The sequence below is a fragment of the Ambystoma mexicanum genome, chromosome 5p, assembly GCF_040938575.1.
Source record: "Ambystoma mexicanum isolate Mex_15411 chromosome 5p, UKY_AmexF1_1, whole genome shotgun sequence".
Taxonomy (NCBI): domain Eukaryota; kingdom Metazoa; phylum Chordata; class Amphibia; order Caudata; family Ambystomatidae; genus Ambystoma; species Ambystoma mexicanum.
Window position 1 is genome coordinate 979,999,380 of NC_090930.1, and position 72,089 is coordinate 980,071,468.

Below are 72,089 nucleotides of genomic sequence, written 5' to 3' on the forward strand. Positions count from 1 at the left end.
GATTCCCCGTGAAGCCTCACCTTAGGGTTTGGAAGGATGAGCTCTCCATCCTGCTTCTGACGCAGGGGCGCGTTGAAACCCAGTTACTTCACTGGATTGAGGATTGATGGGAGTTCAGGTAAGCTTGACTGTTCAGGTAAGGCGCTGTAAAAGTTCTGTTCAAAAGTTCAAGCTTAATAATAACGTTTGTTGTCTAATTGCAGCAAGCGCTAATGCTTATGTCTTTTTCCCCTTAGGGGCCGGGGTTCGGAGTGCCGGAGATATGGCGCCGACCCGAAGTGAAACAGTTCTGGATGAGCGCTCAGGTAATGTCTTTGCATTCGCTCATTCAATGTCTTTGTCTTTTTTCCCCATAGGGGCCGGGGTCCGGAGATGCCAGGAAGCTGCAGGACCCGAAATGCAGTGGGAATAATCCAACAGGTAAGACTTAAAAGGAAACTGAGCTTTCCTTATTCCTTTTCTCCCTCTCACCTTTGTTCTTGTCTTTTTTCCTCTAGGCGCCGGGGCGTAGCTGAATCCGGAAGATCGCTGCTGAAGATGGAAGCGCCTTGCAAAGGTGAGTAAAATGCAGCGCTGCAGCGATCGAAACGAAATGCCTTTAAAATGATGTCTTCCTTTTCAGGGCCGTTGGAGAAATGACTCCGGGATGCAGATTTAGCAGGTAAGGGCTTTTCTTCTCCTATTCTCTTCCTTTCTCCCCTTGCAGGTGTTCCAGGGTGCTGGCAGGCGTGGCTGAAGTCAGGATGCAGGAGCTGACACGGTGAGCGTCCAGCTGCTAGGTGCAGAACAACGCGAAGCATGTGTGGCTGTTCGGGTGGGGTTTAAATAGCCTTGGAAGAAGTTCCTGGTATGTATCCTTCCACCAATCAGGTATGTATCCTTCCCCGACCACACCCGGGTGGTGAAGTAGTCCTACAGGTTAAGTAGTCCCATTCAGGCCTCAAGAGGGCCTGGATGAAGCAGCAAGGTCTGCATCAGGTAAGTGTGCACCCAAGCACTTAAACACATATCCTCTTCTATGAGCCTGGCGCCTAAGGCGCCAGGACTGGGGTCCGCTATGAGCCTGGCGCCTAAGGCGCCAGGACTGAGTCCAAAGGGCCCCGACTTGGGCCCGCTGAGACTTCCCTGGGGAAAATGATGTCTGCCTCTGGGGTTGCTGGGCCCGGCCTGGCCCCTTAGAGGTAGGCATCATGACACCTCCTCACAGCATTGGAAGGCAGTGTTTGCAAAAAGATAGGAAGTTCATGTTGCACATTCGTACCTTCTTCAGATGCTGAAAATGGGACATTGTCACACGTGATCGCAGCAGTGCATGAACTTGGTGTGAAAATGAGAAAAGAAGGAGGGGTGCAAAACAGCGACTGGTTCAGCTCAGCATGGCCTTCAGCTAGGTGCCTTTGTGACTTGGGATTATAATGAAGATGCTGATCCCCATCATCCTGTTCTTCCTGCTGTTCTTCTGTGTGTGCCAGCTAGTGCTCCGATGTTGTGCAAAAGCTGTTCCCAGCAAAGCGCTGATGATGTTGACCATTGGTAGTAGAAACACTAATAACACAGTGCTTCATGAGACACAGGAAGCACAAGTACAAACTGGAGGGAATGACGAGCCCAAATATCGCATGGTGGCCATATACCATACTGGGGATGAGGTAGACAACTTATATCACACTACCACAGCACAACCCGACAATCTTGAAAATTACAAGGTGTGGATGGATCTGGCAAGTGATGGGGGATGTATATATATGACTTGCACTCCCGAAGAATATGCAAAGCATGAAGAGAGTTTGAGAAGTGTCTGTAGAGCACATATGCCTATCAAAGATAGCCCTGCATGGGACGAGGCAGTTAGAAGGGCAGAGGAATGCCAACGTAATCGGGGGGTGGGTGGGGTATTCGTTACTTTAGGAGTAACGAAACGAGGGAATGTTGGGAAGGAGACAATCCTTGCCCATCCCTCTCCGATGTCACTCCAGGTGATTAACATACGTAGTAGCAAAGGGGAGAGGCGCAGCCACCCCCTTGTGTGCTTATTTCTCACAAAACCTCATAGAAAGTAGCACATAGAATATAGTCCTATCCATGTAGCAAGACACCATTTTGAACTATGCCCGAATCCATCTTTCTACTAGGCCTGAAAATCCATCTCTCTGTAGAAATGCAGCTCTCCCATCTCCAGCGCCTTGCACAGCCAGCCCACACTATCGCCTCTCCCTGCCAGCCCAGCGCGAGCCCTGTTCTCACAGAAGTCCGGCCATGTCTTGTTGCAATTCTGTAGTATCATTCCCAAAAGAATGTGATCTGCGGAGAGCATGAGACAGTGACAAGTCATAAGCCCATGTACCCATTCATCTCCACTAAACTCCCTATGCCCTCTCAAACCCCACTCTTCCAGGCCAGGGTCCACCAGCCCCAACCCTCTAGTCCCTTTCATGCTGATACACCTCTGACTCCCTCGCACTGACCATTCCAGAGCACCCACCACCGGCTTAATCCCATAGAGCAGTATTTCCTCACAAAAGCAACACACATCTACCTATATCATAAGGACCCAAGATAAACAGATGGCAGATCAAACATCTGGGGTAGGCACCTGGGTAAGGGGACTGCAGTATCAAAGGGGACCCTGAGTGTAGAGGTTGGAATGCCAATATATTAGCTCATCTGACCTAACTACGCCTATTCATGCAAGGATTTTATGTGTGCCATTATTTTTGCATTATCAGTTCCTGTTGTTTAGCTTAGTTAGTTAGCTATGTTGCTCTATCGACCTGACTTTCACACCGCAGAGATGAGCCAAGCTGACCGACATGTGCCAAGAGCGACTGAGAGATGGCGGTGGCTAATTAGCATCTTGCATTCCTTATAGTGCCAACTGTTCTATAGGTCTCTCACCAATCCGATGCAACAAAGTGTACACTATGTATGTCGTCATCAGTGATGCTGTGTGGCCTTTTAAAGTGCTGCCCGTATATAAACTGTGTTCTCTTTGCAAATCATCTCCTGGTCTCATTCCCCTGACGGGGAGTTGCTCTTATTTTTGCATATTACTGGGACACGTGCTACTAGGGTGCCTTCACATGTCTTTCTGATTATGATGATGATATAAGCTTTATTCATCATTTGTGCCAGAAAAGCACATTACATTACATACAAAATTACACATAAAATCGAATAAAACGTATAAAAGCCATGACTTTAATTCAATGATCACAAGCTGAAAATACACAGATAAAAATAGCATAAACACATTTATCCAAAATGTTCCCCTCCAATGAGGGTCAAACTCGACCTTCTCAACTATTCCCTGTGCAAATATTTGGCTATGAAATATCACAGATTAAGATCTTCGTTTTTCCTGCAGAAGTCCATTGCATCTGTAGCCCTTCTAATGCCTTTCAATATAAAAATTGACTTAAGGTACTGGCTCTAAGGTCCTTATGACTGGGACAAAACAGTAACAAAATGAAGAGCAGACTCACATGGCGCCCCACAGATACAACATTCACTACTATTTTGATTGCTCCAGTTTCTCTTGAATGATGCCACTCACACATCGCTGGTCTAAGATCATAAAAGAGAGACCATGCATAGCTTGGAGAAATGACATGTAAGTAGCATTCATAACCAAAACCTTCCTTGACCTGCAAGTCTTGCTGGCCACAAGACAGCCTTGAACAGGTTGCCTTCATTAATCTTCTACATTCCTGTCTACAAGCCATTTTAATCAGATTCTTCGAGTAAGGTGACATGCCAGATGGTTGGTCCCAATATGATTCAAGAACCAATTTCTTGCACCAGAATTTTACATGTTTCAGCCATGGAGTTGATTGGCTGCCCTCTAGTGCTAAAAAAATGAGTGCGTATTTCTTTAAACAGGTACTGTCCATAGACAGACCCAGAAAAGGAGTTGTTTAGTTAGTATTGAATGCTCGATGGGACATACATTGCATTCAAAGTGTAATATGGCGTTAGACGCACTTTTTGGCTGTATCAAGAGGGATTTTAGAAATTTGTTTTCAACCACACCCATGGCCGCTGTTTTAGAAAATCCAAATATCTCTTCTACATACACTGCTGCTGGTATAGCCTGTAATCTATAAGATTCGAGAGCGGGGTCTGAGGCATCCCTCCTGTTTGACTGGAAACATTTTCTTTCTTAAACCCCCACTATATTTGCTCAGAGTCGTGGTGGCCTTGAATACTTGGTCACACCAGAAACCATTTTCAGAGAAACACAAGCCTAAGTAGTTATAAGCAGTAACCTGCTCCAGTATGACACCCTCTACCTCTATTTTGAGACTAGTATGTTTAGCTGTTCTACGTCTGAAGACAAGGGTTTTGGTTTTGGATGTATTGATTTCCAGGTAAAGGTCACCACATTTCTTCACAAATATAGCCATAGTGTGCTTTATGTCCATTGGGGTGGTTGACAACATCACTGCACCGTCTGCGAAAAACAGGGCCGGAAGTACAGACGAACCATCCTTGGTGGATCCATGCCATTGGCCTCCTACTCCTCTATCAGGGTGTTGATATAGATGCAAAAGAGGAGTGGAGCCAATACGCATCCCTGTTTTACTCCACACTGCACCTTGAATTTCTCTGTGTTGTCTTCACTCAACCCCTAGTGCACAGATACCCTTTTTTTTTAGAGTATAGGGCCTGAATTATGACCAAGAGGCCAGCTGGGATATTATAACCATTCAGCACCTGCCACAGCCAGTTTCTGGGCACAGAGTCAAAGGCTGTTTTTAGGTCAGCAAACACAACATACAGTTTGTTAGTGTTCATGGTGGCATATTTTTTGACGATTACAGCACCTTAGCACTCTGCACTTTTTTATACTGTTTACAAGCAGGGGATTTTGCACGTGCCTTCTTGACCATAGCACGTCAGAACCGTGCACTTTTTACTCTGTTCACAGTTTGGCATCTGCTGATACATTCGTTTTTTATTGGCGCTTCAAATCTTTTTAAATCCTCTTCTAGAAACAGGACCCTGCGTATTGGATCCGAGCCCTATCCATAACATAACATGGCTAAGCAAAAGGGTTGTGGCGCTGCATGGCCTGAACTAGGGCTAACATGTAAGAAAAAAATCTAAGTTGGCAAAAGGCGGTAAAATGGAACCTAATTGCATCGTGGGTGTGCGGCTGAATCAGATGAGGAAGAAAGTAATTATTTCTAAGACAACTTGATCTGCAGGGTATAGGCGATGTAGCCAATAATAGCTCTGGCACACTGTTCAACCTGAAGCAAACTTATCCTGAGTACGCATTTGGCAAATGGCCAGTTATTATGGAAACCCTGGTTCTCAATATCCACAAGGTTCTCCTGAGGCTTGAACTCAAGATGGATAAATTACTACAATTCCCTACACTCAGTAATGCATTTTATAGCCATAATACACTTGTTTATGAAAAGGATGAGCCCAAGATTACACATTCGATAGCTACCAATATCAATAGTAATCTGGATTCTAATTCGAATGTGCATGTCCCTATGCCGATTGATAAACCTGATAAACCTGAGGGTAGTGTATCAAACAGTGGGATGAGTAAGAGCGTTTTAACTACTGCTGATGGTTGCCATTATGGTATTGAAACTTCAAAGCATAGTGCTACACAGATCTTCACTTGTACCACTGACCTAATTGATTTGACATGTCCATCTGGCACAAAGAACAGGGCAAACCCTATGATAAGTCCACAGGTGCTACGGATGGGGCCATATGCACAATAACCAGGTGGTGAGGTCCTCGCCAACAGGAGGTTTGCCCTAAACCAGACATCCTCTCTATGCCAAAAGAAGATGGCTTTATTCCAAATGTACCTCCACAAGTGATTCCTCTTGATGGCCCCAGGTTGAAGCCGAATGTGATGGAGGACGTCTCCCTGATGAATAACGGAGTATATTTTGCAAAAAAATACCCATGGCTTGGTCTTGTCTAAAGGAGGCGATTTACTGATGGCAAAATGTTCCTCATGGGCCGCAGTAAGAAATCTATCCCAGATGATTGTATTACCATCACTCTCAATCACCCTTCTAAAATCTCTAATTTATTACGGAGAAGTATGAATTACTGCCTGGGGCCAACAGAGATGAATTGTGCTGTTTTGGGGTTCTAGAAACCTGAGGACCATCTTTTTTTTGTCTGATCCTGGATGCAACCACTTGAACATAACACATAGCACCCCAAATAAGGCTCTAGAGAAGCAGGATTGGGCATTGCCAGCCACAATTTTCAACTGTAGGGCATCATCATTACTCTCCAATAGATATGAATGGTTGGGTGATATGGACGGTGTGGATTGACTGCCATATTAGGTATATGGTTCAAATGTGGTATCTCTGGGTAGGATGAGGACCAGCATTTCCAAAGGTGGGACTACAAATGAGGAGGTTATGGCTGGGCTATAGTATCAGACAACTGTTCCTAACCCCAATCTGCTTTTTCCAACTGCTAACATGACAAGGGCAAACAACTGGTTTTTAGACATTTTTATAATGGGAATAGTGCCAAATCAGTTGACACACTTTTAACATGAAACTGGTGGCTAAAGATTAGATTTCACAGTTCTAGCTGGAGGGGATTTCCATCTTAGAATTGGCGAGGAGCTCCTTTATGAAAAAAGAAGTGGAACTTTCCCTTGCCACCCCAGCCTTGGTGATTGGGACACTGTGAAAGAAACAGGCTATTGTAGCTGTCAATGAGAGGTTGGAATCTCCATTTGCTGGCAATTTTGCATTTAAAAACAGACGTTTTAGAAGTATCATTGATTATAGTCTGGTCCCCATGTAAAGTTGGATCCACAAAAAAGGGTTTGACATACTCGCGTCTGTGATAGATATCATTAACCAATATCTCTGACCTGGCTATCGGGGAGAGATTTGACTCGTAATACTGATTTGCATTTTGCCGTCTGACTGACAAAAGTTACCAATGGACGAACCCTGCGCTGGAAGCCGGATCTAGCAACGGACTATGTGAGGGAAGACGTGAAAGCTAATGTGGATAACATAAGGATCTGTCTTAATTCAAATACCACTCCACTTATGATTTCTAGGGCTTTTTCTGGCTGTATCATGTGGAAAACTTTAGGATTAAGACATGTAAGAATCCTCAGTCAAGGGGAAATTGTAATACCTGACTTTCTGCTGAGTGAAAGAAGAAAATGTGCTTTTAAGGCTAAGCGCCTGAACACGGTGGCGTGAGTCTGTGACACATAATGATAACAAGAGCTTTTGGGGATCACTGCAAAGAATTTGAAAAACTTAGATCTGGGCTTCTGTGATATACCAGAAACACATATCAAGGAACATGACTCGGTTGACCAATTTACTGTACTTTAAAGTGCTGGCTGTGGTGCTAACAGTGCTGGGCATTCTGATTATGGTGGCACCACCTTGGAACCGTTTTCTGTTCAGGATGTCGAAATAGTCATCAGTCGGCAGAAATGCCTTAAGGCATTTCCGGCTGATGGAGTGCCGAATTACCTTTTTTGATCTTGTATACAGCTATGGGGCCATTTTCTCACTCAGGTTTTTAATGCACTGCTGTCCATCAGTTCTATTCACAAGAGTTGGGGAATCAGAACCATTGTTTCTATTTTCAAAAAAGGGAATAAATCGCTGCCGACCCCTTACCGTCCAATTATCCTCTTGGATGAAACCTCCAAGCCATTCTCTGGTGTCATTATGAGGAGACTAAAGGAATGGTCTTTTAACCACAACATCTTATCTGATACACAGTTGGTGTTTAGGCCAGGAACGAGGAAACAATTAGCTCCACTTTCAACCAAGTAGACAAGAGTCTTCTATGAAGATCACTGGATGAAATGGGGGTCCCCGACCATTTCTGGGAGTCCTGTAGACTCTACATGGAGATACCAGAGTCTGAATTCTCTATAACAATGGATGTGAGGTCAGTGATAGCATTATTGTAAATAAGGGTGTTCTCAGGGGCTGTGTCCTGACCCCATTGCTTTTTAAGTTGTATGTTAATTCCCTCGCTCAGTGGCTGCAGATACTGGGTGCAGATGTTGCTGGTCCTGAGTTATGCGGTTGATGCCCCTCTTTTAGCAAGAACACCCAAGTCCCTGCAGACTCTAGTGGAAGGCTATATGAGTTTTTATGAAACAACTGGGACTTAGGGTCAATAAAGAGAAATGTTTTGTCATGTGTTTTTCATCTAGCAGGCAGCACAACTCAAGGGCTCTTCCTACAAGAATCCAGCGACAACATCATCATATCGACCAATCTCGGACCGATGGGCTGCGGCAGTGAATCATGGCATCATGCCGCTGTCCAAGCCGTGTTCCACCTTGCTTACGGGGGTAGGTGCGATGAAAGCGTTTCTGAATGAAGGGAGTGTGAACTTTCTGAAGAGGTTCCCAGGTTCTTGCACTAGCAGGATATCCCTTTCCAATGGATGAGGTACTGTAGACAACCACAATGGTAACAAGAATCACAGATGTCTTCAACTTTGTACTCCAAAGCATCATCCACATCCACAGGTGTTAGTTGTATGTTGGTTCGAAGGTCAGGAGCTTCTATATTTGGTTTAAGCAATGATGAATGAAACACTGGATGTATCCGCTTCCAAGTGTCAGATAGGGTACATTTGAAAGCCACAGGATTAATGACTTTGACTATCTTGAATGGCCCATAGTACCTGGGTGAAAACTTAGAAGCCCGTAGACGTATCTGCAAATATCGAGAAGAAAGCCACACCTGGTCTCCCTTCTTGTAGCTGGGAACTTCAGCACGTTTGCAATCCACAAAACACTTAGTAGAGGCTTGTGCCTTTTCTAAGTTGACCAAAACGATTTTGTGTGTATTCTAGAGAGCATGCGTACTTTCTTCAGCGGACGTTACCTTTGTGCTGCGTGTAGCATCAGGTAACCTTCGAGGTTGGAAACCAAAAGAAAAAAAAAATTGACTCATGGACAAAGAAGAATGGTAGGTTTATTGTATGAAAATTCGGCTATGGGCAACAGGAAAGCCCAGTTGTCACAAGCAGCCGAATCGAAACAGCAGGGATATGTTCAACAGTTTGATAGGTTCTCTCGGTCAAACCATTGGTTTCGGGATGAAAGCCAGAAGAGAGAGAACGGTTGATTCTGAGGGATTTGCAGAAGGCAGTGCAGAATGTTGAGGTATACTCGGAACCTCAATCTGATATGATGTTTAAGGGAATTCCATGAAGGCAAAACACATTGGTGATGAATATCTCACTAATCTCTTTAGCTGTAGGAAGTTTCTTTAAAGGTACAGCATGGGCCAAACTGGAAAACATATCACTAGTGACCATAATCACAGTTTTCCCCTTGGAAGGTGGCAGATCCACGATAAAGTCTGTGGAAATTATATGCCATGGCCGTGCAGGTTTTGCAGGTTGATCACTTTTAGCACTGAGTTTTCCAGGAGCATATTTGGACTGTGCACAGATGGGACATGAAGAAACAGAATGCAGAATGTCCTTTACCAGAGATGGCCACCTGAAAAAACGGTTGAGTAGCTCCTTGGTGGCACGTATGCCTCGGTGTCCAGCTACATGAGAATCATGACCTATGTGCAAACCTTATTTCTGCAACTCTGTGGTGGGAAAAAATAATATTTGACCAAGAAACAACCAACCGTTTCTATTAGTGAGACCTTGGATTGAATCAAGTGTATCGTGAGGCAATTGGAGTATGTCAGTTTTAACACAGTGCAGGAAAGAACCCACAGAAACAACAAGGATATCAGAACCAAACATCTTTGCTCTCATAGTAGAAGGTTCTTTAGTAGGTTGTTGACTTCTGGACAAGGCATCTGCTACTGTGTTCTTGGAACCAGGTATGTGGGTGAAAATCAGATCAAAATGATTTTAAAAATGGGCCCCCTAGCCTGACAACTGTTTCTGCATTCAAAGTCAAGTAGGTATTGCAGGTTACAATGGTCAGTATGAACCAAGGTGAGAAAAGAAGCCCACATAAGTAGATGGAGCCACTTTTGGCACCCTAATTTTATGGCAAGGAGTTCCTTTTCCAGGACTGAGTAATTGTAACGCTCACCTGATTCCCGTAGAGGCGCCGGTCTTGACTGGGCGTATACCGTATCTGCAAAGGTGATGTGTAACACACGGCTGGCTCTTTGGGCTGGACCTCTGTGCACTGTATGTCTGACTTGAAGGGTAAGATGTCTGCAGATAGAAAATATGGGATTAAGGAACTGGGTTATTGAATGTCTCTCTCTTCTTCCCTTTCTCTTCTCCTGTAGAACCCCAAAGGTTAACGCTCTCACCTTAGGTAAGTGAACGCCGTGCTCTCCATCTGCCTCGGGGCAGGGTGCTGTAACCAGTTTCTTCACTGGATAAGGGGAGCAGGCCTCTTGACTTCAGAGGACTGCTGTCCGTCGTTTACTGCACGAACGGTAAGTTTCGAGTAATTCTAATGTCTTTAAAGTCTTTAGTAATGATGTTTCTTGTTTTGCAGGGTTCCGGCGATGGCGGATGACGGGCTGAAGTGAGTTGAAGATGGAGCCCGTGTGGTGAATAGAAGCGCCTGGAAGCACGTAAGTAAGCGCTTGTTGCCTGCTTCACGATGCGCTCTGTCTTTTTATTTTGCAGGTACAAGTTCGAAGCGGCTGCAGGGTGCCGGAATACCCACTGGGTTAGATGTGGAAAGGAGTAATGGCACGTGAGTATTAAAGTTCCCCAATGTCTTTAAACGCACCTTGTTTTGTCTTTCAGATGCGGGATGCAGCGCCGAAGGCCTCGGGAGCGTGCAAAGAGTTGGTAAGCTTTTGTCTTTCAGATGCCGGAATGCAGTGTGAAGACCTCCGGAGCGCACGAAGAGTAGGTAAGCCTTTGTCTTTCAGATGCCGGAATGCAGCGCGAGGCGGTGACAGCCGATGGACCAGGTAAGTGAAGAGCTGTCACTGAAGACCGTAATGCTAACCTGTTCTTTCTTGTCTTTATAGGTGTTGCTGAAGACTGGATTCAGGATGGTAAGCCTTTTTCCTTAGGCCCAGGATCAGATGCAGAAGACACGATGAGCGTTCTGCTGCAGAGGATGCAGAATAACGCAAAGCAAGATTCATCCATCGGGTGTGGTTTAAATAGCCTCCTGTAGTGCTTAAGTGTCTCCTTCCACAGCCACGCCTAGGTAAGAAAAGAGTTCCTGCTTTCCAGAAGAGTTCCAGTGTTCTGAATCTAGGGAGTGGCTCCTGCCCCACCCAACAGGAAAAGTAGTTCCAAACAGAAGAGGATCAGAGGCTCAACTAGCAGGCAAGTAAGCAGCATGGTCTGCTGCAGGTAAGTCCACCCAAGCATTATGAGCCCGGCGCTTCCAGCGCTGGGACTGGGCATATTTATGAGCCTGGTGCCACTGGCGCCAGGACTGGGTCCAAAAGGTCCCAATTGGGACTGGTTGGCCCTCGGAACCTGGGTTATGGATCTGCTTCCAAGGGAGTTGGGAAAACCCTGACCTTTTGGAAGCAGAGATCATGACAGTAATGCCTTTCAGATGGTGATAGTGTTTTTGAATACTAAGCTATCGGATATTCCTATTGGTCTTCCTGCATTTGTTTGAGTACAGCTCCAACTGCTTGATCCAAGGCATCAGCTTCCAATATGTACGCTGTAGAGGACTTTGGTTGAGAAAGGATGGGTGTCGAAGTGAAAAGTGATTTAAGTTGTTGGTATTTCTGAGGCGGTATCCTTAGTCCAAATGAATGACAAGCTTTTCTTCAACAAAGATGTAATAGGAAGAACAACTTCTGAAAAGGCTGGAATGAATTTACGATAGAAGTTGGCCAAACCTAAAAACCTGCCTTGATTTTCTGGGGTCCATGGAAATACCTTTATTGGAAAGGATGTATCCCAGGTATGCCACTTTGGTCACTCCAAATATAAATTCTTTCAGGTTTGGCCTTCTGCTGGATTGTTTGCAGACATTGTAGGACTTCATTGAGATGTGCCTGATGGTCTTCAAGCTTTTAGGAATATACCAGAATATCGTCAAGATATACAATTACAGAATGGAGCAGCAGGTCGGAAAACAGATGATGACAAACCTCTGAAAAACTGTTGGGGCATTCGCCAACCAAAACAGCATGATGCAATACTGATAATGACAAACGGGGGTGCGGAAAGCAGTTTTCCACTCGTTGCCTTTCTTAATTCATGCAAGGTGGTAAGCTCCCCATAGATCCAGTTTGGTAAATCTGCTGGTGGTCGTCACTGCCTCCAGTATGTCTTGAATTAAAGGCACAGGATATTTACCCTTTTTTGTTATCTTGTTGTGGCCACGATAGTCTATATAGGGTCTAAGCTCTGAGGCATCTTTATTAGAGACAAAAAACAGAAAAGCCCCTGCAGATGATTTCGATTAAGTTATGGGACCATTGGTAAAATTCTCCTGCAGATAAGACCACAATACTTCCTTTTCGCTCTGAGACAGGATAAACATATGGTTGAAAGGTACCTCCACATTTGGTAATAAATCAATAGTCTATCACAGTCTTCAGGCCTATGTCAAGGTAACATTTTGACCTCATCATTCTCGAATACTGAGGTGAATTCCAGATAATCCTTGGGTGTCAAGGAATGTATTGAAGAGACAGGCATGTCATCGGAAGATGGAAGTGAAAAACTGATAGCAGCAGCTTCCGAAAATAGACAGGTAGAGAAGCATTGTTCCGAACCCAAAAACACTGTGTGTGCCCTCCATTTGATATATGGGTTGTGTTCCTTCAACCAGGGCATACCCAGTATGATGGGATAAGCAGTAGTCTGAATCAGATCAAATGATTTGAGTTCTTGATGATGATGGATTTTTAGTCGTATAGGTTCTGTATTAGCCTCTATGGGACCACCTTCTAGAGGATGACCATTGACCCCTAGAACAGGCATGGCAATAGGTTTTGACTGGAAGGCTATTCCTCTGGCCTTTGCTCATGAATGGTCCATGAAGATACCAGCAATCCACTAAGGGAATGGTATTGATTTTGTCTGCTGAAGGCAAAACATGAATAACATCAAACACCAGTAAGGTAGACGATTTAGCAGGGCCGCTTTTAGCGAAGGGATTTGTGGCCAGATTACAGAAACTTTGCACAGGTGCAAGTGCAATGTTTGCGCGGTATTAGCATTAGACATTAGAAAACATTAGAAAACTATTGCACCATGACAAGTGCAGTTTGTCAGGCTATAAGCACCAGGGCAAACATTGCCCTCTGCCAAAAAAGATACATTTTCACTGCATTATTGCAACAGGGCAAAGTTTGCCCTAGTGCTAATACGGAATGGTATCAGCACTAGGGCAAACTTTGCCCTGGTAAAGAAAAACGCATTGAAAATGTATCTTTTTTGCACTGGGGCAATTTTTGCCCTGGTGCTTATAACATGGCAAACTACACTTGCCATGCGCACTCGTTTTCTAATGTGTCCCATTGTTTTAATAAATAGAGCAAAATTTGCCATAGTGCTAATACTGTGCAAACTTTGCACATGCGTCGGGGCAAAGTTTCTGTAATCTGTCCCCTGGGGTATACTCCCGCACTGCCATCCCACCTAAGGTTGGGCGCTGGCATTTCCTGAACGCCTTGGGGGGGGCCACAGGACCAAGACGTAATAGATGTTCAGCTGAACCGCAACACCTACACAGGCCCTTTGTTCTTTGGTGCATCCTTTCTTCATCCGTCATGGGACCCCTCACAGTGCCTATCTGCATAGGTTTTGAAGTCTTGTTTTCTTTTGAAATGGGTAATGACGCAGCACGAAAAGGGATCTTATTCTTTCTTCTTTCAGACCTGCATTCATGCACTCTAAAATCGATTTTTAGGGTGAGTTGCACAATTTCATCAAAGATCTGAGGACGTGGTACGTGGGCTATTTCATCCTTAAGATCATCTTTGAGTACTCTGCGGAAGGAGGTAAAACAAGCCTCTTCAGTCCATCTGGTGGTCATGTGAGTGACATAGGTCAGTGTATTCATGGAGTCTTGGACAAAATCCAATAAGGATTCTTGACTAGTATAAGTCAATTCCGGATGATCAAACATTCCTCTAAAAGCAGTAATGAATCCCACATAATTATCCAGGAGGAGATCACCAGACACAACAAGAGGGGTTACCCAAGCCAAAGCACTCCCATAGAGATGTGATACAACTTTGGAACGGTCAGTGGGAAAGGGATGTTGATGAAACATATATCCATAAATTCTTTAAGCTTTTTTGGGACTCCCTGATATTTATCCACCATAGACGGGCTAGGTAGAACTACGAGAGCAGTATCACGGGACATTAATGCTTGGCGCAGTTGTGCGTTTTCCAATTTTATCTGTTGCATATCATGTATGCATATCATGTGTGAGTCCCTGGACAGTATTGACCAACCCCTGTAACTGGTCCATCTGTTCATTTTATTTCAGGCTTTGCAATCTATCAAGATGACGCCTTACCTTGTGGTCAGCAGGCGGATTGGTGAGTTGCTTGCAGCGTCCTATCCCCTGGGCACTCACCGTGACCTAGAAGATGGAACTCAGTGCATTTCTCTGCCCAAGAATGCTTATAGGGGATATAACCTGCCCAAGAATTAACAGCCAAAGAGGTCCTTAACTTTATTGGGTAAGGTATTCCTGAGCAAGGTGGAGTTTGTTGGGAGTTCCATGAAAGAATTAGAGAAAACAAGTAGGCAAGAGTGAATCAGGAAGGAGCAAGGACTAAGGACAGGGAGTCAAGGAATAGTAGAAATCCCAGTAAGGTTTACCAGCGGAAACCAGCGTTTTCGCTACAGAGAAAAGTTGCAAAAAACCGAACGACTTGCAGGGAGCCTTTATATAAAATTGAAGTTTGTTTTCCATATCTGTGATGTCACAACATCACATTGCATGAGCGGTGTACGCGTTCGGCCATCTGGGAAGGGGCGAAAACTCTGCCAACATCGCAATAGCGACCATAGCCCACAGGACCGCTGGGCTGCTGTGATGAATCATGACACAACCTACCAGTTTGAATTTGTTCATGCCAATGAGTGGTCTTAAACTTACAAACTTGCCATTGGTAAACACATGCACCTCTGTGCCACTGGGTCTGCCTTTATAAAGCACAGCTTTTTGCATTGTGCCATGGGGGTCAAATTCGTAATGGATGGAGAAGCATCTGCAACCTAACAATGCCGGCTGGTGTTAACACATTTGCAGTTAACTCTGAGCCATTTGTATAAAAAACATTTCAAAGAGGAACAATTCACTTACTACCTCCCACTGTACATCTCAACCTACAACATTATCATGCCACTTAGTGGACTTGAACCTGCATCCTTGTTATGTGTGGAGCATGCTCTAACCACTGAGCCATTGGCTATCTTGTCCAAAAACATAGCTTTTTGCATTTTGGCATGGGGGTTAAAGGCGTAATGGAGAAAGATGTATCTGGGAACTAGGAATGGCAGTTGATATAAACAAATTAGCTGCTCTCTCTGAGCCATTTGCAATCGGACCAAAAATAAAAACAATAAAAGACATTCAAAATGTTTCCTATATCCACCAACACACTGGAAAACCTAGCAGTTTGAGTACTTTCCTGCCAACGAGGGGTTTTAAACCTGGCACCCTGCTATTTGTATATCCATATGCTGGCCTCTGAGCCCCCGGGTCTCCCATCAAAAAGTATAGCTTTTTTCATTATGGCATGTAATCGATGAAAATACATCTGGGAACTAGCCAGGCACCAATGAAAGTATAGCCAACAATCACACATTGCAATTAATTTATAGCCAATTCATTTATATCTCTATGAACCATTTGTAATGAAAAAAAAGATGAAACAAGATTTTTATAACAGTAAAAATGCATATAATATACATGTAACATTTTTCCTCCTACTGTGCAGCTCAACCTAGCAGCTTGAGAACTTTCCTGCCAGTGGGAGAACTTGAATCCTCAACCTTACCAATTGATACAGCCATGCTCTAACCTCTGAGCCAGTGGTTCTCCCCTCAGAAAGTATAGCTTTTTCAAAAGAAAAGAAATAGGAGATGTGTCGGTTTCCCTAGACTTGGACAGCTTCTCAGCAGCAAAAGCAGCCGCCTAAGTCTCGCACCATCCGAGAATAGAGGCGTGTATTACACACCCCATGTATTAAGGACTACTTTCGGGAAAAAGCTGGTTATTTATACAGTCTTTTGCCCTTAGATGTAGCGGTAAGGGAGTTTCTGCAACCCAGCCGCTGTACAGCCTTCTGTAATAGGAGTACTAGGAGTAATAGGAGTACTTGTCTTGTCTTTGTTACTTTGACATTCTCTAGAGGACACACCTATAAGTAGACTAGGTTTACTTCTAAGTGCGTATGTTGACATGAACAATAAGAGCTTTTACCCCCAAGCTCTGTGCTCCTGCACCAACTGCCACAATTACACTTTGCTGTGCACTTTGAGCGCATTCGTGCAGACAGTGTCAAAATGTAAAAAGGACTACGAGCCAACCTCTAAGCATTGACTACATACACGGTCTGCTGAGAGGAAAATCTTGAAGTAGGGGTTCCTGTACTTCTCGACTGAGGGTCAGTCCAATGCCACCCCACTGCTGCAACTGCACTTTGCTATGCGCTTCACGCGCACGTTCTGCAGTGCTGCAGTATGAATATGAGCCTCCTCGTCCTCTTTCTCACACAGCAGGTACTGCAGACATGAAAAAAAATACTCTGAGTAGTCCCCTAAGCACAGACTCCATACACAGTCTGCCGAGATGAAAATCTTGGATTGCTCCTGTACTTCTCAACAGAGAGTCCATCCTCTGCTACACCACTGCACTTTGCTGTGCACTTCATAAAAAGCATAGCTTTTTGCATTATGGCATGTAATCAATGGAAATGCATCTGGGAACTATCCAGGGTCAGACGGGTTCAAAATCCATCCAGGCACTAATGAAAAAGTTCAAATTACAATGCATTACAATCCAGAATAGACTGTCTGAGTACTATCCAAGGGGGCGTTTTTGGTAACATATGTTGCAAATAATGACATATTTACTTAGTAACATTTGCTAAAACTAATATAGCAACTTATGAAACCTGCCCACTTTGGCAAAAAAAAGTTGTTCATTCTGTACATCCTACAATCATGGGCTGGCACTCCAGGCATTGCACTACTGCCCGAGAGTCTAGACTAGAGGCTGACCAAATAATTCTGGTGGATCCCATCCTGTGAGCCGACAAGACTGGTCAAAGGACAGGACAAAGGACAGCAAACGGTCCCATGAATCTACAATGTTTGTTTCCTGGGTGGGGCAGTACTGTAATCTCCTGCCTTCAAACTATTCTATGATTTCTCTTTTGTTATTTTGTATGTTATCACAACAACTCAATTCATGTAACTGAATATAATCTCCTTGCTGCCTACAATCAAGTGTGGGATCATCTACTTCCTACTTGTCACTGTCAAGAATGTGTCTTTGTTTCTTGTTCTTGGATATATTCTTGTGAATACAAAAACAAAAATGTCATGTCTGTGTATCCCATGCAAGGTGGCCAATGGCATTCTCTCCTCCATAATGCTAGCAACCAAAACATGGCACGTGGGTTTCACACTAAATTACAGCCACTGGATGTAATCTACTGGCACTAAATTCTATTGTTTCCACTTTGCTATGATTCCCTCTCATCACAATAAAATGATACCCTTCAGTTACAGCCACTGATTGTGTTCTCCTGCCTTCAAACAATTATGTTCTATAATGTTCTCCTTGTTACTGTTCTTTCACATACACAATTGATTACACACTCAATTGCAGTCTCTGAAATAATCTCCCACTTGACACCAAACAATTATGGGATTTTCTCCTCCCTACTAGCCACTGACAAATAATCTGATTTGTGTATATGTCATGCAGGGTGGTCGCTAGGATTCTCTTCTCCCTTGCAACAGTAGCCACAAGAAAATGGCACATGTTTGCATTCTCAATTACACTTAGTAAACATAATCTTCTGCTTGTCTCCAACCAATTATATGATTTTCGCCTCCCTATAAGACACTGACAAGAAACGTCATATGTGTGCATGTTATGCAAGGTGGTCACTGGGATTCTCTCTTCTATAGTTGTCAAGCAAAATTGTATTTCAAGATTTGCAAGTTTTGGACAGTGTAACATCCCACCTCGCTAGTCAGGCCCACCCAACCACACCCTCCAGCTCACCTCACATTTTTTAATGCTCTTTAATTACAGTTTATACAAAGTTATACAACAACTTTTCAACACATGAGAAAAACAGCAGGCAATATTAGAAAGAGTCAAAGTTACCAGCCTATTGGCCGTGGATTGCCAAGAGAAGAACAATCTTTTTCCATAAAATGGTGAAGAATATGATGCAGGACTCATGGCTCCCACCCATAAAGAATTTCCAAAGTGCAAAAGAGTGATCTAGGTCATCAAGCGCTGCACAGTTTCCATGCCGCCACTGCTGCATAGTCGGCATAGCCGTACAGGCCTCGGGATTTGTGCACACGCCTCTGTTACCTCCAAGGATTTTACAGAGTTTGTTTGCAGCTTCATATAGTCCCATGACAGGGAGTTACCAACAAATTGTTCAATGTATTTCGGAGTATGGTCCTGAGCCAAAATGTACTTGGTAAACAGTCTGCTGTTGTTCTTTGTTAGCAGCTGCGCAACATACTGTTCACAAAAATGAGCATGGCCTTTTTCATGGCCATTTTGTAGCGTGGGTAGGACCAACAGATGGAAACTGCAGGTGCCACTGCCAACCACCGGTGCACTTGATTGCATGATGAAATACAGCACACTGCCCCTTGCATGAGTTTTGCTCAATGCTGACTTTAAGATGATGGAATTCAGTCTGCCGTGCACTGCATTGGCCAGTCACCAAAAGATGTTCATTAAAGACATCTGCTGTCTTGCTTTGCAGGAGAATATCTCGAACTCTAGAGAAATGGTCTTTACCATTGTACGGCTAGGCAAGCAAAATAATCTAGCCACATTCATTTGAAGGCTGCAACTTGAGATTTGACGCAGAAATGGCAACATTCCACACCATACAAAGGGATGGGGCTAATCTTAGCCAAAAATAGTTTGGTTAGGATTCCACCTGAGTAGCCCCCCCCCAGTGTGTGCCAATCTCCCAAATGATCCAATGGCCTGGGCGCACATCTGACCTTGACACGGGCAAGATGAGAGTTCCCCCGCAGGCCTTCCTCAAAGTTAATCCCCAAGTACTTGTATTCCCTGACCACCTCAAGGGTTACAACATCTAGATGCCATGGGATAGTAATCCTACAGCAGTCAGGTGGATGAAATACTAAGAGCTTGGTTTTCTGAATATTGACCTTGAGGTCCAGGGAGTCAGAAAGCTCTTTAGGGAGTCAAGTGATGCCTGCAAAACCGCTGGGGTGAGGTCTAAAAGGATAATGTCATCGGCGTATCCAAGCCACTGGGGAGGAAAATCACCCAACTTAGGGGGAATCGACTTGGGGTTTTCCAGTGCGGGTCCCTCACATTTAAACTCACAGAGGCCCGATCTCGTGCTATTTTATGAAGCCTTTGCTTTGTTTTCCCTGCCTCCCCAAAACAATACCTTCTTCATTTTCAAATGTTGTACTTTCTCAGTTTTTACTATCACATGTCCATTTATTTCCAGTTCAATCTGTAACCGCCAACAACATCTAGTCCCATTCTCCCCAGGGCAGGGATGTTGGTCCACCACCTTCTTGCATGTACTGGTGGTAAAGGCTCTATTGTCAGGTCAGGTTGTAAATGGTACGATCCACAGATGGTGGCTGGGTGACTTTCACCCAGTACCACTTAGCACGCCATAAGTGAGATCTTTGCACTGTCATGTGCTTAGTACGCATGTCTCTAAACCAGAATTTCCTCTAGCAAGTAGAATTTAAGGAATGTCCTTATTTTTTTTAATGTCTGATGCAATTCAAAAGTGTACTAATCCTACTAGGGCTAAACCTGAAAACAGGCATCCACTTGGTATTCATAAGACAGAGATCAGTGCTGTGAAATGTTCAGTAACTTTTCCCATTTTATTCATTCTACTTTCTCCCGTGTTTGTGTACACAAGGAGCAATGACTACATCTTTCATTCATTATCATAGCCACGGTTTGTCAAACGCTGACACTCAGCTAAATCCTATTTCAGTGTTCTACCACTCCCTCAACTAAATTCAGTTTCAATGTCCTAATTCTTCCTCCATCTGCCCATGCCTACAAGGGTGATTACAAACTCCTACCATGCATGCATTATAAAAACTTTAAGGTTGAACTCACTGAACTACCGTGTCTGGAACTTTGGAAATGTTTGGTTCAACCAAAATTCAGGGACTTTGGAATTTAACGTACATTTGATTGGGCTTAGTTAAATGATATGTTGGTGGGATGTAATGTACAAGTTGACTGGGATTGAACTACACGGCCGTAGGATGCTGGGAGAAGATTGCCTTGTTCCTTGCATGTACCCAGTCCCTGCTGTGCTGCAGATCTTATGAACACCTACTCCATAGCTGCTCAAGAACCACTGCCTGAGAGTCCTCCGAGGAAGAGAGGAGGGAATCTGCACGGCCTCCCCCACTGCATGCAGTCGCAGCGCAGAAGGCCCGTGGAGCTGAATATGCCACAGGTAAGTGCCTCTTTGTGCAGAAGCCTGCATTAAATTCGATATTGATAGCACAGATGCCTCTCCCCTTCAGCACACCTATGTAGACACACACTCACTTCAATCCTGCAGCCACAAGCCCCACTCTCCATGGGAGCATTGAAGCACCACAACAGCTCTGAGGCAGGAGCCAGCTCTGGTTGTCAATTATGGGCTAAGCTCTGGATTTCGGCCCAGGAACTCAGTCTGAACTTCACAGCTGTGTGCCATCTCCCTGTAACGATGTCACCAATGCTGAGGATGCCCTTAAAACAATAAGAATGCTACCCTCAATTCCAGCATGCAGTGCACATTCTATTGCCCCAATGCTGTCTGTTTTCACCCTAACTCTGTATGCATATGCATTAATCTGTCCTGAGGTCCACTACCTAATTATTGTTTTCTCCTGCTGCTACCTGTACCGGGCCCATGGCCGGCTGCCTCAAGGCCGTATTTCTACCTGTCTGTTTTCTCTTCAACTTGCCTCTAGCCTTCTGCTATTTGGATCTGCCCTGGTGCTTGCCTTCTGTATAGCTTCTGCTGTTATGCATGTCTTTTAGCAATAGTTGTGCTGTCATATTGCGCTACACCCAAAAAATAAATAGCATTTACAAAAGTCATTCAAGATTTCCAAGAACAATGTCTTAGCGTCATTTATTATTGTGCTTGATAACAGCCGACACGTGCTTCGACCCTTGGTCGTCCTCAAGGCTGTACAATGCAATTTTTTGATTGGGAATTCATAACTCCATGCTTTAACATAATACAGATGTTATAACCCATGTTAAAAAAAACATACACATAAATAAAAACATGTGTTGGGAAGTTGTTTACATACCCATGATCGGTAGGCAATGGGGATGGAGAAGAGGAAACAGAGAAGGGAAGGGGTAATATAAATAGCCGGTTGTCACACCGTTATGTACCAGACATTCATGTTATAGATAATCAGATGGTGCATATTAGACCTTTATCGTGACTCCTCTGTGATTGATCAATATCAATGGGTTACCTGATCCCATTGGGGGAGCACCTCTCAAGAGCTTGCCATTGTGAATTCCTTTGTATAATGGTCATAGGGCGTGTAAATAAGTGAGTGCACTGTTCCTTAGGCGTGCAGATAGTCGTGATTAACTGTGCATACTTAGAGCCAGAAAACGAATGGCATATAATGTGGCAGAGAAAGTGAATAGCCACCTGTTTCAAAGATATGTATACATGTAAATTATTTTACCAACTTGTTTCACTGTCAATGGAATCTGTTAGTATGTAAAAATAGCATTCAGACCCTTGCAACGGTTTAAACCGTCCTTCTGCCAGTTATCACAATGGGTAAACTTACCCAAAAGAAATGTGTTTTGATGCTTGAGTGCTCTATATTCTCCGTTTTTCAATTCTCATGAAGATCCAGCGCCCTGTCTGAATAGAAGTAAATTGTAATAATTTTACTATTTGTGCAACTGTGTGTGCTCTGTTAAAACAACATTCCTTATTGTTGTGCCACAAGCAAGAAGTACCGCTTACCCATGTCATGAAGTTCGTGTGGATCTAGTCTATGATGTCCCTTCGGGAAGTCTACAATAAATGGTCATAAACTGCAATGTATAATGCCAAATCAGTCTTGTAAATGTATCCCATTCTTATTAGATCTGCACTAGAACAACTCGCCTATCACGGTCTATGTGCCCAAATCCCAGACCAGTACTGATAAATGGCACTATGTTGCACCAAAATAACGTGACCCCTAATATTTTACCTTGTTAGGAGAAAACATGGTCCATAGGGATGTTTCCCAAACAGTCCGTCCAATTCCGCACGCGGCGCCATATTGGACGTCATTTAAATATTCTAATTTGTGCGTGACGTCACACATCGATGCGTGTGATGTCATCGCATTTGCCGCATATTTTTATTCTTCATTGTAATGAAATATAACAGAGTTTAATGCCACTGGGACTTAAAATGCCTGCATAGGCTTGCCCTTGAAATCAATATGGGCAAGATACCTGCCATGTAGTGGATGTGAATGATTTTATTAAAGGGAAATATTTGGGTCTAAGATGGAACGCACCCATCATAAATCTCCGATCTGCTAAAAGTTAGTATAGATGAGCATAGGAGTTATGAATTTATCCTAGATCTTAGTGGCAGATGTTGAGAGCAAATACCTATCAAACCTTTGCTTTCTCTAACTGTGCCATATGCATGGTTTTCTTATGAAATGCGTGCATAATGTGTATTCCGATTGGCTCTAAACGTATACTGATGAGCTTACTGGCAGCCACCGGTTCCATGTAATAATGTCCCCTCAAAAATATCGCCATGCAAAAATGTCGCCGAAAAATGGCCGTTTTTTGTGGGGACATTATTGCATGGAACATGCAGGGGACACCCCCGCAACCCTCAAACCCTTTTTTTTTTCTTTTCTTTTTTTTTTCTGCCCCTGTCCCTATATATATGGTCACCCATATAATATCGCCACAACCTTTTCCCGGCGATATTATATACGGCGTCCATATATATGGGGATAATATTACCTGATACCCAGCCACCTTAGCTTGGGATCTGTGGGTTGGTACCTATACCCATAAAGGGTGATTGGTTAAAGTAATGTGCATTTTCCAAATGTTCGATGACTGGCAGGTCCCATGAGGTGCTATGTTGCAAAGACCCCCAATTGGTGCATGATCACCTGTATACATTCACAAATATTTAAAAAGTTTACCATCTCATAAAAAAACATTCATCTCATGCTCTGAGTTGAGTCCAAACTTCAAACATCGTGAGTAACAGATCCATTGTGCTTCAATTTGTCATCATTTGCGTTTCAGATCCCCTCCTCTTGTGCCTTGTTGTGCCCTCATGAGGCCTATGAATTGCAAATCTTTCTTATCTGCCATCTGGTGATTCCTTTGCCAGTGGCTGGCCAATGGTAGTTGTTGGTCCTGGTTGGACAGACTGGTCATATGCTCCCTAATTCTTATCCATAACTGCCTAATCATACTTCCAACATACAGTGTCTTGCAAATGCAGAAATGTGCATATACCACGTGAGTTGACCTGCAGTTTCTGAATTCTTTAATCTTGATCTTCCTATCTCCTATGTCAATATATTCCCGGCAGGCTGGGTGTGCATATCTGCACATAGTGCATGTACCACATTTGAAAAATCCTGTCACAGGTTTAAGCCAGTCACTTCCACTTGTGCCTCCAGTCTCCAGAAATGATGGGCAGAGCTTATTCCTGAGGGTTGGTGCCCTATTGTAAATAAATCTCGGTTTGTCACTCAGGTACTCTCCTAGGTCTGGGTCCATAAGTAATATATTCCAGTGTCTTGTATTGATATATTGTGTGCGCATCTTTGGAATATCTTGTGGTAATCTATATACTGTTCCATTCCTTAACCGGTCTCTCAGTGAATTTCAAGATGTCCACTCATGCCTTTATACTGGTTTTCTTTCGGGCTGTACTGATTACCTCGTTCGGGTAGCCCCTCTCCTGGAATCTGTTAGTCAATAGATCACATTCCTTAGTAAAGGTGTGTACCTCACTGCAGTTACGACGTGCTCTGTAGAACTCTCCCATAGGTATGTTGTTAATAATGGTTCTGCGATAACAGCTGTCCGCATGTAGGGTGGAGTTAACCTCTATCTTTTTACAAAATGTTTCGGTCTGTATTCTGCCTTCCGATATGTAGAAATGTAGATCAAGAAAGTCAATCTGGGATTTGTCACAGTGTCCGGTCAGTTTAATGCCAAAGTTGTTGTCATTCAGATGATCTGTGAATTCCACAAATTCCTTTGTTCAGCCATGTCAGATTATGAAAATGTCATTGATGTAACGTCTCCAAATTATGATGTTATTGATGACCCGGTCATTGCCTAATGCATGTGTTTGTTCGTAGTCAGCCATGAATAGGTTTGCTAGTGAATGTGTATACTTACCTCCCATGGCTACCCCGTTTGTTTGTGTGTAATATGTTCCTGCAAACAAAAACACATTGTTTTCCAGTGTGAACTTAAGAAAGTCTTTCTGCATTTTAACATGTTGTCTATAAGATGCTGAAAAGCCTTGGTATGTGCGGTCAAAGGCCCTTAAAGCCAGATCATTACTGATTGAAGTATAAAACGCTATCACATCCATCATTGCAAGCTGATATCCCTCCTGCCATTCTATGTCAGACAGCAACTGTGGGACTTGTGTGCTGTCCCTAATATGCAATGGTATAGTCGCTACATGTTTTTAAAAAAATCATATTATCAATATATTTGGATAGGCCCTCTGTGGCCCAACCTATTCCACTCATAATCGGTCTCACCTCTGGAAGTACATCAAAATCTTTGTGGATTTTGGGTAAAAAGTACATTGTTGGCATGGTCGAATTATTAATGCCTAATAACTTCTTCTCATCATCCATCAATAGGTCCTTGCTATGCCATTCTTGTATTAGAGATTGCAGTCTGTGGACAAATTTGTTGGACGAGTTTGTGGTTAGCTGTCTTTAGCACCCAGGAGTGTCCAGGTGTGCCTTGCCCATACTCAGATAGTCTTTTGTGTTCATCACCAGTACATTCCCTCCCTTGTCCGTCTCTTTGATCAACCCATTCGTATCACTGCGCAAGCTCTTCAATGCTAGTATTTTGTATTTGCTTAAGTTTCCCCTCATTCTATTCTTACTTCCCTTTTTGTCCAAATGGGCATATATGTCTTTGGTGACTGCTTGGTGAAAAGTTTTGATCGTACTTTCATAGGAGAGCTGAGGAGTGAATTTGGATTTAGGTTTAAGTTCCTCTATCGGCATGTGTCGTGCATGCACCTCTCATTTTGTACAGATGTCTTCTTGTGAAATATTAGATTCCCTTTCCTGTGACATGGGTAGATGGGTATGCTCAATGTCTCCTATCGTCAATAAACTTACGGGATCTGATATTGGCCTTGGTATATAGATCTTAACTTGTGATGCAAAGAATTTCTTCAGTTTAAGTTTCCTGATAAATTTGTAAATATCTATCTGGAAGTCAGTGTAATCGGTCCCTATGGTTGGTGCAATTGAGAGTCCCTTATTAAGTACTCGTTCTTCTATCTCCATTAACCTTCTGTCTTATAGATTAACCACCAAATTACCTGTGGTCAAATCCCTCACTGTTTCCATGATCCTGACCTTGTAAGAATTCCTGTTTGTCCCCTTACCTCATCCATGCTTCCTCCTGCCCCCCTCCTGCCCCATATGTGGTGCTCCATGTTGTAGTATTTTGTGTTGGTGGAACCTGGAACCTTACTTGCTTGATGTTTTGTTGTGGTCCTTTCCGATATCTTATTTGTTCTGCAAAACCTCATCCCTGTATCCGTCCTGTCTCGGCCCCCGATGTTGATGCTCCCATATTGATGCCAGCATCCCCATCAGAGTCTACATCTGAGCTGCCAGACGACGTACTGGGAGTGCTTTCTCTTGATTTCCTTGTAATTTCGTCAAACTTTGCCTGGAAAGGTTAAACTCAATCATCCCGGTAGTCTTTTTCATCACGAAAGTATTTTCAAAATTTACGTAGTTTCACTTCATCTTGGTATTTGCCCAAAATCTCATACATCTTGGAATAGTTCTTGTCTTTAGTTGTTTGTGGACTATTCATATCCTTAATCTCCTGTTTGGTCATCTCTATTAGTTCCTGTACACTTGTGTGCTCTCTAGTCGCGTGCTTTACCAGAAGTTCGATCATAACCATTGTGATAACTGGCAGAAGTACGGTTTAAACAGTTGCAAAGGTCTGAATGCTATTTATTCATGCCAACAGATTACATTGACAGTGAAACAGTTGGTAAGATAATTTACAAATGCATGCCTAAGCAACAGTGCACTCACTTACTTACACACCCTATGACCATTACACAAAGGAATTCCCAGTGGCAAGGTCTTGTGAGGTGCTGCACAATAACCCCAGTGGTATCAGGTCACCCATTGATATTGATCAATCAGAGAGGATTTGCGATAAAGGTGTATTATGCACCATCTGATTATCTATAACATGAATGTGTGGTACATAACGGTGTGACAACCGGCTAATTATATTACCCCTTCTCTGTTTCCTCTTCTCCATCCCAATTGCCTACCCATCATGGGTATGTAAACAACTTCTCAATTAATGTTTTAATTATGTTTATGTTTTTGTTTAACATTGGGTATACCCTCTGTACTATGTTAATGTATGGAAATATGAATTCCCAATTGAAAATTTACATTGGACAGCCTTGAGGACGATCAAGGGTCGAAACACGTGTCGGCTGTTATCAAGCACAATAAAAAATTACACTAAGACATTGTTCTTGGAAATCTTGAATTACTTTTGTAAATGCTATTTATTTTTGGATGTAGCACAATTTTCCAGCACAACTATTGCTAAAAGATATCCTTTGAACAGAGGTAAGGGGGAATACCTCAGAGTGCTGCAGCTGCAGCTTACTGCATACTATTAGTGGACGGCCGTAGGGCACTATCTTACGGTTCATACCCACCCCCTACTGCTGTCATGCATGGCTTCAGTATTGCTACTGTTTGCACATTGTGGGTAGGCCACATTAATTTAACTGATCCTGTGAATTTGTCACTTTACAGTAGCTCCCCTCTGAAACACCCCTTCCTGCTAGCCATACCTAAGTTGCTGCTGTCAACCTACTGTGTTCTGTGGGGATCCGAAGAAGGATGCGGACACTTGGAGGACATTTCCAAATCTTACTTATTAAAGAATAAGAATAAGGCCTATCTCTCCCTATGACTATGGGGTGTTCCCTACCTATATTACTAACTAAGGTGCTCGTCAGTCGTCAGTAAATGTCCAAAAGAAATAAGACTGCTGTCCAAAACTAGTGCTTACGGACCCTACCACTATTCTAAATCAACTAAGGTCAAGAGAATTACTCCCTTTTTGCTAATGATTGCTTCTTACAGTTGTCTTCTTTCTTTCTCTTGTTACTATGCAATTTTTAAATAGTCTCTTGTTACTTTCTTTATCAATTCACGTAGTTCTCTCAAGATATTGTTGGCTTTCCTCTCCTTTTTAGAGATATATTTCTTTGTAACCTTTGTCAAACCTTTGGATCTGCAGGTTAATGGGCTTCGAGTAACCTCAGAAAGTATATTTCCCTATGTGGGGCTTGCTTCCTTGACAATTATATTTCAGCTCCTTCCAGCCTGGTCTCTTTTGCATATTATTTATCTTAGGGGTTTCTCTGTCCTTCAGTTCATAATGTATATCGCTGGATGTTCTCTCCTCTTTAGGGATGTATTTCTTTAACCTTTGTTGAATCTTTGGATCCGGGTTCATGGGCTTTGAGTAACCTTGGTAAGTATAGTTACCAGTGTGGTTCTTGATCTCTAGACAATCGCAGTTCAGCTCTTTCTAGCCTGGTATATTATTTATCTTAGGTGTTTCTCTGTCTTTCAGTTCACAATGTTTTCTCTTTTTTATATTCCACTCTTTTCTTGTTGAATAATGGGCTAGGTTCCAGGGTAGTGATCAGCAAGCACTATTGTTTTCCCTCTCTGAATCTTCTGTGATTCTCTTTCTCACAATAATACAGTTCAAGTTCATTAGCTCTTGTTTCCAGTGTTCGGTCCCTATACTTTTGGCATCCTGGTCTTCCTGTATTCCTGAGTCCCGTATTGGCTTGGTACCTTCTCTTTTGTTCCTCTGCGTGGTCGGTTTGATTTTGCTGCCGTCCCCTTCTTGCGGTCCTCTTTCTCTGTCACAGGGTCTCCATATGTCCATGGGTAACCAGACCGCTTGCTACGATTTGTACTTGATGGTGTCAGCATAGTTGGATCGGTAGTCTACCCACCATAACCTCCTCGTGGTCATGCCACCACCGAGGTTTGGGCTCACATCACCCCTGTTTCTCCATTCTCACACACCATCGGCTTCCAGCACCTCCTTCTGCCTTTCAGAGCCACCTGCTCATTGCATCGTTCTTTTGCTCCGCCTCCCCTTCCTGTGTATGCGTTCCTCTCTCTCTGTGCAAACCAGTAACACTTCGGGTAAGCGGACGGTTTTCCAGATTTCTTCATGTAGTGGTTTCAACGTCATTGGGCAGGCACCCTGCCCACCATGAACTTGTTGTGGACACGTGACCACCGGAATCCAGGTTCCCTTCTACTTGAGTTCTCTCTCCATACCAAGGCTGGGCTTCCAGGGTTTATATCTCGCTCTCAGAGCAGTTCTGAAAGTCGTGGGCTCTACGGCTCTCCTTGGCTCTGCTTCTCTCAGGTGTGAAGCCTTCAGGGGGCTTGCATGTGTATGCATCTCTCTTTTTCACCTCGTCTCGGCATGTGCTCTCTTTGTAGCTTCCTCATCTCAGTTAAATGGAGGTCTCCTTTTAAAGCGATAGATCATCTTTCCTGTTTGTACTGTATGTTTTAGTTTTGCCTTCAGCCAAGTCTCTGGATTTTATCCTGTTCTTCACCTCTGATAGTCCCGTGAATGCCACCATGGGCAATTACTTGTCTCCAAAGTGGGAGTGCCTCCCGGTGAGATCCCACTTGCCTTGACCCCTAGGGAGGGTATTGCGGAGCAGGCTCACCTCCCTAGTATAACATGGCAAGGAGGGCTTCTCCTTGCGGAGAAGGGACAAATGCCCGCATTTCTTCACATGTCCCACCTAATGTATTTGGCAAACTAGCCCCCATGTTACTGGTGTCTGCTTGTATGCCTTCTGTATCTTCCTGTGTGCTGTCTTTGTATGGTCTCAGACAGTCTTCTCTGTTTTAAGGGCTCTGTGCCCCAATACTGTATGTCCTTCATTTCTCCCCTGCTGCTGTTTGTACCTAGTTTATGGCCTGTTCTGTGGGGTTTAGCTATCCCCTATGTTCTGCTGATCACCGACACCTTGATTTTTCCACTTGGATGAACTCCTGTTTGACAAAAACCGAGAACTTTGTCCACAGAGGGGCTGATTTACAAATGCTATTTACAATAGCGCAATTCTATTGAATGTGCTTTGTAAATCCGGCACATAGGGCCTAATTACGAGTCCAGCTGTAACCCTGCCGGTGCTACCGGCGGGTTGCCGCCGGACTAGTAACATTTTAACAGTGCCTGACTTCCCGGTGCCACCGGGAGATTACAAGTGCGGCGGCCCGGGAAGTCAGGTGCCAGTAAAATGTAAGTCCCCATTCCCATAGAGTCCCGTAGGACACTATGGGAGTGGGGACTCGGAAGCGCTGCTACTGTTGCTACTGGTGTCGGCGCTTGCGTGAACGGTGTGCCTACTGTGAACGCTGCACCCGGCAGGGTCAGATCTGGCAGGCACAGCGACTCCACAGCAGGCAGACTCCTAGTTTGCCAGTCCAGAACAAGGGTGCTGATGAGTTTACCGGCACTCTTGTTTCTCGACCGGCAAACTTGTAATGAGGCCCATTGTCTTTTTGCTGTAGCATTCTCAGTTTCAGGAGCATGATAATGCTCCATTTAGGATGGCCATAATTAGTGAACAAAGCACTCTAGCTGTTTCCAGCCACAGGCAGACTGCGCAGTAATATTTACACATGGATATTTTTATTCCAGATGCACTATGGCTTTCTCCATTCTTTAAGTAATGATGTTCGGTAATGAGAACAATCGTCTAAATGGAGTTTTGTATATTAATGTTAAAAGGCAGAGTGTTCTCATACTGGCTGTACATTGTAAACCTTAGTGGGCACTGCCAAGGCTACCACGATCCTTTTAACCTAAGCAGGAAAATGGGTGAAGCCTACAGCTGCTTCTGAGCCATTTGAATATTAACTTGCTACATACATAAAAGTGGCAGCCATTAAGAATGGTATTACATCTAATGCACCAGTGAGGAATGATAAAATGGTATCTTTAAAAATATGTTTATCAAAAATCAAGTTATAACTCTTTCCCCCGATTCCAGTTTCTAGCATGGAAAGAGTATTTGTGCTATCTTGAAATGACAACCAGGATGTAATTAAAAACCTATAGCCCCACACTCCTCTTATTTTGCACTAGAGTTTTTTTGTCCTCTGTCAGCAACAGAAAGAGGTGTCCATTTTGTGAGCTGAAAACAAATATAATTTTTGCTGATGGCAACTCACTGTAGTCAAGGGTTGATCGCTCTGTATTATACTCTGTTACTGATGACAAGGAAGAGCTACAGTGGTCAAGTGACTTTTCCCCCAAAAGCATCCCAGCTGACATTTTAGCCGTCATGAAATTTGGGTTGAGATTTAAAGTGCCAACAGGCAACCCACTCCAGAGTTTATGGTGCCCACAATGCTGAAGAAAGCGAGTTGTCACTCGAGCTAAGGGCCCACACTATTGATTGGAAGGTAGGCTAGACCGTCACTGAACACAGTGAAGGCATCAGGAAGTAGACACAGACAACAGAATAAAGTTTAGGATATAAACATTTATTTAACAAAAAAGGCGGGTTGTAGAAAAGCATAACTTGCCCTATTCTACGGTGGGATTTCCCTACCTAAAGGAAACTATGGATAGTCTGTGTCAGGAAGTGTACGAAGCCTGAGGGTATTCTCCAAGACAGACCACGAGAATCCCTTATTCAGGTGGCCAGGGAGGGCTGATGCTCTCAGATCCCAAACCTAGGGGTGGACGAGAGAGGGAGGATCACCTGGGTAGGGGAACACAGGGTTATGTTTGGGGGAATATCCAAGGTGAGACGCAGTATTGTACCGGGGAAGAAGGAGGAGAGGAGGATGAGACATCTGAGGCCTTTGTAGACTGTAATACATCCACCCCCCTTTCTCCTGTCAAACCTCTCTGACCCAAATATAACAAATCCCCTTTCATCCCAAACCCAGTTACCTCCAGAAACCACCTCTCAGAATTCCTGCTTTTCCCTGTCTTACTCGAATACTCCCAGTTATTTTCTTTCCAGTACCTCTGATTATTATTTCCTGCACTCCCAACCTGCTCTGATACAACACTACAGTTCCTGCAAGCCCCCTTGTTTATTTTACAATAATAAATCATATCAATTCCATCACTCTGTTCGTCACATTCCGATTTCCCAGTTGAATGTGGCCAACAACTACAGTTCACACAAACCCTCTTACTCATCGCACAAACCCTACAAAAACCACCCTCCCTGGTTTATTTATTTTAATTTTTATAATGTGCACACGATCGTAGGCCTCAGAGCGCAACAAGGAGACAAGGACAAAGGACAAACAAAGTGATCAGAGAGTCAGCAGGGGATCAAGAGGGGACGAGCATGGATCAGTCAGGGTTCTGATTGAAGAGCTGGGTTTTTATTTCTTTTTTAGAAAGAGCTAGGCTTTCAATCATACATATATGTCCTGGAAGAAGATTCCACAGCAGGGGGGCTTGGACATTAAAAGTGGTACCCTCAAAGAGTTAACCTATCAGCCCTTGTCTTATAATACCTTTTCCCCGTCCTACTCCGTGGAGAATAGCACAAGTGTCTTGCAGCAGATGTCAATGGTACACAAAGCATGCCTACGCTGATAATTCGGAGCGAGGGAAACTCCTGCTACCGTGGTACAGGCCTTGACTCCAGATCCAAGGAAAGCCAAGCGGTTCATCACAGCCGGTGAGTCGAAGGGAGAACCTATAAGAACGGGGCTGTGTTGAATGAAAGTCGCAAATTGGCATATGAACAAGAGTTCAAAGAACTGTAAAAGTGGTAAGGGAAGACCAGCTGCAGAGGGGACCGGCATCACGTGGGTGCTGACTCAAGAAACCCTGGTCGATCCCATGTTGATTACAACTACAGATACCAGAAGGCCGTAGGAGAGCCACCAAGATAGATCAAAGTGGTCATACAGGTGGTCTAGCAAAATCCATGTGCAATTCAAAGTCCTTGACCGACAAACTATTAAGAAAGCAAGGGAAATGAATCCCGCAATCATCAAAAGTAAAAGGAAATTGAGAAGTGGCGAGAGTGAACCCGGCAGAGGGAAGTCGACAACTAAAGGTCGGTGAGAGTGAGCCCGATAGAGAGAAACTGACAACCAAAAGGTCGGTGAGAGTGAACCCAGTAGAGGGAAACCGACAACCAAAAGGTGGCAAGAGTGAACTCGGAAGAGGGAAACCAGTAACGATGGGCAAAGCACACAAACTTGTTTAAAAGGACATTAAGATTTGTGAAAACAAGAAGTGTTGCAAGACAAGGGGAAAGGAAGTGCCCTCTGTCATTTGGGATCTGAGCCCGGCCGAAGGAGATCCAGAACTGGAAAACTATCACCCAGAGTTCACTGAGAAGGGAACTGTCATATGAATTTATTGAGTTCAATTATTGAGGGGTCTACGCCCAGAACAGGGGGGCTGAGAGGTGAAGTCATCATCCAGCGTGAACTGTGTAAACTAACTTTTCATTTGTTTGTTGTGAAATACATCAGGCCTCGAAGGCAAGAGACTTTTTTTATGAAAAGAGACTTTACCATCGAAGAGCCTGATAGCTGGAACAGGACTGTCGGCTCGTGCCGAGAAAGCTCGAGCATGTTGTGCCACCTGGAACGGAACTGTCGGCTCGTGCTAGGAAAGCCAGAGCATGTGCTGTGCTCAAAAGCCCCACCTTGTCCTATGCTAAAAACGTGGGGAAGAGAGACCTCAAGGCAATCATATCCTGACTTATTTTTTTAACACTGTTTCCTTTATTTTGATACCCTATCCTACACTCTTTCTGTAATTCGTTGTAAGGAATTGACAATCGGTTTTTCTTAGTACTGGCCCTTTTATTTTGACACAACGCCACTAGGACTGCCTTATTTTTCATTTGATGGTCGACGCTTGCTCCCATCTCAGATTTAGGCTTAGGTTAAGCGTTTTTCCACCCGGCATTTATAGTTCAATAAACACCCTTGAACTGTGATCACTTGTGTCTGTGTTTACTGTTGCCACCATGGGTTCCTTTCAGGAAGTCCAAAGCAAATGTCTGTCTGTGTCCAAAACCTATACTTTCCCTCACATCTAATTGTATAAAATGGGCCTCATTACACGGAATGCAGTAAGGGTTTACTGGTACCGGTAAGGGCACCGATACCTGTAAAACCTTACCGCCTTACTACGAGGTCCCTTTGCGGGACCCGACCTCAATGGCTGGTTTTACCAGCCATTAAGGAACGGGCCCACAAAGGGACCTTGGTGCTAATTACGGTACCGCAATTTGCGGTACCGTAATTAGCTCCTTCCCCATTCCCATTGAGCCCTATGGGGGAAAAAATGGGAATGGGAAAGTGCCTTGGTGAATGGGGAATTACCGCCCCTGCTCACCTTGGAGTAGGGTGGTAATTCCACCATCCACCAAGGCGGACACAGTAAAATACCGGCGGCAACCATGGCGCTAATAGCTAATAGCGCCATGGTTACCGCATACTGTGTAATGAGGCCCACTGTGTAGGGATGTCAGCATCAAAATAAGTAGTGTTCAAATAAAAGTTCAGAGCTTCTTCCAGATCTTAGCTTGTAAAAGGGATTCCCTTCTCCAAGTTCAAAATAGTTCACAATGCACATGGTTTCCCTTCCCCAAGCGTTCTAATCTTTCAACTTTCCAAAATGACACAATTCCTTCGGACACTTCCCAGCTCTTCTGATTTGGTTATCTTCCACCAATTGATATATATATTTCAGTTCCTTGAGTTCAGATCAAACAAAAGTTAAACACAAGCTTCTTTGTGGGTGCTTTCAGTGATTTTTTCATACAGGATTGCACTGGGTTTAGGCGCAGTTGTTGGACCACTCTGTCCACCCATTACAGGTCACGCAACCGACACACCATACTTGCTTCCTCTTGACAGGCACGTTGCTGCTGCTTTAGCTTTACAGTAGTGTTTGAGTCATTCTCATATCACCTCCTCTTAATGTTGTATCGTGGCTTGTGTTAATTAAGAATTGGTGCAGAGACTACACAACACGTATCTGCTTGGTATTAGGTAACCCACCTTTTGGTATGGGTTTGTACTACACAAGATGCTAGTGTGACTGAGCAGCCAGGCCTATCTCAAGAGGGGTAAATGTGAGCTGTACAATTGAAATTCATAGACACAAGTATCCAAGAAACACTTACCCTCAAGATTTCAGTTATAAATAGTTATTTATTTATTTAAAGGCAGTTTTAAATAAGCGTTCTTTAAAAAGGCAATTTGTTGTAACAATTCAAATACACTTTAAAATTACTTTTCAGAGTCGAATAAAGCCAGTGGATAATCTTTGGCTATGCTTCATACACCACTCCTACACCCTGAGGTGACTTCAATCACAAGGATAGAATTTGCATTTATATATCACACTAATAAGCGTTTGTAGACTCCAAGTTGCAGAAAGGAAAGGGTTAGGGAGGTAAAAAGGTTAGAACACTTCTCAGCAGTTGTGAGCACAGTTGAATCCTCCAATGAAGTCTAGATAAGCCTTTTCCAGCAGTACCAGTATACAACAAGCTACCACCTAGGAGGGACAAACAGTATCAAAGTCAATGGGCCTCAGTATAAGGTTGCTGGTCTGGTAACAACAGTACCGGTAAGCTTGCTGGTACAGTTGTTACTGGACCGGCAAACTACGAGGTCTGCTCGCAGGTGCCTTTTCGCTCGCCAGGTTAGACCTGGCGGGCAGAACGGCATCCGCGAGCAGACCATGTCGGATGAACCGGCACCATTCACGAATGGTGCCGGTGCATCCGAACTCCCCATTCCCATTGAGTCCAATGGGCCTCAATGGGAATGGGGAGTAATAATTACCGGCACCTGGCAATGGGGATTTACCGGGTCCACCGGAGCTGGAATGCCCCGGTACGTCCCCGTTGCCGGGTGCCAGTAAATTGATCACTCCGGCAGCAGCCGTGCCGATAATTACCAGGATGGCTACCTCCAAAGTCATAATGAGGCCCAATGGATTTAGAAAAGTGCCTTTAAGGAGCCAGGACAGCCAAAGTCATTTGGACACAGTATATGGATCTGATGCACTACTAGGACAAAAGTCTTGTACAAAGTTAGAGCATTCAGAAGAAATCACGTGTAGGGCCACACGCTGTTAACTTGTGAGAAGGGAGTTGAAATCAACTCGAAAAATGTAAGCCAATGCAATTCCCCAGTGAGAAAAGCACGCTAAAGGCAATAAGGTAAGTACCCCAAGCCTAAACAGTACTTCGGGTTAGAAGAAGAGTGGTCCAGCTGGATTCCGTCTTGGTACAGCGGTGCAGACCCTGGTTCCTGAGCCTCAGTCGTGGAAACAAGAGCGAGGTTGTCTGGAGGGCTCCTGTGGCAGTAGGTCATCGGCAGCTACAGGCTCTTTTCGGTTCAGTGGCACTTTGCGATTTCTGCGCTTAGCAAACAGCACTGATGCGGATCTTGGACACTGGTTGGACTTCCTTCAGTCCCTTGGTCCTGCACTCTGGTGAGGGGACTCTGGATATGTAGGTTCTGCTTCTGGAGGGTCCTTCGGAGGCTCCTGGAACTTCAAGCCGGATTCGTTCCAAGACAGACGTTGCACTCGACTATGGACACTCGACCCCTGGCATTGGGCTCTCGCAGCAATGGAGCAGCACAGCAAGTCGGGGATGGTGGTCCAGTGGAGTTCTTCTCAGGGAGAAGTCGCTCCGTCCAGAGCATCTCTGTTGAGGTGTAAGTGGAGGTCAGAACAGCAGCAAGGCATCACCGATCAATCCAGAGGGCCAGGAGGTGGCAGCAAGCTTCATTCACGGTTTCTAAGTCGGGTGCTTCTCCCAGTGGTCGACTCGGCCTGTAGGCCCAAAACCCTCGCCTTTTAAGCAGGATTCTCCCATTCATGCACTGCCTAGGCTGTCAATCACACAGCAGCCAGCCAATCAGGACTAGTTGCATTCAGGCATTCCTAGAGACAAAGGACAGGGGAGTTTCAGGACCCTCCCTCACATCCTCAATTCGAATCTAGATGTGCTCTGTGGTTTCATGTCTTACCTGCCCATGCCTCAGTTCTGATATGTATGTCCCTAGTTGGTTCATGTTTTTACCTGCTCATTCCTCAACTCAATGGGTATGCCATCTGTGCCTTCACTGCCTGCCCTGTCTTCCCCCCCATCCTCTTCCCACCCTTCCACACCCCGTCGGCCAACCCTGCTCTTTTTTCTATCCTCCATGAAGGCTCCTGAACACTTGAAACCCGTCGGCCTTACCTCTGCTTGCCATACCCTCCCTACACTATCAGAAATGTTGTCAGGCCTAGTACGATAGTCTACTGTTTGTTCCTCTCCTTCCCCCCGCCGCCTTTGCTCCCCTCTTTTGTGTTCAATGCTCTTGCAGTAATAGAAATGTCATCAGGCCTAGAACGATTTTATTTTATTTTATTTATTTGTTAAACGCCTAACCCCTAGGGTATCACGGCGTTGATACAGACATCTTAGAAGAAAAATTCAAGCAAAATTCGAGCATTGTTACGATAACATCCATTAGTACCCGGCACGCGCGGCGCAACGGGAATACAGCGTGGTGATTGGCTCATTTGCGAGCCATACCACATGGTATTCCCTTTTACGCCGTGCGTGCCGGGTACTCTGTTCCAGCCAATGAGGAGGCTCGAAACGGGGCAATCCCCGCTCCGAGCCTCCCCATGGCTGGAGGCTTCCCTGTCCCCCGCCGGGGACTCAGGTAAAACATTTTTTTTTCCCCTTAAGTCCTCCCACCTCACCCTACTTACCTTCTATCCCGCAGTCTCCGGCAGGGGATGATGGAAACCTGCAGCCGTGTGGAGACTTGGAGCGGGGCCATCCCCGCTCCAAGCCTCCACACGGCTGGAGGCTTCCATCGTCCGCGGGAGACCGCGGTACGTTTTTTTTTTCTTCGTTCCCCACCCCACTTTCCTTCTTTTTTCTTCTTTTCTCGGGAACGGACGTGCTGGGAACAGAGTGTTCCCAGCGCGCCCGCTCCCGATGGCCGCCATGGAAAGGGAAAATGGACTATGTTTTCCCTTTCCAGGCGGCGATTTTTTTTTTTTTTTTCTGTTCCGAAACGTGTTTCGGATTACAAAAAAAAGAAATGAGTACCCCGGTCTAATGGGCCGGGGTACTAATGGCAATAAGCCCCTCAACTGCAGGCCAATACCACCCGAGGCTCGGGCCTGTAACTACGCCCCCGGGGGCATTACCTGGGGCGGTATTGGGCCGCAGTCTCATGGCTTATTGCCACAGTAAGACACTGGTACAATGATACATGGATTGTTAAAACAGTTACAAGGTTTATTTCACTATATGCAGTTTACTATAAAAAAAAGATCACTCTATACAAATATACAATTCTGGTGGAAAGGACTTCCCTAAGGAGGCAATGAGCTGGGCCTGCTGGGTGGAAATAAAGTCATATGTAGTTAGACTAATATTGGTTGAATAGCCAGGTTTTTATTGCTTTTTTAAAACACTGGAAGGAATCTTCATTTTTTTATATTGATTGGGAGCTCATTCCAATGTTTCGGGGCCATGACTAGGAAGCTGCTGCCACCTGCTCGGGAACTTTTGAACCAGGGGACAGCAAGGATCGACTTATTGTTTGACCTGAGTGATCTGTTGGAAGTTTTTTTACCTAATGCATTATTCAAGTAAATGGGTGCTTTGTTGCAGAGACATTTATGTGTGGTACACAAAGCTTTGAAAATGATTCTGGCCTTGATGGGTAGCCAATGCGTCTCCCTTCTGATTTTGGAGATATGGTCAGATTTTTCAATACCTAGGGCTGCTCTGAGTGCTTTATTTTGCATTAATTGTAATTTCGCTAGGTTGGCATTGGAGGTTCCTAATAGGAGAATATAACAATAGTCCAGTTTGGAAAGTATTAAGGCTCTGGCTAGGGTGATACAATTGGTGGGTGTGAGGAACGGGCGGCTCAGGGCAATTAGTTTGGAGGTGTACGATGTGGATGACGATAGACAGCTTACATGTCTCGTCAGAGTCAGGTTGGCATCTAGATATACACCTAAAGTTTTGACCTGATTCGATGCAGGAATCAGTGAGTCATCAATGTTGATTGATGAGTAGTCTGGGTGGAGAGCCTTGATTTTGGATTGGGAGCCCACGATGAGAATATCTGTTTTCTCATCGTTGAGGCACAGGCTATTCAAAGCCATCCAGCTTTGTGTTATAGCGTAGATGCTCCTGATGGTTATGGCATCCTGGGCGTAATCCCCTGCGAGAGGTATAATGATTTGTGTGTTGTCTGCGAAGTTTGTGTAGATGACACCTATAGCGTCCAATGCGGAGAAGAGAAGTTTGATATAGGCACTGTATGGTGTGGGAGAGAGGCAAGACCCTTGGGGAACTCCTAAGGGTACTGGTATAGGGTCGACTGACTCTTTACCGATGCTTACTCTAGAGGTTCGTTCAGCTAGGAAGGATTTCACCCAGAGGGTGGCATTCTTAGAAAAGCAAAAATCATTGGCTAGTGTGGCACAAAGTTTGTTGTGGTCAACTAGGTCAAATGCTGCAGATAAATCTAACAACAATAGCATGCTGAGTTTACCTGCGTCCATGATGGTGTCTATCTGGATTTTAAGATCCAGGAGGGCAGTTTCAGGTCTATGGTTTGGCCTAAACCCTGAATGTCTGGCTTAGGAGGTGGTTTTGTTCGAGGATTTGGATTTGATTATAAGCTATTTTATCGATAAGCTTTAGTAAAAATGGTACCGTGGTTATTGGTTGGTAGTTAGTGAGGACTGTAGGGTCCAGAGAGGGTTTCTTTAATAGTGGGGTTACCCACACTTCTTTTATGCTTGCTGGAACTGCATTAGTTTTAAATGAGGTGTTTACACAGTTGGTGATAATAGGGGTGAGTAGGGGAGCACAGAGTTTTACTAGGTGGACTGGGAAGCTGTCCCCTTTACGATTTGATGCTTTAAGTTTGTTGATGGTATCTGCCACTATAGTTTCAGTCACTGGGCTGAAGTGGAATTGCGGGTTCGTGTTTACATTAGTTTTGTTGAGAATAGTATTTGTGGTATTTTTTTCGGCTAGGCTTTTTCTTTTTATGCAAATTTTGTTTTGGAGTAGCTCAATTTTGGATGCTAACTGAATGGTAGTGCACCACTCCTTACTGGAGTTGGCTGGAGTAGTGGTTGGGTTTGGGTTTTCCAATTCTTTGAGAATGGAAAAGAGCTCTTTTGAGTTTGAGGAGGCATGGCTGATAAGAGTATTGTATGTCGATGCTTTGTGAGATATAATGGCAGCTTTGTATATTTCGTTAGCAGCTCTGAAAGCATTGTTGGATTCTGTAGTAGGAGATTTTTTGTTAATATGTTCGAGCACCCTTTTTGTGCGTTTTAGGGAGATTAATTCATCATTAAACCAAAAACATGTGCGTTTGTCAGCATGTTGTGTTTTGGTTATTAGGGGTGCAACAGAGTCAATGGTGGTGGAGAGACACCTATGGTAAGTCTCTGCAATTGGTTAGGGTTGTTGGTATTGACTAGGGAGGGTGGCAGTGCATCTGTTATGATAGGTGCCAGATTCGCCAGTGATAGCTTGTGAATATTTCTCTTTTCATAGGTATTCATTATTTTAGTTTTTGCTGGGCTATTCTCCTTCTTAGTAAGGGAGAAGTTGATGCTATGGCGGTCAGTCCAATCCAGCAGAACAATAGACTCAATGGAGATTTCAGTATTAAGGGTAAGTATCCAGTCTAAAGTCCGACCTTTGTTGTGAGTGGGGGCGTTCAACGGTTGCGAGAAGTCCATGTCTCTGAGAGCGGTGTGTAGGGCTTCTGCTTTAGGATCTTGTTTATCACTAAAGCCTACATTCATGTCGCCAATATAATGCATTTGGTGTGCCGTTTGATGTGGGGAGCTAACAAGAGTGGTATATCTAGGTTCGGGTGAGTGTTGCTATTGGGTGCTCTATAGAGGACCAGAAAATTCAAAGTGGTTTTGTGGTCTAGGGAAAGTTTAGCTAAGAGGAGTTCGTAGCCTGCTATTTCTTCAATAGGGCAGGGTCTGAATTTCATAGTGGATTTGGCTATTATGACCACACAACCTCCTTGTGCGTTCGGTCTATCAGTCCTAATGATATTGTAGTTAGGAGGGATAGCTAGGGCTAATAGCGGTCGAGATGCTTGGTGGAGCCAGGTCTCTGTCACTACTACCAGGTCATGTTTATGTCGATAATCAGGTCATGGATTTCAATGGTGTGAGCTCCTAATGAACAAGTGTTTATAAGGGCACCTCTGATGTTGTTAGGTTGTACTGGTGGGCATGGTGTGGTGATGATAGGAGTCCGGTCGATCGCGACACTTAACGGGTGTTTGACTGTGGCTACGGTAGATTTCTTATGTTGTTTCTTAATAGGGAAGAGGTAGTTTATTGCTTGTTCCTCTCGCCCCCCCTTGCTCCCCTCAATATGTGTTCAGTGCTCTTGCACTATCTGAAATGTTGTCTGGCCTAGTACGATAATTGTATTTGCCCATTCTTATCTCTCAAGGCCTTGTAATTGTAAGAATGTAATTTATTTTTCCTTTGCTCCCTCCCCTGCCTTGAAGCGCTTTTACACACGTTGTGTATAGGCACTATATAATTAAATATCATGTCATATCCTGTCCTTCCAGACACGCTGGAGCCAGGGGCGGACTAAAGTGCTGAAGCCCACCAAAGGCAAGAACAAAGGGCTCAAACGCACAGAGTAAAACCCAAGAAAGATCTCCCCAACAACAAATGGCAAAGACAGAGGCCATTTTGACAAAATGGTCACCCATGGGTGCTGTACTGCAGGGGAGGGTTCAGCCTGTGGTAGAAAAGCACAATGGTAGGAAAAAGTAAACCACTGCCACCAGCCGTTTAAAGTAGTGAGGGTAACATAAAAACCTTTACATGATAATGCAGGATACAGGGTTACTAAATAACCCCCAAGCACTCCACATAAGATGGTGTGTGCGGGACCTACAAAGAGAAAAGGTAAGTAAAGTAAATTTCACTTTACTGTTCTTGGGAACTGTAGTTCACCCAAGAAAAAGTATTTAAACGTTATGAGAAATCTAAAGGATTTCACATTGACACTGCAGTGAAGGTGCTGTGTGTCACCATGCAAAAAGCAGATGCCTATGGAATTTGTCAGACTCCAAAAACAGTGAAAACACACAATCCAAATCAGGTAGAAACACATGAGAGAGTGAGAAATAAAGGTCTCACTCACTCCAGGGTTAAAATAAAAAAAGGCCTAAATCCAGCAAAAGAGCTGGGGTCTCTAATGTTGAAGGGAATTCGCACATAACTGAAAATTCTCCCTAACAGCTTCTTTTGCCACCAGTCACTTGTTGCACTTTCACATATGCTCCTGGATCCTGCCAATGCTTGTTTTCTCATATCATATAGTTGCTTATATTCCTCTGGCTCCTGCCACTACGTGAGAGCAAAATATGGGGGTGGGAGAGCACTGCCGTGTAATTAGAAGTTCAACAGGAAGTAAATTTATTAGAAATCCAGATTAGGATTGAGTAAAGGTATTTTAATGTTGTTTCAGGTGCAGGCGGGCTATTGTCACAAGGCCACTTGGGACACAACATAAGACTAAAACCAGAACTGCCTATTACTAAGCAGTAAGCCCAAATGCACTCCTCTAGAACCTAAGTTCTATAACTCATTTACCATGTTAGTGATATAGGTTTAATGAATCATATCAAACTAAATATTGATGTATATTACCACATAAACATAAATCAATTAAATAGTACTTCTTCCATCCATGTAAAGGATTATAATCCATAAAGCTTTTGAACAGGTGGACCAGAAATATCGAAAAAAGCATTAGTAACAATTTTAAGTGATAAGGTTTGTTTTAACTAACCCATCATCTCTTTTACTTTTCAAAATAAAATGTTCAAACAAGGATGTATCAACAAACAAAAAGTTATACACATTTGTGCCACATAGCATGAACCTTCATTTAGTCATGAAATCATTACTGTGCGTCGTAGCCAAACAAACAAATTCCAGTGTAACAGTTAAACACAACTTTTCATCTGTGTGACAATCCCCATCAGGGAAAGGTGTGTAGGGGCTCTTGTACATAAAGACAGCTCCCTCCAGGGAAGCCCTTTTGTGGATGTTGCAAAAATAACCAACGCGTTTCGGATCCTATAGATCCATCTTCAGGGTGGGGCTTCACTGTTCTTGCGTTCATATAGGGCAAAAGTAGTTTATAATTCTTTCTGAATCTTCCTCTGTGGGGAATTTAGAAATAACAAGTGTTTTAATCTATTTGTCTAAAATAGTTGATTACCAAGGATGAACTATAAGTTTAAATGTCACTGGCCTCTACCGGAGGATAGCTGTGATCCGGGATCAGGACCTAGTGAGAGGTAAGTACAACAGTAACTAGAAGCTAATCATCTCATTTGTGTATTTGAGTTCCCCAAGATAGTAGGGTACTAAGTTAGCATGTTCCAATTACTCACCCAGTCTTCAGAATGTAACTTCCAGGATACTGAGGCGGCTGAAGGTGACACCAGAAACCCTAAAAAGTCAAATTTAGTATCAATTAGAATTTTACTGAGAGTGCAACCCGGTAAAGCAATATTGTGGCAAGAGACAGATCTCAAGCCAGGATATAATCACAAAGTGGGCCGATGCTAAATCAAAATAGTTTACGGATGTGTGTCCAGTGTACATCAATGTGTCCGCATACCACGAGCGACTTCACGCGAAGAACGCTCACAGAGGAAGATTCAGAAAGAATTATAAACTACTTTTGCCCTATATGAACGCAAGAACAGTGAAGCCCCACCCTGAAGATGGATCTATAGGATCCGAAACGCGTTGGTTATTTTTGCAACATCCACAAAAGGGCTCCCCTGGAGGGAGCTGTCTTTATCTACAAGAGCCCCTACACACATTTCCCTGATGGGGATTGTCACACAGATGAAAAGTTGTGTTTAACTGTTACACTGGAATTTGTTTGGCTACGACGCACAGTAATGATTTCATGACTAAATGAAGGTTCATGCTATGTGGCACAAATGTGTATAACTTTTTGTTTGTTGATACATCCTTGTTTGAACATTTTATTTTGAAAAGTAAAAGAGATGATGGGTTAGTTAAAACAAACCTTATCACTTAAAATTGTTACTAATGCTTTTTTCGATATTTCTGGTCCACCTGTTCAAAAGCTTTATGTATAATAATCCTTTACATGGATGGAAGAAGTACTATTTAATTGATTTATGTTTATGTGGTAATATACATCAATATTGAGTTTGATATGATTCATTAAACCTATATCACTAACATGGTAAATGAGTTATAGAACTTAGGTTCTAGAGGAGTGCATTTGGGCTTACTGCTTAGTAATAGGCAGTTCTGGTTTTAGTCCTGCCACTACGTGCCCACCAATGCTTGATTTCTTAAATCACACAGTTTCTTTTATCAGGAAGTTTCACAAACTTGCTTTCAAACACATCAGTATTCAAAAGTGCTTGATTTTGATTGATTTTGAGGATTTCTAAACGCGCTCCAGGCAGACTGAACTGCTTTCGGGCACAGATGATTACTAAGTTTGTATCGATCAAAATGACCAGAACAATCAGAATGTTCAAAATTTTCGAGTGTAGCAGCTGGCATATAGATTTCTTAGACTGACTTAAAGAGGAAGGTTTTTAATGCCTTTCTAAAGCTTTCCAGCGATAGGCATGAACGGATGATAAGTGGTAAATGATTCCATACCTTTGGTCCAAAGGCCGAAAACCTCCTGTCTCCCTTTGAGACCTGCTTAGTCCGAGGTATGGCCATTAGCATTTTATCTCCCGATCTAAGGTCCCTGGATGGCTAAAGATGGTGAATCTTAGCACTAAGATATTTTGGTGCATTGTCATAGTAGCACTTGTGCATCAGCCAGTGAAGGGATCTCTGTGAGGGCGTCACATGGTCTCTTTTTCCCAAATGGGCTACCAGCCTAACTGCTGCATTCTGTCTCCTTTGAAGTCTCATCATCTGTTTGATGGGAATCCCTGTCAATAAACTGTTGCAGTAATCGAGATGTGAGTTAGTTAAGGCCCCCACGACCACTGCACGGTCTTCCGCTGCCACGTACGGAAGCACATTCCTAAGCATGCATAGTGAATAATATACGGCCTTCACTTTGGCACCTACCTGGGCTTCACTGCCCAGGTTTTCCTGCCATATACATTCCAGATTCTTTACTTTCTTTGAGAACTGGATATCTTCACCTAGGATCGGTGGGGTTATCTCTTGTTTTTCCGCCCTCACCTGCATTCCTGCACTAAATAGGATTACCTCTGTTTCGGCCGCATTAAGCTGCAGCTGATTGCATGCCATCCATTTTTTTTATTTCCTGCATGCACTGATCAATTTTTTCAAAGGCCTCCTCTATGTTCTCTGTTTCCACGTAAATCTGGGTGTCGTGTGCATACGAATGGAATCTCAATCCATACTTCCGTAAGATGTCAAATAGTGGCCGGATGTATAGATCAAAGATCAATGGTGACAGTGCTGACCCCTGTGGAACTCTGCATTTTAGCCACAACAATTCTGATAGAAACCCTCCCACTGTTACCCGCTGGGTCCTATCCTTCAGGAATAAGCTAAACCATTTTACCACTACTTCTGAAGCTCTTCCCACCATCTCAATCCGTTGGAGAATGATTTTATGGTTGATTGTATCGAACGCCGCGGATTGATCCAGCATTAACAAGATTGTCGATCTACCTCTATCCGCGGCTTCCAGTAAATCGTCCTGAACTGCTAATAAAGCAGTTTCGGTTCTATGATTACTTTCATTTGGTTCGGTATTCAAAAAGTACTTGCTTTCATTCAAAACATTATTCATTGCTGACTTTGCGTGCTCGCTTGTCATCCCAGTGTCCCTCTTGTGCGGTTAACTCGCCAGTCGGAGTTTATGGCATTCTAGCGAGGCCTCCAGTTGCCAAGAGCTCTCTCTCTCGCCTGGTGTCTCGCTCTGTCTCCCCAGTGGCACTCCATGGCTTCGCTCACCGCCCGACACTTCTCTCACAGCTCGGGCCTCACACGACAGCTTTGCCTGGTCACGCTGGTTCCCTTTTTGCAGCCCGCCACCGGCCTCCAGCTTTCTTCATTTTCGTTTCCTGCTGCATACACTCTGCATCCTCCAGGGGTTCTCGAGTGCTCTGCTTGCCACACTGCTCTCGTCCAGCAGTCCGAAGATCTGCTTCCACAACTGACTCCATTTTTACAGTACTTCCTGCTTTAAAGTTCCCCCAGTGGGTTGATTGTTCCAAAAAGGACTAGACCGCTCACTGTGGAATCGGGAGTCCTGCATTACTCCTGCTGGCCTCCTCCTCACACCAGTACACATCTGGTGTTTGTATGTGTGTGTGTCAATAAAGTAAGGATGTGTTTCTCTAGTTCGTTTCTTCCTCATCCCAGTACCAAATGGGTGTCTCATAGGGAATGTTTTAGGGGAAAATAGGGAAAGGATTGACAATAGCCTATAAAGGCTTGAGGGACAGAAGACTCATTGGAAAGGGAACTGGGAGATACCATGCCTCACCTAAGGGTGCCTCATCCCCACTCCCTAGGTCTCCTCCCCCCAGGTGATCTTCCCTCGCATCTCCAGCCCCAGGGTCAGGATCCAAGAGCAATGGCCTTTCCATGGCCACAGGGGAGGAGGATATATTGGAAAAAGAAGTGAAGACGTCATCTAATTCCTCACAAAACATACATATAATTCCCTTTAAAAGAACAAGCTAAAGTGCATTTCAGGATGTAGGAGATAAGTGGTAAGGAAGGGTTGTAAAAAAAGGTGTAAATTGGGCAGTAAAATTGTCAGGTAACCAAAGGGGAAGAGATTGTGCTAGGTTTTGTGGAGTACAGAATTATAATTGTTATTTTATAACACGCTAAATACCAGAGACCAGTTTCTAAGCGTGAATGGTGTACACGAATTGCCATTTTAAGAAGGCCCCTGGTTAGACCTTTGGTGGAAAACATAAGCAAAGTAATCACCTGTTATGAAATTGGATAAGAGTATAAAATAGTCGGGCTAGGTTGAAGACGTTGCTTGCCAACATTTCTCGGTGGTTCACTCTGAGCTTTGTTCCAGCCTCTTTTGTTTGCTTTCAGATTCTTGCCCCATTTTGATGCGCCCCTTTGTGATGCCAGGCAGACTCATCTGCCTCTCACCCCTGTCTCGTTGGGCCAGAGCCTTCTCTCTATTTTCTGCTCTGTGCCTTCCTGGCCTGTCTGTATTCCTTCTCCCACCTCCCTTCCTCTCCACGCTGCATCTCTGAGTGTGCATTTGGACTGCACTCAGCATCCACTCCTCCGGGGTTGATCTTCTGCCAGTGGCATTTCTGTGCTGGCCTTTGTGCCTAGCAAGACCACACACTGGCTACTTCCCCCAATTGCAGCGCTGCGCTTGCCTTTGCTAAACCTGTGTCACTTTTACCTGTACAAGGAAGATTATTGTGGGAATCTCGTGAGATCGGCGCTGCGTATCAAGTTTATTAGTCTTAGATACTTTCGAATGCTGTATCACAGTAAATAAAGAACACTCTTGCTCTAGATTTTTGACATTGGGTCTTTATTGTTGCTCGAGGTGACGACATGTGTTTCGACCCACAAGGGTCTTTATCGAGGCAAGGTTTGTCTTTCTTAAAGGCCTGATAGGTAAGGTTTTGCGCCTGAGGACGTTTCATACATGGTCAACTGAATAGTTATCTGGGTTGGCCATTAGCCACTGCAGTCAGTGTCTGCCGTATTCTGTGATCGGTTCCTGGCAGCTTAACGTATTATCACTAATTGGGCCGGTTCCGCGCAGTATACCTATGTTCCTTGTGCTCTCACCACTTCCTTGATACATTTACTTCTAGACTTTAATCTTAGTGGGTACCAGTGTTGTAGCCTTTCCCTGAGGCTTCGGGCCTTTTCTGCCTGCTCTCTTCGAATTTAGGGTACATGAAGGGACACAGAGTAGGTGTCGAAGGGGCATCTTAGCCAGGCCTCCTTTCCTGGGTAAGTTCTGTTAGTTTCCCTTGTGTACCAGACACATTGCTCCCTCATTTTGGCAACTAATATATGTTCTTTTGCATCCACCATGAATCCTGTGATGAATCTACTCCTAACCTTTCCTTGTTGTGTCTCCCACATTACCTTGGACAGTGGAGGTCCTAGGAGTAGCATTCACTGTGGAACGTGACAGTGCAAACGCTTTAAGTTCTTGAAAGGAATATTCTATGACAGCTTTGAGAGTGACTAGGTTGCTGTCACGTTAATGGGATGAAGACTATTTTCTTGAGGTGGCAGAGCTGGGTTTTTGGTGCCCTATGGGATACCGAGGGATCCTTAACATGTGTGCAGCTCAGCATGAGCATCACTGCTCAGCCCAAGAGCCTGGAAACCTGTGAGAAGGGGCTGGCATTGGTGTGCTAAATCCCTCAAGGAGAGGATAAGTCTGTGCCACTGTGAACCAGTAGCCAGAAGCACTGTGTGGGAGCATAGTGGCAACTGAACTTTGACAGTATTGAGTTGGCGCCCGGGAAGTGTTGCACCAAATCTCCCTCATCTGACGCAGAGTCTGGACCAATTCTAAGCATTAAAAACCCTCCATACACTACCTAAAAATGGTGACATTGAATTTCTGAATGGAAAGGACTTACTGGTAAAGAATCATGGAACCGCAATTGGCAGTACATTTCATAATCTTTAAAATCAATGTGTAAGACCTGAAAAGAAGACCGTCATCACATTGCAGGCTAGGATGCTAGAACATAAAATCTAACCTAGCCAAATATGAACTAGCATGCACATTCCAGAGCAAGGGGTTTCTGAAGGTCATACAGCACAAAATAATGGAGTACTATTTCCATTGTATCTCGGAAGTCCCAAATCAGTTTCATAGACATTTTGCGCTACATAGTAACCAGGACGAAATGATGTGGCTGCCTAAGCCAGACATGGAAGGGCATCCAAAGATGATGATACTTGGGTGGAAGATGTGGCGCAGGGCCTGCCAGTTGATGAAGAATCCATTCCCGTGTTCCCCGCAGGTACCACTAGTGGCGCTGGCGGGCAAAGAAAAGCAATTAAGGATGATGATTAGGAAACACTGGGAGCCGGTGGGGATAGCAACAATGGGCGATATATGGCAGGAGGGGAATATAAGGGACTTTGTTGTGTTGGAGGAGGAAACTGGGTTACACACGGGCCAGTATATCACATACGATAGGGCGGTGCAGAGAATCAAGGAGACATGGTCCGAAGTAGTACTAGAAGAAGACCCGGACACTACCATAGACATAATATATGACATTGTAGAGTGGGGACATGAGATATCTAGAATATCTGAGCTGATGATGTCCAAGGTGGGGAAGGAAGTGGCACAACTGAGACGGGACTGGGAAGAGGAAGTGGGAGCCCCAATGAGTGATGGGATGTGGGAACGAGCCCAAGGGTACCACAAAAAAGTGTCGAGGAATGCAAGACTGCAACAGATACAACTGTACGTAACCCATAGGGCGTATATGACGCCCCAGAGAATAGCCAAATTTAAAAACGTAGGGCAACAAGCATGTCCCAAATGTGATGAGGAAAATGCCGGAATGGTGCATATGTTCTAGTCATACCCAGTCATTGAGTGATTTTGGGGTGAGGTGGCACACAGGCTAGCTGAAAAAGGAATCAAGATTGTGGTGGACCCGGTGTGGGCCTGTTTGATAGGAGGGTTTCCGAGACCACGTAAACTCAAGCATGTGAGTAAATTAAAGGACCTAGCGTATGCACTTGCAAAGAAGAGAATTGCTATGGGGTGGAAGGCACGCCATAGACCACGAATAGAAGTATGGTGGAAAGATCTACAGAATTGGGCTGAAGCGGAAACTGCAGTATGGCAAGATGCAAGTAATATCTGAGGGGGTGGGAGGAGGGGAGAGGCTGAGACCCTGATGGCCTGGAAGCAACTAATGGCAGATTTATTTGGGTTAATACGAGACCCAACGGAAACCATGGAAAAGGAATCCCTATTACAAGATGCAGAAACAGAACACGAATGGGAGTAGGCTCAAAAGGGGGGGAGGGAAGCGGAGAAGCAGTGTACACGATGAAGCGATGTATGTTTAAAATGTTATTGTACGCACTGCAAGTTTGGTTTGTATTGTTTGTCGGAATAAAATGAATACAAATATTTTTTTTTTTTAAAACAGTTTGGCAGAGTTTGTATCTTATGTCCAATTAAGGTCTCAACCTGCTACCTACATACAAGACTTTCTGGGAAACTTCCTTATTTGGGACTACCTAAGGATTAAGTGCAATGATGTAAGATCTAGGGAAGTAGAAGGTGTGTGGCACTTGATTCCGAGAGTTTTGAGGGTCTGGGGGCTGGGTGGGGATGGTGAAATAGAGACAACCAAACATCTGCTATGTCACTGTGCTGCATTAGCAGGGCTGAGAAGGGAAGCAGTCCTAGTTATTGGCTGGGAAACAGTTCCATCGGAAGAACAACAGTTCATCGCCAGTCAAACGGACCCTGGCGGCCACCTTGAACCGCAACCTTTTAACACAGCATCGGCTCGCCTGCCCCCAACTGCACATGAAGTCATCAGCATCTTCACTGTTGAACCAACCAAACAAATCATGGTGAACCTCACTATCCACACTTCTTCAAGCGGCAACAAACTATAGCTCAACTCCAGCTTGACATTCTTGCCAGATTCGAACCGCATAAACATTACCAAAGAACCTGGTTTGATGCTGTGAAAATGCAAAGAACAGCGAAAGGTATTAATCACTGATAACTTCCCCCTTAGTCCATCTTTGGGCCCTAAAAATTGGTTAGGTCATCCCTTTTGCACACCAAAACATAGCCTTTTTCATGGCATAGTGGTTTTTACTTGCCTTTCGCCCCTGATTCACTACCAAGAGGGCTGCATCTTTCTATGTTTGCATATTATGTGTTCTTTCCACCTGGGTGGGTTTTGTATAGTGTTTCTCTATTTAGTCATTATTGCCGATGTGTATGTTTAATTATATTATATGTATTTTTATAGAGCTATGATTAGACATTCCCTTTATTTTCGACTGTTATTATTTGCTGTCTGGGTTGCTATTGGATCACATTCGCACCAATCTTCTGAGACCAGCCTTCCGTCAGCCCACGTTACCACAATAGGCAAAGGAGGTATTGTGGCTGTCTTACCTTTATGACTGGGATCATCTTTTATTATAAGTATTCATGCTAGGCTGTAGCTTTGGGACTGAGAATCCAAGAAGTCTACTGGGCAATATTTCGCTGAGACTGTGAGGTTAAACTCAGGTTTAAGCCGGGTGCTATACTACTGAGACAGTGTGTTAGGGAATTCTGGTAAGGACAGGTAGAACTTTAGATCATCCTTTGAACCATTTTGTGTAGAATCCCTAGTGACAAATAAATATAGCTATCCGTCTTGATTTCTAGTTGAGACGCTAGACCCAATATTAATTCATCTCAAGCCATCCATTTGTGTGAAATTATAGAAGTTGAGCCTCACCTTTGTCCCATGTCTATTGTTGATTCGTTGTCACAACTATGCCTTTCTTTTCCTCTACAGGACGCAATACTATTTTTTCCTGCCTGCTACGCCACTTACTGTTCCACCCCCCAATGACACCAACAGCCATGTTTACCAAGGGGATTGGGTCATTGAGGGTCATAGAGCACAGGCGGCAGAGCCCAGTAGGGGAAAAATGCTTGAAGTTGACAAGAAGAATTACTATGACCTGAAAATGTAACTATTGTATTATCTGTCTGGGCCTGAATATTGTTTCATGTGTGTGCACACCATGAGCTCAGGCTAAACCCTAAGGATACTAACTTACGAACATTTTGGAAGGTGAAAGCCTACATCTGTAGCACCTTCAAAGTATGATTGTCATGTTGTCAATACAGTACCTCTGCGTCAAGTTCTCTGCTTACTGTCACTAAACAAAAAGGATATGTGATGTCAACAGTGATGTCATCGATGATGCCATTTCTGATGTCATCTTAGATACCCTGAGTGTCACTATGAGCAGTGCATGGCGATTTTGTACTGCAGCCATAACATCTCTTTTACAAAGTTTTTGAATTTTCTGAATTTAAAAGGGTTTTATTGGAGCAACTTAACCATAAGTCCCTTTATCAATGTTGTTTCATTGAATTTCTCAGTTTTTTTATCAGGGCAACCTAGCCATAAAGTTTCTTCACTGAATTTCACTGCTTATTTATACTAAAGATATTTCATGATGTTCCAGCACTCCATGTACGCTATTTCGAATTAATCTTCTAACATATAAGCGATAATTAGAACTCTCCATTAACAAACATATTTTCTACAGTGCATATTGATGGATGTCACTTGGAGCAGTACATGCTGGGTATGCAAGGTATGGCATGAGGCTCGAACATGTTCCTGGCCCCACCAAATCATTCTCAATATCCACTGGACCTAGCCTGTAGCTTGTTCCATTGTCCATTGTCCATTATTCTCCCACCGCAGGACAGGCCCAGTGCCCACTTTAACCCACCAAACCATCCAAAAATATTCAGAGTTGGGTCTATATATTTTTGGGAAAGTTTTGTTCAGTTTCTTCAAACCGCACAAAAGTAACAAACCAACCAAAAAGTGCACTTCTTATGGGGGAATGCAACTGAACCATAAATATGTATACATATATGTATGCTTATAAATGAATGCCATCGAAAATCTGTCAAGTTCCCGAACATCGTAAAAGAATCGACATCAGTTTGATGCCCGTTTCTAGACATATTACACTTCATCCTCACCATCCCTCACCTTTCTTGAGGTTGTTTCATTTGAAAAACAAGTGTAATGTTATGTTTCTGAATATATTCTCTACACACAGTTCACAGACTACAGACTCAATTCACAAATCTAACATGGTGAGCAAACATTTTTTACACACTCCACGTTTCTCAATTGACCTATCAGCGCCTTTATATGACGTCCTCAGGAAATGAGTCCTTTAACCAAACTGAAATATTACTAATTATAACCTACTTTTCAGGCATTTAAAAAAATTCTGCTGGGCAGATTAACACCATATTGCAAAATCACGCTTTCGGGACCAAGTTGCTGCACCTCAAGCACATTTGGTACAAATGCATCCAACAGTCCATGCTATTGCCGCAAGCAACATTTCTTTCCCATCAAAGTCGATCCTGATTTTGAAAATATTGGGACCCCCTCTATAAATTTACCATACCGTGAATAAACCACAACAAACTTTACAAATAAATTCAGACTCAGGTCTTTATTTTTTTCCAAAGTTTTGTGTGATTCGTCAAATTATGCCACAGCTGTAAGGCATCTAAAAAGTGCTCTTCATATGGGAGAGCCAATTTACCTCAACTACAGGGTCTGTACTGCAGACCCTGTAAAGTATATGTATATATATTTGCCAAACAAACTTCGCTCTCCCTGGACGAATACTCACCAAACTTTGCAAAAAAAGTATTTGGGTCACTCTGAATTTTTTTGCAAAGTATGGTGAGGATTCGTCCAGGGGGGGCAAAGTTATAGGGGGGGTCCCAAAACTTTTTTTTTTCCATAGACTGAATGGAAAAACATTTTTTTTGCTCGCGTCTACAGCCCAAACCGCTGGACGGATTTTCACCAAATGTGGACCAGGAGCAGCGGCTTGGTCCCGAAAGCGTGCTTTTGCAAATTTGGTGAAAATCCGTCCAGTAGTTTTTTTAAAAATTACCAAAAAGTAGGTAAAAAAAATGAGTGATATCTGTGTTTGGTCCGCGGACCCACTTCCCTGTTCGCTCTGCGGACAGTGTCCTGATTGGCCGATTGGCTTGCGTGATGTCCGCGGACATGCGACGTGTTCGCTGATTGGACCGCGTGGAGCGGGAAGCGCATCAGATTTTCGGTAGCGCCCGCCATCTTGGATTCGCGGACGTCCGCGGACAGCGGAGTGAAACTTTGTTCAAAATGTGTATTTTGTAGAGTGTGTTGGTGTGTAGGAGTGTTTGGGGTGGGTGGAGTGTATGAGATAGGATGAAAGTTGTGTTTTTTTATGTGTTAGACGTTCTTTTGTGTTCAATTTGTCTGCGGACATCTCGGGTGGTCTGAAATGGACTCAATATGTGTCCGTTTTGTTCGCAAGCAAGCTGAAACTGTTCTAAGAACACTCGCAGTGTCCTGAAATGTTCGTAAATAAACAAAATGGGGGTGTTCTGAAGATGTTTCTAAGAACACTTGTGGTGTCCGGGAAATGTTCGTAGGGGGTGTCCTGAGGACGCTGTCCGTATTGTTCTCTGTCAAGTTGAATGTGTTCTAAGAACACTTGCGATGTCCTGAAATGTTCGCAAATAAACAAAATGGGGGTGTTCTGAAGACGTTTGTAAGAACACTCGAGGTGTCCGGGGAATGTTAATAGGGGGTGTCCTGAGGACGCTGTCTGTATTGTTCTCTGTCAAGTTGAATGTGGTCTAAGAACACTCGCGGTGTCCTGAAATGTTCGCAAATACACAAAATGGGGGTGTTCTGAAGACGTTGTCGAACACTCGCTGTGTCCTGAAATGTTCGCAAATATGAATGGGGGTTGTGGCTGGCAAGTTGAATGTGTTCTAAGAACACTCGCGGTGTCCTGAAATGTTCGCAAATAAACAAAATGGGGGTGTCCTGAGGACGCTGTCCGTATTGTTCTCTGTCAAGTTGAATGTGTTCTAAGAACACTCGCGGTGTCCTGAAATGTTCGCAAATAAACAAGATGGTGGTGTTCTGAAATCGCTTCTAAGAACACTCGCGGTGTCCTGCAATGTTCGCAAATAAACAAAATGGGGGTGTCCTGAGGACACTGTCCGTATTGTTCTCTGTCAAGTTGAATGTCTTCTAAGAACACTCGCGGTGTCCTGAAATGTTCGCAAATAAACAAAATGGGGGTGTTCTGAAGACGTTTCTAAGAACACTCGCGGTGTCCTGGAATGTTTGTAGGGGGTGTCCTGAAGGCGTAGTCCGTATTGTTCACTGGCAAGTCGAATGTGTTCTAAGAACACTTGCGGTGTCCTGAAATGTTCGCAAATAAACAAAATGGGGGTGTCCTGAGGATGCTGTCCGTATTGTTCTTTGTCAAGTTGAATGTGTTCTAAGAACTCTTGCGTTGTTCTGAAATGTTCGTAGGGGGTGTCCTGAAGATGCTGTTCGTATTGTTCGATGGCAAGTTGAATGTGTTCTTAGAACACTCGCGGTGTCCTGAAATGTTCGCAAATAAACGAAATGGGGGTGTTCTGAGGACACTGTCTGTATTGTTCGTTGTCAAGTTGAAAGTGTTCTAAGAACTATCGCGTTGTTCTGAAATGTTCGTAGGGGGTGTCCTGAAAACGCTGTCCATATGGTTCGCTGGCAAGTTGAAAGTGTTCTAAGAACACTCATAATGTCCGCGGACATTAAAAGTTTCCATAGACCATAGTTGAAATGTTTGACTCTATGGATGTGATATGCTGCGGTGGTTGTGGCCTGGGCATAGAGTCTTGGGTGCATGGCCATTCATATTTGCTTATAACTTTGGGTGAAAAACAAATGTATAAGGAACAAAGGTATTAGATACTATGGATGTGATATGCTGCGATGGTTCTCCTTATTATTGTATACTTACTGTTTGGTCTAGTAACCGGAGTACATGTATTTCTTGTTAATTTCTGTGATAAAAGAAAATAGCATGTTAGTATTAGTATTTTGTAATGATTTATTACATTGTATAATCAACATACTTTTTTTGGACCCTCATATTTAGTAGATTAGAAATCAGAGTACTGTGCAATTTGCTCAGTTTCTGTATTTGTTGCTAAAATCATTGGGTCTGTGGGAGGAAAAAAAATCCATGTTGGATAAAAAAAAAACTTTTTCTGTTATGCTACCATTTGTTTGTTTGTTTTCAGTGTTCACTTGTTGTTTCTGGCTAATGCTTTATACTTTGGCTTGTTGCATTTTTTTGGAGCAGTAACATTTATTTATTTGTTTGGATATTGTAACATTTTGGAGCAGTTAGATACCAATTGGCGTATTCTAACTTGTCTATTTTTTGATATATTTTAGTGGTATTGATTTATCTATTTGGATATTGTTACATTTTGGGACAGTTAGATACCAATTGGCGTATTCTAACTGTGCATTTTTTGGTCTAATGTAGTGGTATTCATGTATGTGATTAGTTGTTGTAGAATCTTTCAGCAGTTAGATAACTTTTGGAGTATTCTAACAGTTTATATTGTTTTAACACAAGTTTACTTAGGGTTTAAATACAGTTTAGTTATCAAATTTTGGTTTTAAGAACATCAAATAAGCGTTTGTAAGATTTGCTGGTAATCTCTGCTTTAGAGTAATGGTACTATAATTACATTCAAACCATCCACATTTCTTTTTTATATATGCAGTGTAGTGCCCTGAATTGGATGTGGCTCCTGTGTGGTAGATTATACCTATTGTTGTGAAGGTTTTCTTACCAAGTGATATTTGACCATGTGTGAATCCAGTCAGCTTGCAGTTGTTTTTGGTACCATCTGCATTGTAACGTAGAAGCATTAGTATTATGTATTTACTATGTGTTTGTATTACTAACGTGGAGCGATTATCTGAATTGCAGGTAGAGCATAATCTACCATGGTTTGCATTTTGTACAAGTCGCTGAAATGGAATGGATTCACAATTTGGTATTGATATATATATGAAGCGTTCATTGGGGATTTCTTCTTGTGTCACATTGTTGCAGAGAGTGCATGTATGTTTCCACATGTATGAAATCTGAAAGATTTCATTTATAGATATTTTTTTGTTTTCCAGTACTTGTAGTAAGTACATTAGAAATTCTTGTGGATCTTCCTGTGAGTTTATAGTGAATTTCACCATTCCAGCACAGTAGTCCAATTGTTGTGTTATTCCATAAACACTATACGTGTTGTCAGGATTGTTTGCTGCATTTTTGTGAAGTACTAACATTTGCAAACACAATGGGTCTGTACTTTGTAAGTAAATGTTGTCAACAATTGGTGGTAATTGAAATAGAATATTCATTGCTACATTTGCGTAGCAACTTACACAAACTATATGTGAGAATTTAAATGGTCCAGGTAGTTCTGTATCTAACTGCTTTTTTTGGAGTTTGTCTTCCTTCTTTAAAGAAGTACCTGGTTTACTTTCCCTAATTGATTCTTTTTTGCTTGTGGTACTTGATGAAGTATTAGTTTCTTTTACTCTCTTTGGAGGATTTGGAGTGACATCCTGTTGCATTTCTGTTTGATTTTTTTTTTTAATAACGTTTTACTTTTTGTGGAACAGAATATCAGGGTAATTCAAAGAATTTCGCACAAAAGTGGCGCACGCGGCTGGCGCACAGTGTCCCCGTGTGATACACTGCGCCAGCCACGTGCGATAAAATCCATTTCATCGCACAGCGTATTCATGGATTTTAGCCTCCAAAACCAGCCGTGGCGCAGAGTGGCGCAGCGACCCTGCAGCAGCACCAGTTACGCCCCCAAGAACGCCCTCGCGCAAGGAAAAGCCATCAAAATCCCCAATTGATCGCAAATGTCTGCACTAAACCTGGACCAGTTCACAGGGCTGCCAAACAGCAAACGCCAAGCGGGGAACGTGTATTTCAGGGGTGCGCGGGAAGTTCCACGCGCGATTGTCCGGGGTACGCGTGTTCCAGGGGTGCGCGGGAAGTTTCACACGCAAATTCAGCAGGGTACGTGTATTTCAGGGGTGCGCGGGAAGATTCACACGCGAATTCAGCAGGGTACGTGTATTTCAGGGGTGCGCGGGACGTTCCACACGCGATTGTCCTGGGTACGTGTATTCCAGGGGTGCGCGGGAAGTATCACACGCAAATTCAGCAGGGTACATGTATTTCAGGAGTGCGCAGGAAGTTTCACACGCGATTGTCCTGGGTACGTGTATTCCAGGGGTGCGCAGGAAGTATCACACGCAAATTCAGCAGGGTACATGTATTTCAGGAGTGCGCGGGAAGTTTCACACGCGATTGTCCTGGGTACGTGTATTCCAGGGGTGCGCAGAAAGTATCACACGCAAATTCAGCAGGGTACGTGTATTTCAGGGGTGCGCGGGAAGTTCCACACGGGATTGTCCTGGGTACGTGTATTCCAGGGGTGCGCAGGAAGTATCACACGCAAATTTAGCAGGGTACGTGTATTTCAGGGGTGCGCGGGAAGTTTCACACACGATTCCATTAGGGCACGTGTATTTCAGGGGTGTGCGGGAAGTTTCACAGGCGAATTCAGCAGGGTACGTGTATTTCAGGGGTGCGCGGGAAGTTTCACACACAAATTCAGCAGGGTACGTGTATTTCAGGGGTGCACGGGAAGTTCCACACGCGATTGTCCTGGGTACGTGTATTCCAGGGGTGCGCGGGAAGTATCACACGCAAATTCAGCAGGGTACGTGTATTTCAGGGGTGCGCTGGAAGTTTCACACGCGATTCCATTAGGGCACGTGTATTTCAGGGGTGCGCGTGAAGTTTTAGGGCACGTGTCTTTCAGGGGTGCGCGGGAAGTTCCACACGCGATCGTCCTGGGTACGTGTATTCCAGGGGTGCGCGGGAAGTATCACACGCAAATCCAGCAGGGTACGTGTATTTCAGGGGTGCGCGGGAAGTACTACATGTGAATTGGCCGTGTGGGTCCTCCCAGGTGTTCCCTCTACACCCTCCACGGTCCCTGCAGGCAGCCCACACCACAGGGGACTACCCTGCACCCCTGCTCATGTCCCGCAGGCAGCTCATCCACCATGGGCATGCCCCCCATCCCAGCCACATGTCACCTTGCACTACTGATCAACAACGCATGTCTCCCAGCACCCTCACCCCCAGCACTGGGGGCACCTGCCAGCAGGCCCCCACTCATGTCCAACTCATGTCCCCCTGCACCCCCACCCCCCAGCATCCAGGGGCACCCTCCACCATGCCCCCACTCATGTCTCCCAGCACCCCCACCCCCCAGCAGTGCAGGGGCACACTCCACCAGGCCCCCACTCATGTCCAACTCATGTCCCCCTGCACCCCCACCCCCCAGCATCCAGGGGCACCCTCCACCAGGCCTCCACTCATGTCCAACTCATGTCCCCCTGCACCCCCACCCCTCAGCATCCAGGGGCACCCTCCACCATGCCCCCACTCATGTCTCCCAGCACCCCCACTCCCCAGCAGTGCAGGGGCACACTCCACCAGGCCCCCACTCATGTCCAACTCATGTCCCCCTGCACGCCACCCCCCAGCATCCAGGGGCACCCTCCACCAGGCCCCCACTCATGTCCAACTCATGTCCCCCTGCACCCCCACCCCCCAGCATCCAGGGGCACCCTCCACCATGCCCCCACTCATGTCTCCCAGCACCCCCACCCCCCAGCATCCAGGGGCACCCTCCACCATGCCCCAACTCATGTCTCCCAGCACCCCCACCCCCCCGCAGTGCAGGGCACCCTCCACCAGGCCCCCACTCATGTCCAACTCATGTCCCCCTACACCCCCACCCCCCAGCAGTGCAGGGGCACCCTCCACCAGGCCCCCACTCATGTCTCCCAGCACCCCCACCCCACGCAGTGCAGGGCACCCTCCACCATGCCCCCACTCATGTCTCCCAGCACCCCCACACCCCCAGTGCAGGGCACCCTCCACCATGCCCCCACTCATGTCTCCCAGCACCCCCACCCCCCAGCAGTGCAGGGCACCCTCCACCATGCCCCCACTCATGTCTCCCAGCACCCCCACCCCCCAGCAGTGCAGGGGCACACTCCACTAGGCCCCCACTCATGTCCAACTCATGTCCCCCTGCACCCCCACCCCCCAGCATCCAGAGGCACCCTCCACCAGGCCCCACTCATGTCTCCCAGCACCACCACCCCCCAGCAGTGCAGGGCACCCTCCACCATGCCCCCACTCATGTCTCCCAGCACCCCCACCCCCCGCAGTGCAGGGCACCCTCCACCAGGCCCCCACTCATGTCTCCTAGCACCCCCACCCCCCACAGTGCAGGGCACCCTCCACCATGCCCCCACTCATGTCTCCCAGCACCCTCACCCCCCAACAGTGCAGGGCACCCTCCACCAATCCCCCCACTCATGTCTCCCAGCACCCCCACAGTGCAGGGCACCCTCCACCATGCCCCCACTCATGTCTCCCAGCACCCCCACACCCCCCGCAGTGCAGGGCACCCTCCACCATGCCCCCACTCATGTCTCCCAGCACCCCCACCCCCAGCAGTGCAGGGGCACACTCCACCAGGCCCCCACTCATGTCCAACTCATGTCCCCCTGCACCCCCACCCTCCAGCATCCAGGGGCACCCTCCACCAGGCCCCCACTCATGTCCAACTCATGTCCCCCTGCACCCCCCACAGCATCTAGGGGCACCCTTCACCAGGCCCCCACTCATGTACAACTCATGACCCCCTGCACCCCCCCCAGCATTCAGGGGCACCCTCCACCAGGCCCCGACTCTTGTCCCACAGCCAACACGTCATCAGAATCTAGATCCCTGGCCCTTATGGGCTGCCTCCACATGCCAAACACCCACCCAAGTATTGCATCCACCCACTTAGAAATGCCAATTACATGATACAACCCCAATGGCAAGTATGTAAATGAACACATGTCCCTCACATACACACAATGGGCGTCAGTGAATGTCAAAACCCATATCATGACATGCATGAAACCTATGAGATGCTACTACACATTGAAGTTTGATGAAGAAAATGTATTAAAAGCAACATAAATGGAATCAAAAATAAACAAACGACAATGGGAATTGAAAACAAAAAGCAGCATGTCCGTAAAATAATGTAAAACCACAAATCATAATCCAAAGGAAAGGTGTCCAAAGTCACAGTTCAAAAAAGTAAATCCAAAGGAAAATCAAAACCGAAAACCATTGCTCCATGGGTAAATTCCAAATAAAAAAATAAAATCCAACAGTCAACTATATACAGCTTAACCAATCCAGGGTCCATGATCCCAACAGAAGAAATGAAATCTATCTAATAATACTACATAATTAGAAAATATATATACAAAAATGTGGTCCATTGTCCAAAAGGTCCAAAAAAAAAAAAACCAAAGGAAACCTAACACTAACTACATAACTATTTACAAGGGCAGCGGGCTAGTCCGACGGCTCACTTCGGGATGTTCCGGGCCAGGGCATCATCGAACTCCTGCTCAATGTCCCGGAGGTGGTCCTCCTCCATGGCCCCAAGGGTCCACAGGGCCGACGACATGTTCTCCTCCAACTCCCTGTGGATTGCCTCGAGGCACTTGGCCCGCCTCAGGGCCCTCCGCATGGAGTTCTCCGCCCTGACCATCGTGAGCCGTGCCTCTTCCGCCCGCTGCCGCTCCACATCTATGGCGTGGCCCAACCGCTGCCACACGGAAGACACTTCCCGTCCTGGGTCCTCCTGACCTCCGGCCGATGCCTGCCCCTCCGATGTCAAAGGCCCCGAGCATCATGGCTCCCACCTCGTTGCTGCTGCTGCTGTGCCTGTGCCCGTGCCCTGGCTCCTGCTGCCTGCACATCCTCCACCGGCTGGGGTGCAGTCGTTGATGTGGCCACCCCTGCTGGACGTCCGACTCCCGACTGTGGCAGGGATGTGTCCTCCACCAGCCTGGCCGCACCGTCAGAGGCAACTCCACAGGGCACCCAGGTGACAAATGGGTGGAAAGATGGCACGGAGGATGACTGGCGCATAGGGTGTTCAGTTGAGGAGGGGGTCGGAACAAGTTCCAGCAAACGGAGGAATCCGGCCTGGGTGACCTGTCCCAGTAGGCTGACGCGGTCAACGAGCCATTCGAAATGACGTGCAGTCTCCTCATGAAAAGACTGCAGGTCACCTCGCCTGGCCCGTTGACGCAACGCCACACCAGTCAGGACAGGCTCAACCCGTACCTGGATAGCCACATCCACAGGCAGAGGAAGGCCAGTTGTTGTAAGCTCATCCCCTGCCTGAAAACGGGTCTGGACGTAGGCATCCCTGCTGGTGCAAGATGATACAGTGACAGGATCAGGGACACAATTGCACACAGGCACCTCCGCGGCAGCCTGTGCTGCCTCCTGTCCCTGGTCCTGCACTGCACCACTAGCACCAGTGAAATCCCTACCTCCAGACCCCGTCTCTGTCGCTTGCACGGCCTCCTCCTCCACCTAATCCCCCACCAACCTGGATGACTCCGTGTCATCTTCCCCCGTTGGGACCTTTGGGGTCCCAGCTGCCCCTTCTGCTGCCGCGGAGTCCAACTCCGACCTCTGCCTCTTGGACCTCCTCCCGGCAGCTGCGGCCTGGGACGCGGCACCGGACTCCTCACTCCCCGACGAGATGACAACATGGGAGGGGAGCCGGGCCTTGCGACTCCGGCTGGCAGTGCGATTCCCGCCGCTGTGCTCCACAGCACCTTCTCCGCCATCTTCATCAGTTGACACTGCAGACAGGGAGAAATAAAACACAGGCATCAGGGCACTGTACAATGGACACATACACACATGACAGTTGTACATGAGTGGCATTGGCAAACCTCAGACATGGCATCACAATCGCCAACACACATGTCATTTCAACTCGCACACATGAGCCATACCACAGCCATATCGCAACAGCCAGCACCATCCATACACATACAACAGCATGAGCAGGCAAAGGTGAGCCAGACATCACATGCAACACAGGGAGTGCACTACACATGCACACACACCACCACACTTGCATGCATGTGTACACCTCTGCCAACAGGCGCAGTGTTCAGATTGGCATCCATGTCACATCTGCCAATCAGGCTTCCACATCCCGCTGTCACATGCATCTATGGTGCATCACTGTTGCACCCTTGTCAAATACACACACATGCACATGTACACAGTGCTGATACATGCAGCTGAAACCAACATCCATGTGTGACATCACGAACATGCCTACTTACATACACATTCATCCAAACATGTGTTCCCACACAACTGCATTTGGCATGCAAGCCTACACACACAAGCACCATCCATGTCTCACACATGAGAGCCCTCACATGTGTTAGCCTCACGGCCCTGTACACCCCACCCCATACTTGGCCCCATAAAAACAAATGTGCAACCTGCACACTACTGGCACATCACCACACGCACAGCTTACAATCATGATGCATGTACACTTACCGCTTGACTCCAGATGGGTCTGCCTCTCAAGGACCTGGACGTTGAGTGCTGGGGATATGCGTTCCAGGACCCTCAGCTGATCGTCCGACAAGTGGCCCCGGCGCCCCTTAGCATCCGCTGCCTTCAAGAGGCGCCGGGCCTTGTTGAGAGTCCTGGACCTGAAGTCCTCACAGCAGTTTTTGACATGATGGAAAAGTCGGACTGCCACCCCCTCTGCCTTGATGGCAGTCATGATGTCCGTCCAGCTCCGAGTCCGTCCTTCCTTGTCAGCACGCAAACTTCCGAAGAGGGCATCATACTGCCCCAGGACTTGCTCCACAAGGACACCAACTTCGGTGGCAGTGAAGCTGGTGCCCCTCTGCCTCTCTGGCCGGGGGTTGCCAGTGGTGCCAGATGTTGCAGTGCCCGACATGACAACCCCAGAGGCAGGAGTGGGTGGGCAACTGGGTCCTGGGGCTGGTCTGTGGAGCGATGGAATCCCAGTCGGGAGTCTTTGCTTCCAGCAGGGGTGGTCACAGCAACAGCACCCCTGGCTGATGTGCAGGCAGCAAATGGCAGGGCACGTGGGCAGTAGGCAATCAGGCAGCAGCAGATGGCAGGTGGGAGCGTGCTCGGGGCTCTGGGGGGCAGTAATTCAGCCTTCTGGGCAGGAGCATGGTCTTCCGTGTGCCTACACGTGGGCAGCTTGATACGGAGTGATTTGGCACGTGAAAATCCAGCACGTCTGCGTGTAATTTGAGGAAAGGGCCTTAGCGTGTAAGCGCATCAGCACACGTACCCGAATTCATTGGTCCAAAGGCCACCAGCGCGTATGCGCGTCTGTGACGTGCATGCGCGGGCGTTTCCCTGTACACAGGTGCATGTTACACATCCAATGACTGCACGTCAGAGTGTCAGCTCGTGTAATTGGAGGATGGGGCCTTAGCGCGTACACCCGGAAGTGACGCTGGACGTGTGGGCATGTTTAAAAGGTACGTGTAGAACGCCATTTCCTTGTACGTGCTTTTCGTGGAGAGCGAGTGGGTGAAATCTGTACTTCTTGTCGGTTCACACGCGATTTACTTCACGGCGTTCCAAGTTCGTACTCCCTGTTACCTCTGACAGCTTTTTCTCTTTTGGTCTTTTTCCTGGGCCTGTTTCCTCAAACAGCGTTTAGTTCTTCTGTTGTCCTGTCTCCTCAGACAGCGTACAATTCTTCTTTTGGCGGGGGTGTTGCCAACGCGCACACGCGCGTATTTTTCACTAGATTTTTCCAGGCAGACGGTGAGTCGCGCACGTATTTAACATCTGTGCTTGCCCCGTGTGTTGCGTACCCCTTCAGAGGTCATTCTAGGCTGCGTGTGACACTCATACGTTCAATTTTGTGTTTCTGGGTGCCACCGTGTAGTGCAGGTTTATTCTTCCACGCACGTGGTCTAGGAGGGGTTGCATGCACATTATCTCCCTTTTTTTGGGGTGCCTGTGCGTTGCGTGACCCGTCATCTTCCCCCAGGGGTCACATACAGCCTTGCTAGAGCATTAGGGTACGAATTCCATCTAGTACCCTACCCCTTTGACCCCCAATTGCCCAGGACAATAGTTTACTGCAACTCCCATACGCACAACAACATGGTTGGGTGGCGAGCACGCGGTAAGGGTGGCAAAGGTGGGCGAGCCTCAAGAGGTGGCCGTGGTGGATACGTTAGGGGACGTGGCTGGGACTTGCAGGGTGCCCCTAGCCCCCCATGTGTGGGTGACCAGTCAGGGACACTCATGCCCCCCCCCTGGTTGAGGGTAACGTGGCTGACACCATCCCTGCTCAGCCCTTGTTGGACCAGCCCATTGTGGCACCAGACCTGGCACAGGACTCCATGGCTGACTTCCAGGTCAGCAGGTCTAGGCCACGTGTGGCGGTGCACGTTGGTGTCACCAGGCCACACGGATCAGGGGCAGCTATGTCATCTGCTCCCCCGAGTAGGCAGGGTGAGGAGGCTGCAGGGGCAGCTGCGCCTCCATCCACCCCAGCTCTGAGTCTCCCAGCCAGGACAGTGTCGGTCCCAGTCCATCCTGCTGACGTTCCCCCTGACTACATCACACTTCAGCTAATGCCTGCACCAAGTTCCATGGTGAGTGTTCATTCCCACACTCCTAGTCCACAGTCCACCGGGGCTCCTGCCCCTAGTGTCCAGAGCGGCGAGGGACACTCAAGATCCCCACCACCTTCCAAGCGGAAGAGGAAGAGTGCTCGTCCAGTACAGGCTGATGCCCCAGACACGGCTACACAGTCCGGCCCACCAAGGAAGCCCAGCATCAATCAGGCCGAACTTGATGCACTTGTGGAGTATGTGTCCGTACATGATAGCGAAATGGTGATTACTGCAGGATGCAAGACCACACCTGCACAACGTCAGGCACACTGGCAGACCATTGCGGACATCATAAGTGCCCTTGGATTCGTGAGGCGCACAGCTAATGATTGCTACAAGCGCTGGAATGACCTGAAGCGCAGGGCAAAGAAAAAGCTGGCCTCAAGTCATACCGCAACTCTAGTGACTGGAGGTGAGTCTCCAGCAGAGGACATTGAACTCACTCCACATGAGTATGTTGCTGGGACCTACGTCACGGAGGGACAGATCCAAGGCGTGGGAGACCTGCCAGATTACGAGGCATTGTCCGGTGAGTGCACATGCATGTGTGTGTCATCCATGTGCATGGTGTGTGTGTAAGGGCTTCTGATTGAGTGCCAGGTGAGGGTGTGTGCCTGAGTGGTTTGGGTCACCCATGTTCTTCATCCAATACATTCTGCGCACCAGGATTTGGGTATTGCAGTATCCCTTCTGGCAACAGTACACATTCAGCCCAACCTCACGCCAGTTGCCCTTGAAGTGTCATCTTGCCACAACATAGTTGCGTATTATTCTGTGTTCATTCAGGCTGATTGTTTGCATTCCACCACTTTCACTAGGCATTTCTCAGTCCTATTGTCACATGTGTGACATGGCTATGGTACATGCCATCTGTGTGATGGCATGTGTCATGTATGTGTATTGGACATGCCAATCACAGGCCAATGTGTGATGGCACTGCTAGCCAGCATGCAGCAAATGTGTTGGTCTTCCATCTTGGTGTCATCAATGTGTGCCATTTGCATCCCCTTCATACGCAGTGACGGTGCATGCATGGGAGGGTTATAGTCATGTGGGGCATGTGTCAATGAAGTACTGTTTCTATTGCTTCTCAGCCCTAATTCTGTGCCATGGTGCTAATGCCTGTTCCCATTTCTTTTCTTTCATGTCTTTGCAGGGGATGACGCACTTGATACTGCTGGGGTTGTGGAGATGGTGCAGACCCAGGAGGGGTCTCAGGCCCGACCGGGCACCAGTGAGGGATGTGGTATGGTGGTGGGTGAGAACCCACACTTGCTGCAGACCATTATCTCAATGGGTGTCTCTGGGTGCACCTCCCCCGAACTCTATTCAGGTGTCGATTCGGATGATGAGACCTATGTGCGGTCGCAGGTAAGTGTTTCTGGGAGGGATTCTGTACTGTCCAACCCACCTGCACCAGGGGTAGAACCCTCAATTGGGATGTCAGTGTTGGTAGGTTCGCCTTTGGTGGTTATGGATGCAGGGTCACACTCCGCAACATCTGTTCCTGTTCCTGGGCCAGCAGATCAGAGGGGGAATGCAGTCCTGCAGCCTCAGGCAGTGCCGGCACAGCAAGGCGCAGTTCGCCTTGCCCCAGACAGGTGTGGTGCCCACTGACGCGGTGGCCGTACACCACCTGGCAATACCGCATGGGAGCAATCCATATACGGTATGGCAAACCAACAGGCAGCATCATCTGAGATGATGGCTCAGGCCATGGATAGGGTGGCCACTTCCATTGTCCCCCAAGAAAGGCTGATGGAACAACTACAGCAGGCAACAGACTCCATTTGCCAGTCACACAGGGAGGACATGTTGGCGTCCAACAGGGACAGACTGGCGGCACTGGAGACTCTGCGGGAAGCCATTTCTATTGAGTCCCAGGGCCACAGGGAAGCCCTGAGGGTGGAACTCCGTCAGCTCAGGGTGACTCTTGTTGAGCTTGAGGCTTCAACTGACACGAGGACAGAACAGCAGCTGGAGCGGCTCACACGTACGCTCTCAGCTGAGATGCAGGCAACTAGGGAGGAGGTCCGGGCATCCCGTGAGTTGCTGCATGGGGACCTCCGCACGATTATCCTCCAGAACCAGACCTTCCACACCCGCATGCTTGCTGCCATGGAGGACCAGACTAGGGCTTTGCGTGGGCTGCCTCCCATAGTGCCATCACCTCCTGATGCAGCTGCAGAGGGTGAGGAGAGCGACAGCAGCGATTCTCCCACAATAGGGTAGCCGTGCAGGCCATGAGCCCATGGAGGTGTTTTTTTTTTCGCAAGAGCCACACAGGTGGGTTTTGGTGTGCACCCTGTCCTCGGACCTCCTGGGTGGCCTCCCCCACCCTCTCTGGCCCATACATGGCCATTTTTGATTTTTGATTTTTGATTTTTTTGACAATGTGTTGCCTTGTGTGGCTCCCGTGGGCATACGCTGTATTGTGGCTGGGCACATGCAGGCTTGTCCTGAATTTGGGTTAGATGCTTGGGTTTGTGTGACACACACCCCTCCTGCTTCCCGTTTCCATGGGCTTGCAAAGGGTGTGCCCAAGTGACATTGACTTACACAGTGACGTTGGACTCCCATTTGATGTGTGGGCAGTCTGTAGTCAATACTGTGTATACATTCCTAGTGCATATTGTTGGTGTATTGTACACTGCATGGTGTATTGATATGTGCCTCTGCATCCATCTCATCCTCCTAATTTGCAGATACATTTCTCATGTCTTCACAAGGCGGTCTACTTTGGAAATGGAGTCCATGTTGTAAGCAGTGCATCTACACTTTTGCGTGGCGCTAACACTGTACAGTTGAAAGTGTTCGAAGTGCTGGCATTATCAGGTAGTGAGACTACCAATTTTTTAAATCCTTACTGTCATGTTTATGGTAGGTTGGAGGTTGTGTAGTTGATTAGTATTATTGGTAAATTTTTGGTAATGTGTGTTGTTGGTCCTGCATTACTGTGAGCATTTCATGTGTGGCCAGTTTCCATTAGGGACACTGGAGTTTGTGACACTTGTGTCATGTTGTGGGGATTAATTTGTTTGCTCTCACATAGCATGACATGCCATGGTGTGTTGTGTGGCGGTGCCGGGAAGGGGTTGGGTGACATGGCACTGTTCTCATGTTGTATTTTGCAAGTGGTTATTCATTTTTGCTGCATAGAAGTGTGTCTTTTGATGACACTGCATTGGTGGTGTTTATGTAGGTAGGGATGCACACATTGTGACACTTCCAGGTGGACAATCTCAGGCTGCTATGGTTCCGACAGTTGACTGCCCCTTAATTCATCAGAATTGTCAGATTGAGTCATCATTGATTGTCAGATGGTATGTGCCAGGGCTGTGTGCACTCCACAGGGGTGTGATTTCTATGTGAAGTAATTAGCCACCAGCTGCGTACGGGCTGCCTCACCCCGTGCCCTTTCCCCTCCAATGCGCAGCGGCCGTGCATGTGGTTGGGGATGTGGGGGCACCACCATGTCCACATCCAGGCCCCGGCGTGTTGCAACATTGTGCAGGACACATGATGCCACTATGATCCTGCACACTACTGGGGGAGCGTATAACAGCTGCCCGCCAGAACGGTCAAGGGAGCGAAAGCGTGACTTGAGCACTCTGAATGTGCGCTCTACTATGCCCCGGGTTGCAATATAGGCTGTGTTGTATCTTACCTCGGGAGGCGTGATGGGGTTCCGAATTGGCGTCATCATGTGGGTGCTCAGAGGGTAGGCACTGTCCCCTGGGGAGGTGGTGATGGGGATCATTAGTGGGGTAGTGACATTACTCTGTATCTGTCATGCATGCGTGTGCTGTGGCATTTATACTCACCAAGCAGCCATGCATCGCCATGCCGCCCAGCTTCCATGTCCCGGTTTAGGGTTGACATCCTGTAAATGAAGCTGTCGTGGGTGGACCCTGGATAGTTTGCATATACTGAGGTGATGATTCCCTTGGCATCACATACTACCTGGACGTTGATGGAATGCCAGTGCTTGCGGTTTCTATATATGTGCTCTGATGCCCTGGGGGGACGTAGAGCCACATGGGTTCAATCAATGGCACCTAGCCCTTTGGGGAATTGTGCCAACCTGTAGAAATCCTGGCTGACAGCCTGCCTTTCTGCAGGTGTTCTGGGCAGGTATATGTGCCTGCGGACTGATGGGCGTGCAGTGATGATGGCCAACACCTGGTGTAGGCACCGTGACTGCGTGGCCTGTGACACCCCCCCCACTATGGCACTTGTCCGCTGAAATGATCCGATAGCCAAGAAGTGCAGTACATTGAGGACCTTCTCCAGGGGGCTGAGTGCTTGGGAGCACAGGGTGGGTGATGTGAGGCCATCCTCCCACTCACTGACCAGGTCGAGTATTATGTGTGGTGGAAACCTGTACCTCCCATACACCTGGTCATCAGACATACCAAAAAGGCTGGTTCTGGGTGTGAAGATTCTGGCCCTGACTATCCTCCTCCTCCTCCTCCTGCGGTATCCCACGGCCACTGCTGCTAGGAACGGTATATTCATCCTGGTGTCTGAGCTTGTTTGTTGTTTGCGCGCACTTTTATGCTGCGCGGGACGTGCGCCTGCTTCATGCTGGCGTACGTGTTTCCGGATTGGACCTTTTTTTTTGGCGCGTTGTAGGCGAGCGTGTACATCTTTCCGCCCACCCCAGGAATACAAGTAACACGCTCTCCCAGGCCCAGTCGTGAGTGAATATTCCCGGCCACCCCAGGAATACACGTAACACGCTTTCCAAGGCCCAGTCGCAAGTGAATATTCCCAGCCACCCCAGGAATACATGTAACACGCTCTCCCAGGCCCAGTCGCGAGTAAATATTCCCGCCCACCCCAGGAATACACGTACCCCACTCTCCCAGGCCCAGTCGCGTGTGGAAGTTCACGCGAACCCCATAATACACGTACCCTGCTGATATCGCGTGTGGAAGTTCACGCGAACCCTGTAATACACGTGCCCTGCTGATATCGCATGTGGAAGTTCACGCGGACCCATAATACACGTACCCTGATGAAATTGCGTGTAAGACTATCCGCGCACCACGGAAATACACGTACCCAGGCAAATCGCACTGTTGGAGGGGGGGTGCCGTGGGGTGGGAGACAGGAGTAGGGCCTGGTGGAGGGTGCCCCACAGTGCTGGGGGGTGGGGGTGCAGGGAGAAAGGAGTGGGGGCCTGGTGGAGGGTGCCCCTGGATGCTGGGGGGTGAGGGTGCAGGGAGACATGAGTGGGGGCCTGGTGGAGGGTGCCCCTGAATGCAGGGGGGTGGGGGTGCAGGGAGACATAAGTTGGACATGAGTGGGGGCCTGGTGGAGGGTGCCCCTGGATGCAGGGGGGTGGAGTTTCAGGGAGACAGGAGTGGGGGCCTGGTGGAGGGTGCTCCTGGATGCAGGGGGGTGGGGGTGCAGGGGGACATGAGTTGGACATGAGTGGGGGCCTGGTGGAGGGTGCCCCTGGATGCAGGGGGGTGGGGGTGCAGGGGGACATGAGTTGGACATGAGTGGGGGCCTGGTGGAGGGTGCCCCTGGATGCTGGGGGGTGGGGGTGCAGGGAGACATGAGTGGGGGCCTGGTGGAGGGTGCCCCTGGATGCAGGGGGTGGGGGGGTGGGAGACATGAGTTGGACATGAGTGGGGGCCTGGTGGAGGGTGCCCCTGGATGCTGGGGGGTGGGGGTGCAGGGAGACAAAAGTGGGGGCCTGGTGGAGGGTGCCCCTGGATGCTGGGGGGTGGGGGTGCAGGGAGACATGAGTGGGGGCCTGATGGAGGGTGCCCCTGGATGCTGGGGGGTGGGGGTGCTGGGAGACATGCATTGGTGGGCAGTAGTGCAAGGTGACATGTGGGTTGGCTGGGGGCATGGCCATGGTGGATGGGCTGCCTGCGGGACATGTGCAGGGGTGCAGGGTAGTCCCCCATGGTGTGGGCCGCCTACAGGGGCCGTGGAGGGTGTAGAGGGAACTGCTGGGAGGACCCACATGGCCAATTCACATGTAGGACTCCCGGCACCCCCGAAATACACGTAGGCTGCTGGATTCGCGTGTGGAATTTCCCGCGCACCCGGAGTACACGTACCCTGCAGAAATTGCGTGTGGAACTTCACACGCACACTGAAATACACGTACCCTGCAAATTCGCGTGTGAAACTTCCCGCGAACCCCGTAATACACATACCCTGCTGATATCGTGTGTGGAAGTTCACGCGGACCCATAATACACGTACCCTGATGAAATCGCTTGTAAGACTACCCGCACCACGGAAATACACGTACCCAGGCAAATCGCACTGCTGGGGGGTGGGGGGGTGGGAGACAGGAGTGGGGGCCTGGTGGAGGGTGCCCCACAGTGCTGGGGGTGGGGGTGCAGGGGGACAGGAGTGGGGGCCTGGTGAAGGGTGCCCCTGGATGCAGGCGGGTGGGGGGGTGGGAGACATGAGTTGGACATGAGTGGGGGCCTGGTGGAGGGTGCCCCTGGATGCTGGGGGGTGGGGGTGCAGGGGGACATGAGTTGGACATGAGTGGGGCCTGGTGGAGGGTGCCCCTGGATGCTGGGGGGTGGAGGGTGCAGGGAGACATGAGTTGGACATGAGTGGGGGCCTGGTGGAGGGTGCCCCTGGATGCAGGGGGGTGGGGGTGCAGGGAGACAGGAGTGGGGGCCTGGTGGAGGGTGCCCCTGGATGCAGGGGGGTGGGGGTGCAGGGGGACATGAGCTGGACATGAGTGGGGGCCTGGTGGAGGGTGCCCCTGGATGCAGGGGGGTGGGGGTCCAGGGGGACATGAGTTGGACATGAGTGGGGGCCTGGTGGAGGGTGCCCCTGGATACTGGGGGGTGGGGTGCAGGGGGACATGGGTTGGGCATGAGTGGGGGCCTGGTGGAGGGTGCCCCACAGTGCTGGGGGGTGGGGGTGCAGGGAGACAGGAGTGGGGGCCTGGTGGAGGGTGCCCCTGGATGCTGGGGGGTGGGGGTGCTGGGAGACATGCGTTGGTGAGCAGTAGTGCAAGGTGACATGTGGGTTGGCTCGGGGGCATGGCCATGGTGGATGGGCTGCCTGCGGGCCATGTGCAGGGGTGCAGGGTAGTCCCCTGTGGTGTGGGCTGCCTGCAGGGGCCGTGGAGGGTGTAGAGGGAACTGCTCGGAGGACCCACACGGCCAATTCACGTGTAGGACTCCCGGCACCCCCAAAATACACGTAGGCTGCTGGATTTGCGTGTGGAATTTTCCGCGCACCCG